We start from the raw sequence: 72,089 nt of genomic DNA on the forward strand, positions 1-72,089 counted from the left end.
CCACCCGGCCGGTTGGCCTATGAGACACGAGAGATAAAAAAATAGCTCAGTTTTATATGAAGAGATTATGCTAGTATCGTTTAGTGAGATACTTGTGGATCAGAAGTGCACTACTTACAATGCAAGTTGAAATTTTCTTCTTTTATACATAGCAGTAGCAACTGCGGCTAGGGGAATAGCTAGACTATCATTCTGCGTAACATATATAAATTGGTCTTCTGGGGTTAAACTTCTTAGACAAGTATGTATTGGAGAAAACAAATGAGAATAGTCATATCGTAGATCAGAGTAGAATTCACATTCTGTGAGGAAATGTACTTCGTGTTCGACACACTGGCGGTCACATAACCTACATAAACGGAGGTGTAGTGGTGTCTTTGGACGGGAGTAGCGACCAACTTCAACCTCCAAAGGGAGAGAACTGCAGCGTAGTTTTGCCAAGGTACTACGTTGCTGTCTGTCTAAAACAGAGCGGACATAGGTCGACGTATTTAGAGTATTCTTAAAGAGTCTGAAAGTCCTCAACTTATTCCCATGTTCATGACCAGTGTCATTCCATAAATCACGTGACCAACAATCGGCGTCCTTGCATCTCAAAGTGCGTGTGATTAAATGGAATTCACTAATAGAGAAATTAAACAAATCCATAGATGGAAGTTATAGTGATATAAACATTGCGTTAACTGTCTTATCCCATGATTTGCGGAAGGTAAGAGACCAATTTCGAATCTGTGAAACAAGTCTAGATGGCGGAACAGAGTTTATCTTTCTCCAAAATCGGAAAACTTCTATTTTCTGTTTAGTAAGCTGAGCAGGCCAACCCATCTCGCCCCGGACAGCTAAATTTGGAGTATATTTACCCACCCCGAGAAAAAAACGACAAGCTTTATTTTGAACTGCGTTTATACAACTGAATTCTCGATTGCCAAAAATAACCGAGCCATATGATAAAATTGGTTGAACAAGATTATTGAATAGCGTATTATATACGTCATATGGCATTCCTCCAAATAGTTTAAATTTACTTATAATTACACCCAGAGCTCTACTCGCGGATTTGGCGATTTCTTTGGCTGTAGAATTCAAATTTAAGTGTTCTTCTAGCCATAAACCAAGATATTTGTATGATGAGCATATGTCAATGTTGTCATTGCCACACTGAAACTCAAATGATGTTCGTTTCACAGATGGTGGCCGGTAATGTACTACTTTAGTTTTGCTGGTATTAACTTGAATTCGCCATCTCTTACACCAATCAGCAACACAGTGAAGCATTGATTGTAATGAATGCTCATTTGGCGCAATTAATGCTATGTCATCAGCATACATCAAAAGACTGAGAAGACTACCACCAACGTCTTCACCGCATTTTAGATTGTTTATCTCATGGGCCAGGTCATTAATGAATACTGAGAATAGTGATGGGGACAAGACACATCCCTGCCTGACACCGCTCTGTATATCAAACCCTTCAGTAAGCCGATCATTTACCGATACACGGGATACACTGTTGTCATATAAAGACTTTACAGCAGAATAAAATTTACCATTAATTCCTAACTTCATCAGTTTGTACCATAAGCAGTCTCGATCAACACGGTCAAAGGCCTTCATGGCATCAATATAACAGACAAATGTAGAGGACTTTGAAGATTTCCTGTTATTAATTACTGAAAACAAAGTGTATATGTGCTCAATAGTGTTACGCTTACTTCGAAATCCATTTTGCTCCTCAGCCAATATGTCATTATCTTCTAGCCAACTTGTGAAACGAGAGTTTAGTATATCTGAATATATCTTACAGGGAATGGAAAGTAGTGATATACCACGATAGCCAAGGGGATCTCTGGGGTCACTACCCGGTTTCTTAATAGGCGTTATTATACTTTCATGCCAAATATCTGGACAAACATTATTCTCCAAGCAGTAAGTAAATATCCGGTGCAGAATGTCAACACAAGTCTCATTCTTAAGTGCCTCTGCAGGTATATGGTCACAGCCTACGGCCTTACCACACTTAGAGCGGCTAACAGAGCGTACTACCTCATCGCGTGATATAGGGGCCTGCAGACTGTTTACATCTACATCTACCTGAGGGGGGTCAACAACCATGTTGCTTAACTCGTCCTTGATCTGATCATAGAAAGATTCATCAAATACACCCACTGGATCAGCGTTAAACAACGAGGTTTACTCACATTTCCATGCATCTAAAACCCGCGGCTTATCGGTGACAACCGTGTCTCCCTGGATTATCTCCCATGGAATGACAGAATCCCGATCGGAAGCTAAGCCAATCTTACCAATAAGTTTCCAAAAATCTCTGCTATTACTATCTTTGTATTTATGCAACAGTCGCTGCTGACGTTTAACTGAAAGGAGCGTTTGAATTTTCTATGCAGCTTATCAAAAGATTTACGATTAGAGACAAAGACGTATCTCGGCATTCCGAGATGTGAAAGAAATAATGATATAATTTCGCATATCTGTGATTATATATAGCACCACATGAACCCCCTCTAATTGTATCGTAAATGTTGTCATTTGCACATCCACAAGTGTCACTCTACAAATCTTGAAAGAACAATGTGCTTTTATTACTCGATTCTTCTCAGCTACCTATGTCAGACATTTTAAATGTTCCCATTACCGATTTTAACATACGCTATACCTATCTCGTTAGGCTTAACTATCCCACAATGAGTTGGGAATGGACATTGTTGCGGGACTACAGATACACAGAGACGTGATTACTCCGTCAGCTAATGGCGTGTTCCTCAGCGTAAGGTATATGTGTGTAATCGCCACAAACAGATGTGATATCATATCTACATCATCACACTGCCATGCTTATCAAGGGCGTTCAGTGCAGAACGCAGACACAATTTCAATTCTGCTACCTGCATGTACATAAACAAAAGCGATATTATTTTGCTGATTACACTTTATTTTCTTTTTCTTTGAGAGTTTATGATAGATTTTTTTTAAAAACAGCATAAAAATTAATTAAATGGTAGGTCCACAACCACAACTAAACTACCATGCAGGTAATTGGTAGATGATGACATTGACAACCTTTGTGTACGTAATAAAAATTTGAAAAAAGAATGCGGACCATAAAAGACGTCATTATTTTGTCATGATTAGAGATTAACTTTTCGAAATATGTTCACATGCATAGATAACAACAAATATGTTTATTTAAACAATATTGTGACCTTTGACTTTAAAATATAAAACCTGAGTTACTGAGTACATGGCTTGAAATTAAGCTGCGGTGGAGGCAGGGGGAAATATGTGTGTTTCGTCACATAGTGTGTTTACAGGGAGCAGATCTCGGAAGACTATATTTCCAGCTCCAAGTACACAGTTTTTAACAAAACAGATCAAATCTAAAGTAACATATGTGAAAAACAGAATACTGTGGGCACAAAACACATATAGATAGAAGTGACATACATCCAATATAAAATAGAGTGACATAATACATCTAATATAAGTGGGAGCCCGTGAAGACCAAAATGGTGACTGACCATTAAGGCAAAACCAACAAAACTGTTTAACATTCCTCGGAAATGATTTCATGTCAAGGCCCAAGGTAGTGATCTTTTGTAGGACCAATCATTCGTCTTCCTTCAGTTAAAAGACAGACATATTGTTTATTTAAGTCTCCTATCCTTATTACAATAAACATGGAAGACAATATCTGCAAAACAGAGGGGCCACTCCATAAGGAGCTACAGGAGACCGAGATGATTAAAAGTTAAATGTTCATATGCTATTTGTCCATTTTGTCACAATAAGAAATAATGCTCTGTTCACAAATAACAATGCAGGTATTGGGCGTTACACTATATATATATATATCACATAATGATAAATATAACAAACTATTTGATAGATCACTGCATCCTTCCTCTCCACCTGATCACACACCAGAAGCTACACTGTTTCCCACAGTTAAAGAAATTGTATAGAAAGTACTATGAAAAACGCAACGGAAAATTAAATAGAAAACACAGACGAAGAAGTCCATTCTAAAACATGATTCACAATATCACCAGTGTCTGACATCCTGCCCAAAACTTTATTAAATAAAAATAGACGGTTCCTTTTAGTTCACCTCTTCACTCGACAAAAACAACAGTGCAATGTACCCGCAAACATGTAGGAAGGCTTGCATTTAGTTTGGCCTTACCATAAAGTGCATATTGCTGTATTTATTCTAATTTTCATCTTCTAGGCTAAGCTTGATAGTCTTCCCATCCACTTCCACTTCGTCAATGTTGTACTTGATGAGACCGTTGAGCTTGTCCATGTCCAATAGGCTACCCTTGTACTTGGCTGGAATGAACAGCGTTAACTTGAAGCTGTTTGTTGCCTCGGTGCCCACAACTCGGATATATTCAGGAGGAATATCAAGACAATTGGCCAAGCTCCTAACAAGTATTTCCACGTCTCCTGTTTCACGGAGGGTGTCCCGCACGTGTACATTGAACTGCGTATTACCTCCTGAAACACACATGTCGGTGGGATTGTATTACTCTCATAAACATGGCATAATTAATCAAGTTAACATCTACTGCAATATGGACATAATTGGGTCAGGTCAATCTAAAGATCTAAAGAAAAACTGTCGACAGACCACTACATAGGTTGTATATTGACCTCTATCCTTTTAACTCGCACAATTAAATTCTCAATTAAACACATACATTCAAAAGCATATATACTGGAGACATATAATTACTTATGTTTGCATACATATAAATACATTCACATACATATATAACTGCATCCACCCATCCATAACTGCATGCATACATACATACATACACAAGCACGCACGCACGCATGCACGCACGCACATGTATATTAAAACACAAACAAATAAACATTGAACACTCACAAACACGACATAAACATTCATGCCAAAACACACACACACACACACACACACACACACACACACACACACACACACACACACAGACACACACATACAGACACACACACACTGACACACCCCTTCTTAAAATGACACACAATCATTAGCATGATCAACGCAATTGGGATACGATGACATACTAATCCTGACCATCCGATCCCATTAGTCGCCTTTTACGACAAGCATAGTCGCCTTTTACGGCAAGCATGGGTTGCTGAAGACCTATTCTACCTCGGATAGATACATACATACTCTAGGTAGGTTATATGCTCGTAATCTGATGAAGGTTCTGCAGACATAACTCTGGTCACACATGGTTCCGGACCTAAGTCCTATATAAAACAGTATATGTATCGTTTTGACATTTACAGGATTCCTCGTGTTATTCGATATGCCTGCAAACCATTGGTGTTGGTCTTAACACACCTTATATCGGCTTTACAATCATACAGTTCAGAAAGAGGCTTAGTCAATCTACCTTGATCAGTGTCGTGAACTTCAAGATACAGGGCGTCATTTGAATGTTCTCGGGCAAATTCTAAAACAATATCACAAAGATCCTGTCTTCCAATTCGTATGAAGATTGCTTGAAAAAGAGCCAGGTTTGTGAAGGAGATTAACTTCTTCTCCATGAGGTACGCGAAGAAATGAAGGGGCTTAGTATATTGGGTCACTTCATCAGCAGGGCGGCCATGATCCCCTGTGAACACATCAAAGTTGTTACTGGACAATGAGTGAGTGAGTGTGTGAGCTGGGTTTTTTAACGCCGCTTTTAACAGTATTCCAGTTATATCGCGGCGTGTCAGCTTAATTTGGGAGGAAAGCCCGAAGTGATTCAGGTCTCAGACGTTTACCACTTCGGCGAAACCCACGAGCACGGGTATGATGCTGACAAACCTAGAAACATAATCGGGGCGAACCGGGATTCGGACCCACAATCATAGGTTTCTGGCGTGCACAAGGGACGCAACTCTGCACAGCGAATTGCGGCGCCTTAGACGTGCCCCCTTCTATTCAATGAGATATTATTCAAATGTGTGTTTTTAAAAAAAAATATTACCCTAAATAATCTAAAAAATATAGACATGTTCGATCTCAGGTAAAAGCCACAGTTAAATCGTGGCAAACGTTTGCTAGCTAAAATGCCCTCGATGTGGCATTGTGTTCGTTCTGTTATCGTTTTACAAGACAGTTGTACAATATTCCTGTAATATCATATTTTGGTTGTTTGTTTGTTTGTTTGTTGTTTAACGTCGCACTCAGCAATATTATATATTATTAATAATCGATTCTGGGCCAGAGAATCCAGTGATTGACAGCATGAGCATCGATCCACGTTGGGCAAGGGTAGAAACTGGATTGGACTAAATAAGTTAACTCAAGATCAGCACACAAACATGAGGTATGCAGGGGCAAATGCTTGAAAAATTTAATGGTGCTTTAGAATGTTGTAAAATAGAAATTACGGAAGAAGAAAAACATATTATACCCGTGGAGATCCGTAAAATGTGGTTATGCTTGTAGTAAGAGGCGACTAACGGGATCGGGTGGTCAGGCTCGCTGACTTGGTTGATGCATGTCATCGTATCCCAGTTGTGTGGATCGATGCTCATGATGTCAGTCACTGAATTGTATGGTCCAGACTCGATTATTTACAGACCGCCGCCATATAGCTGGAATATTGCCGAGTGCCGAGTGCGGCGTTAAACAGCAAACAAACAAACAAAACCCATTACAAAACAACTGAGAACCAATTTTGTCTTACCAATGACATACTGTTGGATACGTTCAAACTGTTCCTTGGTGGTGTCGGCACCTGTTTCACAGACTTTGTCAATAAGGTTTTGCAGAGGCATATTCCGTGCCCACTGTATCATCTTTTCATTTTCACCATCGGGGTCGGTCATTTTCCTTGGCAATATCTGACAAAATAAATAAAATATATATTACAGTACAGGTTCCGTTTACATTAGACACGTATTGAGCATGGGGGGGGGGGGGGTGTTGGAGGGAGGCAGCATCATGGATGAGGCATGGGATCGTCACGCCGGTACGGGTACGAATCCCACACGAGTACACTATGTGGAGCCCAGTATGACTGTCCACGTTGTTAATGTCAATGAAATAATTCCAAAACAACTCACTAACTCAAAGTAGTTATTCTCGTTTACTCCACCGTGGGTCTCTTGCTACTCAAATACGTATTCGTCTTAAGCTATGACTTTGTCCAGTGGGCCTCCTTTGTCAACCCCCAAATTTAAGACTGCTGTATGCTGTTTCCTCTATTGTAGCGACGGTCATCAATAAGGCCGGTGTTATGTGATGACACTTTTTATGCTAAACCGCATACAGATATAAAGCTGACACTACCCGTACTTTGTACTGCTATATCTGTATTTGTCAGCACTTGCTGACGTAAGTGATCATCCAATGTAAATGATGACCTATATGTAATGGATATTTTTGTAATGGATATTTTTGTAAGTTGATGATGTTTTGTGTTTTTGCAGTACGGGGTTGTAGACCTATTATCAATTACATCAGTATTATTTGATAGGATTTCGGTTCGGTTTGCTGCACATTTTGATACACACTGTGAGTTTTCGTAAGGTAAAGCTGCGTCCAGGAAGGTGTCACTTGCACAACGAAATCCACTCAGATTACACAAGCATGAGCTAATGTCATGAAGAGTAAACAGCACATAGTAAAACACAAATCTATCCTCGATTTAGAGCTGGCCTGTTTTGTTTAGTCCTCAGCATCATATTTTGTGTAATAATTATTATTTACGACTCGATTATTTACAGACCGCCGTCATATAGCTGGAATATTGCTGAGCGCGGCGTTAAACAACAAACCAACCAACCAACCAACTAAGTCAGCGAGTCGGACCACCCGATCCCGTTAGCCGCCCGTTACAAGCCTATTCTAACCCGGATTCTTCACGGGAATCTTGTAGACATGTTGCATGGATCGTGTCATCGGTTCCCGACGACGTGGATCGTTATTCACAATACCAATCACTCTTCAGATTGTCTTGTCCAGATTCGATTATATACAGGCCACCGTCATATTTATAGTTTCCGTAATCACGAGTAGTGAGAGGATTATTCTATTTATTACCCATAATCATATAAAATATATACAAACCATCTGGTTAACCAGATGTTGGTTATCAGGGGCTTCAGGTAGAGAATATGCAAGGTCGAGAGTTTGAGTCCTAATACCGGGACTGCACGTATTTACCCCCCCCCCCCCCCCCCCCCCAAGCAAATATCCAAATATCTGCACATATTTAGCCCATGGGCCTAAAAACGCCGCACTCAGCAACATTCCAGCTATATTACGGCGGTCTGTAAATAATCGAGTCTGGACCAGACAATCCAGTGATTGGTATCATGAACATCAATCCACGCACTTGGGATCGATGACATGCATCAACCAAGTCAGCGAGCCTGACCACCCGATCCCGTTAGTCGCCATTTACGACAAGCATAGTCACCTTTTACGGCAAGCATGGGTTGCTGAAGAGCTATTCTACCCAGGAATCTTCACGGGTCGGTAGAAATTAAGATATACCAAATACATTTTGTCATTAATGTATGTATTTTACTCTAGCATACGTGATCATCATGTATTATGGACCGGCGGCCTGTTATTGAAATAAATTGTCTGTCTGTCATCAGCCCGTGTTTAATATGTCAACATTGTTAAGGGATGTGATGTGGTAAGTATAAATTTTCTCAACTTGAGAACCCAAAGAAGCAAGTTTTGCCAAAGTTGAACCTCTGTTCATTGCTGATACTTTGTGGGTGAAATGAGTCAATACTTTTGTTTTTCACGTCACCTTTGCTTGATCTCGGAGATATACCATCATCACTTGAAGACATGTATTCCTTTCTCTGGGTTTTTGGTGTTCTTGTCTCAGCAACCTTTCCATACTTTACAGATGCAAAGAACAACTGCTTTAAGTCATGTCTCTTGCATACAGCTGAGGTACAAGTACAACTGATATACCAGTAGGAAATAGTTTGACGGCAAGATGTAAGCACTTGGTGTATTTTCATCGTCCCTGGAACATGATGACATTTCTTCAAAGCCAAAGCTTGGTCAGCTTTGTTAAAACTTTAGAAAGGGTAAAAAAATTCACTGAAAAAGGTCTGTGCCTTGGTCATGTCATAGCCATGCACAACAAAACTGCTGAACGTTTATTCTACCATGACATTGATGAATGCTTGTTTCTGATTGGTTAAAAAGAGGTTTCCTTTTTGCTACTGAAACCCCTTTCAAATATATTAAGCCTTTTCACACACAAAAACAAACGTGTGCATGAATACATAGAAAGCCTACATATCGATTCATAAAAAATGGCTGCCGATCGATCACCTCCATATAAACTGTAAAACGAATCTTTATTTCCTCTTATACACGTTGGGTCTCTAATACCAGCCAGGTCTCTAATACACCCAAAGTCAAGGGCTCTAGATATAATACGGTAGTTTGATATCGGATGTTTGGGGCGTTCTAGGCCGCAACCCTGACTGCTTCTATGATGACATTAAAAGATAGCTTTTGCATACAAATGAAATGTTTATGAAACTGTTAGAGAAATGTTCTGTGGTGACCAGAATCTGAGCAATTTTAGCTATTTCCTCATTGAAACAACCGACAATGAAAGTAAAATATAACATTATAAATTTGAAAAAACTTTATTCATGACAACATGTTGTTTACAAACCTTTTTGTGATCAATATTCATTGCCATCTCCGTCAACCACCGTCGTTAAAATTTGGCAGGAGGGGATTTGAAAGTCCTTCAGAAGAGCGCTCGGTTCAAAACTAAAATAAAGAGGTATCTACTCTACAGTAGGACTACATCAAATTTCAAAACACAGTAGGTTTTCTCCTAAATGGAGCCAGAAACAGGGTCCGGAAAGCCTTTTCCATGTCCTGATTCATTGCAATTCTAGGCAGCTGAAGTAAATCCATTTTGAAAAGTTGTAGTCCTGAGCAAAAAATAGTTTCCTTCTGAAGCTAAAGAAGTGAATTGTCTCAACTTGTGGATTTGTTCCTTTCATCTCTTCCAGAACTGGTTTCATATATGTCCATATTGTCTGCGAACCATGGTTTAGGGAATCAGATGCTGTGCAAAATGTGTGAGGATCAGTGCTCTTATGTTTTGTTCGTTTGTTGTTTATCGCCGCAATATTTCAGCTATATGACGGCGGTCTGTAGATAATCGAGTCTCGACCACACAATCCATACTGGCAATGTTAATAGAATGTATCTAGTAGCGGGTCATAGTGTGATAAAGATTGTCCCTCAAATCTGCATTTGTACCCTCTTCCAATTCTTTTCTTTCAATCTCACCACCGTGCTTTAGTGATCTCACCATTTACTTTGTGTTCCACTGAATCCATGTCATTAATATCTCGATTCTTTATGGGAACTATGACTTCTTGACAAGATGAACACTCTCCATACATACAAGCTTTTTCCATCACGTCACAAAAAATATGTTTGTTAGAGCTATGTTGGGCGAGATGTCTTCATTACTCCAAACGCGTCAGTTTCTTTACAAGTAGGTGTTTTCATGCATCTTACACATTAGTGGGTGGTTTTATCCAAAAAGGCCTTCATCTGCTGAAAGATGTGTATCTCCTTGGGATGCTCAGTTTTATCTTTCTAAGTTCAGTATAGAATCACAGAGTAGATGCTTTTGTTTCTTAACTTTGTTTATTTGTGACTGTTTGCTTCTGCACTGGAACAATAAGACTGTTGTCTGAGCGCTTGTAATAGTCATGTACCTCATGTTGTAACCTTTGTGAATGAATTAAGGATCTCCTTTCTCCATAAATACTAATTGCCTTTGCACGGAACTTGTACATCCTTAAGATGTTTCTAGACAAAACTGGTGATAAAGATTTCTTCATCTTTCCGTTTCCTTTCTTGTAGCTGGTCTTTAGTTCCTCCAAGAGAGCATGGTGAAATCCATGGTTTTCTTTACAGTTTTCACGGACCCTGTTCGATGTATATTTTAACTTCTGGATCTTGGTATTTCAGACAGTTTGTTAGTCTTCAGAGATTGGTGTAATTTCTGTCTCAAAATTGCATTTCGTTTCCTTTGAAATTGAAGTTTACTCCTCAAATAATCATTTTGTTTTTAAAACCTGTTTCTTTCGCCTGTGTACACCACCCATTCTCACGAAGAATGTACAATTACAGTTTGGAAACTTGAAAAAATAAAGTCTCAGCTTTCACCATGAAATGATATTTTATTCGTAGAACGAACATTAAAAAACAAGTATATAAAATTTTGGCACTCAAGCTTTGCCAATAACAAAGTTATTAACTATTTATGCCACTAACCCATAAAGCAGGATGTCATCTACGTGACCACCATATGTCTATAAAATAATGTAAATGTTAAGTTATTGCAATTCTGTTTTCCTGTTTATCATTATGACTTTGTAGAAAACCATCACGTTATTAATTGTTCACAAGTAAGGTATGCCAATCTTGTTTAACAATGATGGAGCTGACCTTTAAACAATAAAGTGATTTTTAGACGGTTGTTTTCAACAAAACCTGTTAATGATTTCTACATGCCTTAATATTCAGGAAAACAAAGTCAACCTATGATCGTATGTATCTATACGTTCATCAACAAAGAATAACATGTCAGAAAATCTAAACAATAAAGTAATACATTTTTGCAAGATAGCAAATACTTATTCAGTCACGTAGATTACATAATACTATACAAACAAACAAACAAATTTACAATGGAGCTTCCAGACTTGTAACAATGATTCAGTAATGTAATCATTTCTTGTTATTGTCTTCTTAAGAAACATAAAGAAGTTTTATAGTGAAAACCTTTTAAAAAAACAAAATCTAATAATATCAAGGAAAATCTTCCTGATTTTTAATTTGAATTAAGAATATTCAATAAATTAAACTACATCGTGATGTTTAAATAACATGGATGATATTTTTGTTCATACATTCTGGAAATACTTTGTACCTCGATAGTCAAACTAACGCTTACAGTTAAATACAACATCAGAAATTGCTCTGATATGATTATAGTAATCTACGTTACATAAATTGTAATCTACGTTACATAAATTGTAATCTACGTTACCTTCATGAATATTGTGATTTCAGCAAGACTAACAAGGATAGACTAAGTATTTACTCTTCAATGTAAACTGTCATCATTACATCGCGCACCTAGGATTTGTAAATGTCCACCAACAAACACATAATGACACAGATCAGGTAACAAATATGTTCTTCACAGAAAATGTGTAAGCTACGTTACCCCCAGTAATAAGCAGAAAACATTATAAAAAACTGTATATACTGAAACACTATTGGAAAATTATTTATCTGGAGAGAAAACTTGATCAACAAGTCTATTGATTTCCTTTTAGATCATGTGAATTTTGATGTCAATGGCCTTCAAAACATTAGTATTGTTTATTCAAGCAACAAACATATCATCACTGCCATGCACTTATAACACTAAAAAACGTAAAAAAGGCAAGTGATTTATATTTCAATAATGCTTGATTTTATGTAAATTCTGACCTATTAATCTTTCAAAAGAAAAATATATACATATTCGCACCTTTTTTTTAATTCAGAAAATCTGTATAAACGTACACAGTTTTTTCCTGTCTTGAAATCACCTGTTTTGACTGGAAACGTGGTAAACAAGGGGAACAACTGCTGATTGGTGGGAATTAGCACTTATGCCTTCTCAGTGTTGGCATGAACTGTAGACTTAATGTTCCTGTAATTAACTCCCTTTTTTATTTCAAGATGTCACGTAGCTTACATCATGTAGCTTACATCTCGATCTATAAAACACCCTCAACACACGTGGAATATATTTACAATCTTGTTTCTCACTTTGACAAGCAGACAGCACTTAGGCAACATGAGCATAATCCCTGTACCATAATCGGGAGACCAGTTTTTATATATCGGCAGTAACGTAGCTTACAAGCTTAACTCAACTCTCAAAAATGGTGCTATTTTCGTGACATAAAGTGCTTATACATATAACCGGATGCCTGTCACCACTTTGGCTCACCAACGTGTGTATTCGTGATGTCTTATGAACAATGATATTGTTTTTATATCTCAAAATGACAGTTGCTGTTTCAAATAGAAATAAAGTAACGTAGCTTACCTGAAAACTGGCGACACGTTTTTAACAAGCATAACTTCGTCATTAAATAAGGTAGCTCTGTGAAATTTGGCATTCTAGTGCATGATATATCAGAGTTACTGAAAAACCAAGAATAACTTGCTTTAACATAAGGACATTTAACCAATCACAATCGTTTCATGATTGATATTAAAATCGACAATCACATTATACTAAAATGTTGCTATTATGACCGATGCTGCAAAAATATGGTTTGGAAAGCAACCAAAATGTCAGTGTAATATCTTTCCCAATACCATTCCCAACATTTACTTTCTCTATCAAGTTAATTTAATGCAAAATATACGGCTAGTGGCTAAGCGACAGGTTAAATTTGAAATTGTACATTCTTCGTGAGAATGGGTGCTACTCTCTTCTGTCTTGAACTCTGCGCTTGAACGAGCTGTGGAATTCCTGGAGACATTGGAGGAGTCATTATATTTTTTCTTTTCTTTCTCTCTGGCTCTTTGGTCTCTTTCTTTGTGTCCACTTTCTCCTCATTATCTTCTTTCCTCGGATGCTATGCTGAGTTGAATTTTCGTATTTCACATTTTTTTCTTTCAATAAATACTGTCTCCTTTCAGGGTCTTAATTTCTCCGTTGCTTGTAACGCCTTTCACGTTCTGCTGCATTCATGCCCATCTTTGTGTTTTTGCGCTGGAAAAGCCAAATGAATGATTGAAAACAATAACATCAAAAGAAAATGTCACAACCCTAGTCACCGCAGTTGCTGAAACATGCATTAACTGACTGGAGATATTATGTTGACAATAAAATCAAAGCAATCAGATTTTTTTCGGAAATATTATTAGAAAAGAAATAAACAATATTCATAGACATGCAAAAACTAATAAATTGGGTCTCAAGATACCTTATCACTAATGTTACAATACTCTGCAACTTTAGAAAACAAAAACATATTATAATCAGTTTGTCATATAACCCTTATAATAACAATTGTTAAGAGAAATCCTTTGACATTTCTGTTACAGTTTCGGTCCCGGCTGTTACAGAACCACAAAACTCATCATATTGGTTGGTTGGTTGGTTGGTTTGTTGTTTAACGCCGCACTCAGCAAAATTCAGCTTTATGACGGCGGTCTGTAAATAATCGAGTCTGGACCAGACAATCCAGTGATTGATATCATGTGCATCGATCCACGCAATTGGGATCGATGACATGCATCAACCAAGTCAGCGAGCCTGACCACCCGATCCCGTTAGTCGCCTTTTACGACAAGCACAGTCACCTTTTACGGCAAGCATGGGTTGTTGAAGACCTATTCTACCCCGGAATCTTCACGGGTCTCATAATATTGGAGAAAATATGTCTCCCAATCCTTCAATTCATGTCAAGTTTTGTAAAACAGCTATTTAAATTACAACACTAAGTTACACGATATTCTTTCATATTGTTCAAAATCCCTAGTCACAACTGTTACAATTCAGCGTCATCATTGTTACAACATATACATTTAAAGTAAAACTATCCATCATTCAATAAAATCTGTACACATTTTTTGTGAAATAGTTTTTAATAAGAAATGCAATTTTGAAAGTAATTCTAAGGAATTGAAACTTTTAATCTTTTCTAACAACATTAAAGGACACATCGATGTTAAAACATCAGTATCTTTGGAATGTCTGTATAACTGTATATGGAGGGTATGTATACCATACCTGAACTTCGTTAAACATCTGCGTAAAGATAGAGATCGAATAGTTGTTAAATACATTTCCGGTATTATTTCAATCTTAAACATTGAATAGGCATGTAGCGATTTTGAACATCTGATATCAGCTGACCAGCCTTGACAATATTACCCGTGAAGATTCCGAGGTAGAATAGGTCTTCAGCAACCCATGCTTGCCGTAAAAGGCGACTATGCTTGTCGTAAAAGGCGACTAACGGGATCGGGTGGTCAGGCTCGCTGACTTGGTTGATGCATGTCATCGTATCCCAATTGCGTGGATCGATGCTCATGATGTCAATCACTGGATTGTCTGGTCCAGACTCGATTATTTGACAGACCGCCGTCATATACTGGATTATTGCTGAGTGCGGCGTTAAACAACAAACAAACAAACAAACAAACAAACAAAGCATATCTTTACATCGTTGTTTAAACATTGTTAATAACGTTATTTTATTTCCAACGTCCTGGTATATCCACGCGTATGCAAATCCATGCGAAAAAAGAGTTTTTCTAACAGCTAAGGCCCAGTTTATATCCCCAAAGTCATCAAGGCGCTTAAGCATGTACTAGCATCGTCTAGAGTATCGTGTACCTGGTTGTCTGAGCAAACGTTTCCAGTGTGAGATAACCCTACATTGATAGTGTATATAACTCAGATGCCTTCCGCATTCTGATACAATTGCCTTATTTGGTGGCCGGTAGCCGACGCCAAGAACAAACTCACAAAATGTGTTAGAATTACATGAGTGCTATCAATAGTTCTGCACAATATTTGGTCTCCTTAAATATAAATACTCTACTACCCACCCTTTCCTCAATTATCTACGCCTTGGGTGTATCAAACTCCACCCTCCGTCGGATCCGGCCCTCCTCCCTCCTCCCTCCACCCTCCGACCCTATCTCAATACACGACACGTGATCACTCTCATCTACTTATGATTTTTGTCAGCACCATAACCGTGCTCGTGGGTTTCACCGAAGTGGTAAACGTCTTAGACCTGCATCACTTCCGGCTTTCCTCCCACATTAAGCTGACACGCTGCGATATGGTTTAAACATATTTATTTTCACAAAAGTGTGAAAATGGATTGGTAAACAAGCGAAGCGCTTATGTTAATACCGCTCCATTACACATAGGACATATTACAATAAATACATAAATGAAGGTTAGATGTAACAAATAAATTGTACATGCCAAGCTAGATGTGTATATATAATAAATCTATTTGCAGTTTATTTTAAACAATCATTTAACTGAAAATCTGCCAGTTTTTAATATAAAGTGTTGAATAGAATCTAATATTAGCATTTGCTCTTCCTTACCCAAATCCGAATTTCCGCATAGCACTGTTTATAAAGAATAATCATGTTGGTAAAAATACATTTCATTTCGAAGAGCATAGTAATTTGTACACACAAAAAAGAAGTGTAGAGCATCTTTGGTATGATATCCACAGGAACAAGTTTTTGTATCAAAGATATGTCTATTAAACTGATCTGCGTTAAGATCGCTGCAGCCAAGCCTGGGGCGACTGTGAATGATTTGGCATAATCTGCTTCCATGATTTAAATCCCAGTGTATACTATTATCTCGCTTTACGTGAAGCAAATTCTTAAATTGTGTAACGGTGTCTGCCCCCGTTAGGTTTTCTGGTAACATATTCCAAAGTTGTGTTGCAGCTGGCCTAAATGAATCTGCATAAGCTTTTGTTTTACACTTCACTGTTTGAAGATTAGTTTTATCCCTTAGGTCATAATTTGTGTTTTCCGAAACTGTATTAGGAATAAGCCTACAAAGATATTCCGGGGATAAATGGTTATTCATTTTGTAAAACATTACCAGTTTTAAATTGTATCTTCTGTCTTTTAATGACCTACAATTTGTTTTATTGTAAATCTTCTGATGACCCGTACCCCGGACAGCGCCACATATGATTCTAAGAGCATCTAAGTGTAATTTTTCCAATAAGTTAGCTTGTTCATTAGTACAGTTGTCCCAAATATGACAACAATAATCAAAAATTGGTAAAATAAATGATTTGTACATAGTTTCTAAGGTAGTTGGGGATAGACGATATTTATAACTCCTTAAACAGTTAACCAGAGGACAACATTTCCTTAAAACATCATCAATGTGCATTTTCCATGTACAATTACTTTGTCAAGTCATACCAAGGTGCTTATAAATGTGCATATTTGATTTCTGTACCATTCATATATACGTTAGGTTTGCGACTAGGGTTTACTTTAGGGTAAACTGAATAGATTCAGTTTTTTCGGGACTAAATTTAACTTGCCATCTGGCAGCCCATTCTGAAATTCTGTCCAAGTCATTATTGAGATCACGAGCCGCTATATCAGGATCTTCTATGATAACATACAACGATGTGTCATCAGCAAGAAGTCTTATATTACTATGAATTCCTTCAACAATGTCATTGATATAGATAATAAACAATAATGGTCCTAGGACCGAGCCCTGTGGCACACCTGCCAAGACAGCATTTGGATCTGAGCTATAGCCATTTATAACTACTTCTTGATGTCGATTTTCTAAGTAACTATCAAACCATCTCAGTACATTTCCACAAATACCATAATGGGGTAGCTTATAAATTATTCCTTTGTGTCAAACTTTATCAAAAGGTTTACTTACGTCACAAAATACAGCTCTAACTTCCTTACCTTCATCTAAATCCTTTGCAATAAAGTCATATATATATGTCAACGGATTTGAGGTGGAGTCACCCTGCGTGAATCCAGATTGTAGGTTAGTGAGCATATTATTATTCCTTAAATAGTTGTACACATGTTTAAATATACATTTTTCAAATATCTTTGCTAAACAACTTGTGAGCGCAACCGGTCTTTAATGTGTACATTCATTCACGCTATTCTTCTTATAAATAGGAATGATGGAGCTTCTTTCCATAGTGATGGAAATATTGCTCGTTTAAGAGAGAAATTGGCTGTGTTTAAAGTACTTTATTTCCAATACCATCAGGGCCAGAAGCCATTGTGGTGTCCACAGACAGTATTATATCCCTAACTTCATCTTCCATCAAAATTATATTTACTAATGGATTTTCAACTTTATCTAATTCTTCGGGGGGAAGGTGCATATCAGAATTACATATTCGAGATTGGTCCACAAAGAAGTTATTGAGAATATTAGCAATATCCATGGAATTATCATACAACCTATCCCCAAATAGAATTGGGGGAAACTTGTGTTTTGCAGTTTTAAATTTAAGAAATTCCTTTACTAAACGCCACCAAGTCTTTGTACCATGAGAACTAATTATTACAGCATCAATATTAGATGCATGTGCCTTCTTTGCCTTACGGACATAGTCGACTACTTTATTTCTTAACAGCCTAAAATTTGCCCAATCAGCTGAAGTATTACGTCTTTTAGCTTTCTTATGTTGGTCCAGACTCGATTATTTACAGACCGCCGTCATATAGCTGGGACATTGCTGAGTGCGGCGTTAAAAATCAAACCAACCAACCGTAAAAGGCGACTAACGGGATTGGGTGTTCAGGCTCGCTCACTTGGTTGATGCATGTCGTCGTATCCAAATGGATCGATGTTCATGATGTCAATCACTGGATTGTCTGGTCCAGACGCGATTATTTCAAATCACAATAACCCGCAGGGGCGGATCCAGGATTTTAAAGAGCTCCTCTGGGTCCACCACTGACCAGGGGGCACGTGTGGCCCAGTCGTTTAATTGTGCGGAGTTGCGTCCCTTGGGCACGCTGAAACCTATGATCGTGGGTTCGAATCCCTGTTCACTCCGATTGTGTTTCTGGGGTTGTCAGCACCATACTAGAGCTCATATGGGTTGCATCAAATCTTATGTGGAAACATATATTATATTTTTTCGGTGGTATATGTTTTTATCTATTTTCGGAATTTGTGAAGATCAATATTCGCATAACAAACAAAAGAATAAAGTGAAATTAAACTATTGAACCAATAATTTCAATAAATTTCTTATTCTATTTCTATTATTTGTTGCATATTTTAACATTGCGAATATTATATATGATGCATAGAAAATATATATTTGCCTCTTTATTGAACATAATCATTCACAAATCTTTTCAGTGAATTAGGACATGCTAGCGAATGCGCTTCAGCTGAAATGATTTATTATAAAGCATTGCTCTCAAATGAATCATCGCATTTGCACAATTAGAAAACGCTCGATTGGTTTTAAAGTAAATTGATCATTCGCAGCCTTTTCCATATAGTTGCGTGATCGCTGGTGAGATATTCGTACGAATACTCTAGAAATTAAAAATACTTTGACCTTCAACATTATGATTTTGTCAGACGTTTCCATGGCAATTAGAAAAATTCACGTACATTTACTTTCGTCGCACTTACAAGACAAACACATTGAAATCAATACAACTGTTAGATAGTTGTCGTGAAAACACTACCCACGCGCATTCTCGCGTCACTGATGAGTAAATAAAATGGCGGCTTGTTGTTGATGCGAAGCCGGGATGACTGTGTTCAAGTGAATAGTAATATTTGTAGGTAATAACAGTTTAGGAAATGTTTGGAAAAAGGTATCCGAGAAACTTTCCTACGGTTCTGTGAAGGTAGATCCCGAATGTTGTAAAGTGTAGCAGATTAAACAGAGATAATTTGAAGCCATTACCAAGATGTAAATTCTTCGAATCAATATTGATGTTATCAGCGTCTAGGACAACTTGACCATTCGTCACTAAATGACAACATATCAGATGTGATGTTTTATTGTGTGCTTTTTATTTACATATACTTTTGTTTTCTTGCGGTTTTGAACTTTTTTAACTCGTGGGTCTACCAGTCGATTTTCAACCGCCATGTTTAGATAAAACTTTAAATGCCAGTTGCACGATGAGACTAAGACCGACCAAGGCGCGTGAAACATGGACTGTGGAACATATGCTGTAATATAGAATTTCTCAGACAAAGTATATATGTGGAGATGCCAAACATGAGAACGTTACACGGAGGTAGTAGTTTAGCAACTTGACGTATTTTAAACACAGTGTGTTATTTCCACAAGCTTCATCCACACTTACGATTGTTATCATGACTGAATTGAACGAAATTAATCTAGTACAGGTTGTAATCAATATTTGATAGAGTAACTGAAATTAACTATTGGTCATGGCTTGACTGATACCATTATGAATTTGTAGCATTTTGCATGTTCAAATATATTATATATCACTGACAATGTATCTGTTGCGAACAATAATATTATCTGAATATATATTATAGTGGAGAGTCATGGTTGGGTCTGACAGTCAAGAGGAGATGTAGGGTCCTGCCTGGACTGTAAGACCTCATTATTGTTGTTAGCTACTGAATTAGATTTTTACAGGATGCACTAAATTGAAGATTGATACTGTACATATCAATATCATTTTCTGCCATAACATTGTAATTCAATATACTCTATTTTGTTATATCAAACAATAAAGTTCAATCTGTGGCTTGAGAGCCCGCATCAACTACTGATCCATTTCTTCAATTCATTATTTAGGGACCTCTCTATGTCTTTTCATCAAAGGCTTGATAGGTATGTTCTATCATTGAAGTGAATGTATATATGTACTTTGAAACAGAGCATGAGGAATGTCAACAATCGTGTATATATTCCTCAAAATGGTCACTTTCATACAATTCACCTGTGCAAAGCCATAACATTAGTTATCACTATGAGACCAGTGAAGATCCAGGTATACAATGCCCATGCTTGCCCTAACAGGTGACGAATCGGTTGGTCAGACTCGCTGACTTGGTTGATAATCTCATTGTGTCCCAATTGTGTAGATTGATGCGTATGAAGTCAATCACTGGAATGTCTGGTCCAGACTCGATTATGTACAGACCGCCGTTATGTAGCTGGAATATTGCTGAGTGCACCGCTGAACAACAAGTGAATACTTATTTTGATTTCCACACCTCTGATGTAGACTTTACTTGAGACTAGTGACATTGTATGACAGTGATGTATTTTGGTATGTTTTCAGACTGTCAAGTGTTTCCTATAGAGGCAGAAATGGCCAACACCTCAAACTCCAAAGGGTCCTTTCACCAATATGAATTTGGAGGTGGGTAGATATATGCATGATCCAGTGACACTGATTTTCAGGGTTTGACAATGTAGACAGCTGCAAGTGCAAGACACATGAAAATCTAAGAGGACTATTTGTTTTCTCCCAATAGTGCTGGTGATTGAGCATCTATTTTTAACGTATGGTAAGAAAACTGAACATGTTTGTTTTATTTTTATTTGTGACATCATTTCAAATTTTTACACTTACCGTATTCGACGTAATAAGCGCCCACAGCGATATATATGCTAATATAATGGCTAGTGATCCATGAACAATCCCAATTAGCACCCCTTCCGATTGATCAATGTACACAAGACTTATGTAATGTGTAATATACACCCTTAATTATGGGCAGTTTAATTCTGGAACATATATCTGTTGTGTATGACACATACTTTGCTTTGTATCATCTCAGGCTGTCAGCATTAACTATAAAATATACAATCTTTCACTTTTACTACTTTTTTTCTCACCAAAATTATATTCTTATAAGAGCCCCCTATTTCTAATTTTGAGAGCGCCCCATGCGCTTATTATGTCGAATACAGTATCGTATCTCACATTATGCATTTCTTCTTTTGATCCTATGTGGAAATGTGCTTGAACAAAGTTTCCAGGTTCAACATGGCCACTACTCACACAATTATTTGTAATGGTTCTAACCCTACTGTATCATTTTCCACAGGTAACTTTTCTTGGGATCACTATTTGAAGGAGAGCAATGAGGTTGCAGCCCCAAACTCTTGTTTTAAACAGGTAGGTCGTAAATTGCGAACTTGATGTTGTGACCCTGAGGAGAGTCTGGTGCCTCGCAGGTCGTCAGCATCCATTCTTGTTGTATGGGGCTGCTGGCTTAGAATTGTCCCCAGCACCATATGCTGGCTGTAAGAAGAGACTGTATCTGTTGTTCGAACTCTGGGACTTGGTTGAATGTTTGTAATTGTATTCCAGTGGCACGTTAGTCGCCTTTTACGACAAGCATTGCATCCTTTTGCGGCAAGCATGGGTAGAATAGGTCTTCAGCAACCCATGCTTGCCGCAAAAGGTGACTATGCTTGTCGTAAAAGGCGACTAACGTGATCGGGTGGTCAGGCTCGCTGACTTGGTTGATGCATGTCATCGATCCAAATTGCGTGGATCGATGCTCATGATATCAATCACTGGATTGTCTGTTCCAGACTCGATTATTTACAGACTGCCGTCATATAGCTGGAATATTGCTGAGTGCGGCGTTAAACAACAAACCAACCAACCGCAGAAATGCCAATCATTACACTTTGGCATAATAATTACGCTTTTGGGCCAAATATTACGCTATTACGCTTATCCTGCCAAAATTACTATTTTTGACATTTCTTTCACAAGTTATTTACATATACAAAATATCACAGAGAGCAAAATTATTAATACACCGATCACATGAAGTATTCTACAGGGAGCTAACTGCATGTACACCGATATTTCTTAGGAACTCAATACAGTCAATATTGTCACATGATGAATTTTATGAATGTGTGGAGCTCGGACTACGTGTATCGGCATGAATGCAGTGTTTCCAACGCCATTTTTTTTCACCTCGCCAAAATAACAGGGGGATTTTGGGCTTGCCCCACACAACAGCTTCAATTAAATGCTTTCTTAAGTGATTTGTAATCTATGATTCCCAAAGATATTCAAAATACATGTTTTTTTAAATGTGGCCCCAATGGATGCTGCTTATGAGGTTGTCCACGACGTTATTGGAAGTTCTATTTTTGAGAACTTTTTCGTGTTGATGTCCCTTTTTTATGTTTCGATTGATTTTCAATTTTTAGGTTAAGTCATATTTAATGATACAACGCAAGCAGAGTAATTTTTTCTGCTTATTTTGAGCTTTATCACCCTGTTTTTAAAATCGTGTGACTTGTGTATGCAGCTTCATTACTGGCGTCAATGAATGTGAACGCATGTTTCACGTACCTAGAGGGGCGGTTGGGGGTAGCCTAGTGGTAAGGGTGTTCGCTTGTCACGCTGAAGACCCGGGTTCGATTCACGACAAGAGTACAATGGGGGAAGCCCATTTCTGGTGTCTCTCACTGTGATATTGCTAAAAGCAGCATAAAACCATACTCGCTCACGTACATATAGGCCGAACGAAAATGTTGAATAAAAAAACAGATCATGGCATGGTACTCTTAACATTACTCGTTTTCACATGAACTTACACTTTTTACCCCACTGATTTCACCAAAGCTCCAAATAGGGTTGGCATCTCATGGCATTGGACGTTACTTGTAATATCAATCAATGGATTGTCAGACCCAAACTCGATTATTTACAAGCCGCAGTCACATTGCAGGAATATTGCTGCGTGTAAAGTTGGAATAATAAACAAAAGTAGTGGATTTTGTACATTTTACCATTAACAAAAAAAAAATGATGATTTTCATTCATTTTGATTCTGTTGTTCGTTGTTCGTATATTCATAATATCAATCACTGGATTGTCTGACCCAGACTCTATTATTTACAAGCTGCAGTCAGATAGCTTGAATATTGCTGCGTGTAAAGTTGAACAATAAACAAAACATAGTGGATTTTGTATATTTTACCATTAACAAAAACAAATGATGATTTTCATTCATTTTGATTCTGTTGTTTGTTGTTCGTATATTCATAATATCAATCACTGGATTGTCTGACCAAGACTCTATTATTTACAAGCCGCAGTCAGATAGCGAGAATATTGCTGCATGTTAAGTTGGAACAATAAACAAAACATAGTGGATTTTGTACATTTTACCATTAACCATGTTAACAAAAAGTGATAATTTTAATTCATTTTGATTCTGTTGTTCTTTGTTCGTATATTCATAATATCAATCACTGGATTGTCTGACCCAGACTCTGTTTTTCACAAGCAGCAGTCAGATAGCTGGAATATTGCTGCGTGTAAACAATAAACAAAACCTAGTGGATTTTGTACATTTTACCATTAACAAAAAGTGATAATATTCATTCATTTTGATTCTGTTGTTCGTATATTCAGTTTCAGTAGTGATCAGGAAATAACGGTATCATTTCACGTTTCAGTCTGCAGTCCCACCAGTAAATGAGTTCAAGGTGAACCACAAGCTGGAAGCTGCCGACCCTCGCAATTTGACGTCCATCTGTGTAGCAACAGTCGTGGGAATTCAGGGCCCACGTCTGAGGTTGCGACTTGACGGCAGTGACAACAAGAATGACTTCTGGCGGCTGGTAGATGCTGGTGACCTACACCCTATTGGTTACTGTGAAAAACATGGCGGTCTGCTGCAGCCCCCTCTAGGTAAAGGGAGATAAGCATGGATGAGAATAAAACTCCTTTCAATTAATGACATGTAAGAACTGGGTACATTTGCTATGCTGTTGACTGTTGTTCCTGGGCCGCATCCGTGGTCTAGTGGTAGAGCGTCCGTCCGGAGAGCGGAAGGTCCGGGGTTCGATCCCCAGCCGCGTCATACCAAAAGACGTTAAAAGATGGTACATGTTGTTACCCTGTCTGGCGCTCGGCATTAAGGGGCTAAAACAAGGACTGGTCGGCTCGGAGTCAGTATACTGTGTCTGAGTGGGATATTCATGTTAAACTGCAGCATGGTATCTCAGTGAGCTAGCACTATAAATCGGCATCAGTCCGGACTAGTACAAGCAGCCACACAAACACACACACGTACATGCACGTCGCTATATAAGTGCAATAATCCTGGACGCGACGTTAAACCCCATCACCTCACCTGTTGTCCCTGATGTGCCCATTGAGTTCCAGTCAGAATAGGGGCTTAGGGTAGGCTGGAGGTTAAAGCGTTTGCTCATCACATTAAAGGACAGGGCTAATTCCCAACTGGGGCACAATGTATGAGGCCCATTTCCGCTGTTCCCCGTCATGATATTGTGGGATATTGCTAAAAGCGGTGTTAAACCATATAAGAATCAAAATCTTAGTGACATTTTTTTGTTTTCCAGGTTTCAGAGCAAACCCCTCCTCGTGGCCTATGTTCCTGAAACGGTCGTTAAATGGTGCAGAAATAGCCCCCGATAGATGTTTCAAAAAGGTATGTGCACAGTTTTGTCTGGTTGTTTTTATTATAGGAGTATGACATGAAGACTATTTTGAGCTACTTACTTTAGCAACAAGCTCAGTGATTGGGCCATTTGGTATATATTTGTCTCTACAAACAGCCAGAGAAATTGTGCTTCTCATTGCTTACTCTAAATCGTTGTGTGAAGCAGAAGGTCCTGGTAGATAGTGCTGACTCAGCAGCTAATGAGGAACAATGATAATCTGTACTGTGAATAATGTAAGCTTCTAACCTTTCTCTATCAGCAGGACACAAAATAAATGGCATGCATTTGTTGTGTGACAAATGGAATAAAACATAGGCATTTTTACTTATCATTGCCGCCTTAAGTTTCACACAGAGATCCATATTTTGTAATCAAATCGTGCAGTATGTTAAGCTCAGAATTTGGCCTATGTTAAAATAAAGATTTGTTTGTAAGCAATGGGTTGGACATCTTCCCGAGGCAAGAGCATTAACTGACTTTACAAGTCCAGTTTCCACCCTTGCCGAACTAGCCTGGAATTCCTGGGCTCGATCGTAGCGCCACCAGTAGCTGTTACGAGTTATGTCCATTCTATGCCTCTCCCATATGTACCAATCAGATTCCACCTCTCGTATCACATGCATTTGTTTCAAACAAAATGGTGGCGCCCAGTCAAGATGATCTGATAGACCATCAAGATCTATTTTGTGATAAAACGGTTCTTACTTCGCGAAGTACATCAAATCACGTGAGCACCTTAATTAAAACATGAAACGATTTGGAAAATATCTGTTGACAACGAGTTGGCGATGCACATGCTTTGCAAATCCTGCAATCGACCAAACTCTGCAATCGACCGAACTCTGCATGACAGTTTACGAACCGGATTTCGATTTCGTTAGTCCAGCCAAAATGTAACTCCATAATCCCAGCCTAGTTCGGCAAGGATGGAAACTCTCTTGCATCGGGAAGATGCGGGTTGGAAGTCCACATGACAGAATAGAACATGATTGAGAAATGCAGTTCAGCTTAACGTATCATGTATTCATAATAAAAGCCAGGTTGTGCTGATTGAGCGCTGGTTTGAAACCATAATGTTAAGACTAGTAAACCATCTTATTGATGACATTTTTTTAATAACAGGAACCATCAATGCCAAAGACAAATGAGTTTAAGGTTGGTCAGAAGTTGGAGGCCGTGGACCGGAAAAACCCCCAGTTGATCTGCCCTGCCACTGTGGGAGCAATCAATGTGGACCAGATACACGTCACCTTTGATGGATGGAGGGGGGCCTTCGACTACTGGTGTAGATATGACTTCCGGGACATCTTCCCTGTGGGCTGGTGTGCACAGAGTGGTCACCCCTTGCAACCTCCAGGGCAGAAAGGTGAGGGCTGTGTTTTGACTGTGGCAGTTAGATCGTGAGGTAGTTTTGCTCCTGGTTATGTTTTTGTTTGTTTGTTGTTTAACGCCACACACAGCATATATTCCAGCTATATGAAGGCGGTCTGTAAATAATTGAGTCTGGACCAGACAATCCAGTAATTGACATCATGAGCATTGATCTATGCAATTAGGATATGGTGACATGCATCAACCAAGTCAGCAAGCCTGACCACCTGATCCTGTTAGTCACCTCTTACAACAAGCATAGTCGCCTTTTACAGCAAGAATGGGTTGCTGAAGACCTTCTGGGTCTCTGGCATAAGTACTCATTCATGGTTGTCATAATGTGCGTGCTCGTTGAGGTTACGCCTCCTTGCCCATATTGTTTGCAGGCTTCTGTGATATTACTATGGTGTAAAACAACACACATGCAAACATGTCTGTGGGCCTCTGTATCTGTCCATGGTACTGTGCAATCATTTGCCCACTCAGTGTATCCATGGTACTGTGCAAATATTGGCCCACTCAGTGGATCAATGGTACTGTGCAAATATTGGCCCACTCAGTGGATCCATGGTACTGTTCAAACATTGGCCCACTCAGTTGATCCATCGTACTGTGCAAACATTGGCCCACTCAGTGGATCCATGGTACTGTTCAAACATTGGCCCACTCAGTGGATCCATCGTACTGTGCAATCATTTGCCCACTCAGTGTATCCATGGTACTGTGCAAATATTGGCCCACTCAGTGGATCCATGGTACTGTTCAAACATTGGCCCACTCAGTGGATCCATCGTACTGTGCAAACATTGGCCCACTCAGTGGATCCAGGATACGGTGCAAACATTGGCCCACTCAGTGGATCCATCGTACTGTGCAAACATTGGCCCATTCAGTGGATCCATGATACGGTGCAAACATTGGCCCACTCAGTGGATCGATGGTACTGTGCGATCATTTGCCCACTCAGTGTATCCATGGTACTGTGCAAATATTGGCCCACTCAGTGGATCCATGGTACTGTGCGAACATTGGTCCACTCAGTGGATCCATAGTACTGTGCAAACATTGGCCCATTCAGTGGATCCATGATACAGTGCAAACATTGGCCCACTCAGTGGATCGATGGTACTGTGTGATCATTTGCCCACTCAGTGTATCCATGGTACTGTGCAAATATTGGCCCACTCAGTGGATCCATGGTACTGTGCGAACATTGGTCCACTCAGTGGATCCATAGTACTGTGCAAACCTTGGTGTTCCTGTGTGTTCATGGTACTGTGCAAACCTTGGTGTTCCTGTGTGTTCATGGTACTGTGCAAATCTTGGTGTTCCTGTGTGTTCATGGTACTGTGCAAACCTTGGTGTTCCTATGTGTTCATGGTACTGTGCAAACCTTGGTGTTCCTGTGTGTTCATGGTACTGTGCAAACCTTGGTGTGCCTGTGTGTTTATGGTACTGTGCAAACTCTGCATGCACTGTTTGACCAGTGGTGATAATCTTCTGTTGAATTGCAATCACCTTCTCTCTATTCCAATTCCCTGCCTGTGATTTATGTCATTCAGTTGCTTTGATGTGTCTGTATTCTCACCAGGGGTGCCCCAATACAAGATCAACAAGATGATGAAAGACTCTTCCCTCCAGCTGACAGTTCCACAGCCCCTCCCCATCACCAACTCCTCCTCCCACAGTCGCACCCCCCAGCCCAGCCCCACTAGTCCGTCAGTGTCCCCCGAGAAGCAGCAGTTGTCTCCCCGGGAGGCTGCCTCACCTGTCGTCACCGTCTCCGAGCCAGACACAAGCTCCTCACAGAGCACTGCAACAGGTGAGATGTAGGGACATTTATCACCGTCTCTGAGCCAGACACAAGTTCCTCACAGAGCACTGCAACAGGTGGGATGTAGGGACATTTATCACCGTCTCTGAGCCAGACACAAGTTCCTCACAGAGCACTGCAACAGGTGGGATGTAGGGACATTTATCACCGTCTCTGAGCCAGACACAAGTTCCTCACAGAGCACTGCAACAGGTGGGATGTAGGGACATTTATCACCGTCTCTGAGCCAGACACAAGTTCCTCACAGAGCACTGCAACAGGTGAGATGTAGGGACATTTATCACCGTCTCCGAGCCAGACACAAGCTCCTCACAGAGCACTGCAACAGGTGAGATGTAGGGACATTTATCACCATCTCCGAGCCAGACACAAGCTCCTCACAGAGCACTGCAACAGGTGAGATGTAGGGACATTTATCACCGTCTCTGAGCCAGACACAAGCTCCTCACAGGGCACTGCAACAGGTGAGATGTAGGGACATTTATCACCATCTCCGAGCCAGACACAAGCTCCTCACAGGGCACTGCAACAGGTGAGATGTAGGGACATTTATCACCGTCTCCGAGCCAGACACAAGCTCCTCACGGAGCACTGCAACAGGTGACAATCTAATCAATTAGTTACAAAATGTTGTCGGAACGATGAGGCAGAGATTCATCATAGATATGCAATTGTCTTGTCAAGAATGGCACAGTTTTAACATTTTGACACTTCTTATTTTCAGTGGTATTTTCATTGTGCAGTGAATGGAATAACTGTACAACTGAGTATTAAAAGCAGCTCGATTCACCTATCACTTAAAAGAAACAATAGTTTTGATGTGGTGTCTAGTACTCTTGCTCTTTGTATGTTTTATCAATATCAAACAGTACTTACTGATGATCTCTCAGGATCTGCCCTGTACATTAGTTTAGATTCAGTTACCTCCCTTCCTCCCACACGTAACAGGCTCCTCACAGCAAAATCGGATATGCGGAGCTATCTATGCTACGATTTGCTATACTCTATGCCACCCATCACAACTCTCCACTCTGCTGACGTGCATGGAGTTCAACTTGCAATCAAATGGCCGCTGTGTTTACTAACGAGTGATGACTGTCGTGACACTGAATACTTTTCCACAAGCTAAATTAAGCACAATATCTTGAGCTGATATATTTTAGAATAGCTATTACTTATGAACAGGTGCTTTTAATTAGGGGTGACTATTGGTCTGGAAATCACTATTGCGATAACTATTGATATTGCAAAAACTATTGCGATAAATATCAGTAGTTTTCAGTGTATCATTTTAGATGGATTTTAAAGTTGAATTAAGCCTTGGAACTGAAGTTTCCTTTGAATATGATAACCATAACAACAAATAAAAAGTAAAGTTTGAGATATGACTGATTTGTTTTTTCTCTTTCCTAATAATTTAAGATTTACCATGTGTAAATTACTCATGATCAAAAGAAAAACAAATTTGGACAGCATTGCGTGAATTTTATTGAAATTGTAAATACAATCGAAACTATCAATATTCCTAACTGAAATTGATACTATTGATCGGTAATCAAGGTTAAAGTGTTCTCTTTGTACGACATCATAGTGTAATAACAGCATCAGGAAAGGAAGTTTGTCTCTCCCACAGACTTACTTTGATCCAGACAGGTTTTAACTCTTATAAATTGTCATTTCTTTTCACAAGATCTATTTTGCAAAAAATGGATTTTTTTAATTATCAGTAAAATCACCAACTTTCCTTCTGTTCCCAGTATGTGTGTATGTGAACCCCACGTGTCGACTGGGGAACTACCTCAACCCCCGCAAGACATTACAACTACCTAGTCACTACGGCCCTGGCAGCTTGACGAGGATCCTGCGCGAGGTGGTGCAGGGTTTGATCGACTGCTCCCTGCAGGAGAGGGTCATCTACAACATGGTGAAGGAGGGCAATGGCAAGGTCGTTGTGGCAGGTACGTGATGGCGGGGTGAACTGTGGGTGGTGGCAAGGTCGTTGTGGCAGGTACGTGATGGCGGGGTGAACTGTGGGCGATGTCAAGGTCGTTGTGGCAGGTACGTGATGGCGGGGTGAACTGTGGGTGGTGGCAAGGTCGTTGTGGCAGGTACGTGATGGCGGGGTGAACTGTGGGTGGTGGCAAGGTCGTTGTGGCAGGTACGTGATGTCGGGGTGAACTGTGGGTGGTGGCAAGGTCGTTGTGGCAGGTACGTGATGGCGGGGTGAACTGTGGGTGGTGGCAAGGTCGTTGTGGCAGGTACGTGATGTCGGGATAAACTGGGGTAACAACTCAGGTTAGCGGTGAAGGAGGGCAATGGCAAGGTCGTTGTGGCAGGTACGAGATGTCGGGATAAACTGGGGTAACAACTCAGGTTAGCGGTGAAGGAGGGCAATGGCAAGGTCGTTGTGGCAGGTACGAGATGTTGGGGTGAACTGTGGGTGATGTCAAGGTCATTGTGACAGGTACGTGATGTTGGGATGAACTGGGGTGAAAAGACTCAGGTTAGCGGTGAAGGAGGGCAATAGCAAGGTCGCTGTAGCAGCGTTTTGCTGTGAACTGCTGTAGCAGAGCTTAGTTTGCCTAGAGAATCAGTGGCAGAATAGTTTCCCACCATAAATTGTATGTCACCGAGGAGTCAGAAATAGGTACCCATTACTCCATGAGATAACATAGGTTTTGTTTGTTTTTTTGTTTAACGCAGCACTCAGCAGTATTCCAGCTGTATGACGGTGGTCTGTAAATAATCAATTCTGGACCAGACAATCCAGTGATTGACATCATGAGCATCGATCCATGCTATTGGGATACGATGACATGCATCAACCCAGTCAGCGAGCCTGACCACCCGATCCCATTAGTCGCCTTTTACGGCAAGCATGGTTTGCTGAAGACCTATTCCACCCTGGTTCTTCACGGGTAAGATAACATAGGTACCCAGTATTCCGTGGGATAACATAGGTACCCAGTATTCCATGGGATAACATAGGTACCCAGTATTCCATGGGATAACATAGGTACCCAGTATTCCATGGGATAACATAGGTACCCAGTATTCCATGGGATAACATAGGTACCCAGTATTCCATGGGATAACATAGGTACCCAGTATGCCATGAGATAATATAGGTACCCAGTATGCCATGAGATAATATTGGTACCAGTATTCCATGAGATAACATATAGATGCTCCATGTGATAACATGAGTACCCCATAAGATAACATAGGAACCCAGGTTTAGGTTAGACATTATCCTGCATATTATTTTTAAAACTATTAGAGATGTATTAATACGATTGAAATAAATGTACTCGCCCAGTAGTGAAATGTTTCTTCACTTCTTTCCTTCTGCACATGCAGCCACTTGTCAGTACGAGGGGACGAGTGGATTTTTCAAGCCCCGGGTAGCCAAGTGCCTTAATCATTCACTCATCATGCCGAAGTCCTGTGTTTTATTTCCCACATGGGTTCAATATGTGATGCCCAACTCAAGTGTCTCCCATACTCACTCTCACTCATTAATGTGGAGGTGACGCAACATAAGATAACTCAAGGTTCAGAGTAGTGTTGAAGTAACTGTCGCTGTGTTTGCAGCTAACTACGGGTCCCGGACGCTGACGAAGCAGGTGATATCGGTGGAGCTGACGCAATATAATATAACTCGGTTCAAAATAGTGTTGAAGTAACTGTCGCTGTGTTTGCAGCTAACTACAGGTCTCGCACACTGACGAAGTGGGTGATATCGGTGGAGAAGGTGTCCAACATAATATAACTCGGTTCAAAGTAGTGTTAAAGCCAACTCACTCGACTGTTTGCAGCTAACCATGGGTCCCGGACGCTGACGAAGCGGGTGATATCGGTGGAGAAGGTGTCCAGCTTCTGGAGTTTCCTGGAGCGCCTGCTGGAGGACATGGGGTGCTGTGAGAGCTTCCTGTCAAGTCAGCCGCTCGACGGAGGCTGTCCCAAATGCTCCAAGAGCAAGATGACAGGTAGGCAATACTCAAGCTCGCACCTGAGGCCATGAATCCTTGAATGGCCCTGATATGATCCCTAGTGTGTCAGCCTCATACCCTTGTGTGTGTTTCACCACAGTGCTATGCATCTAAGGCCTGCATATGAGACATTTTTATCAATTTCCTCCCACATTAAGCTGACACCCTGGTATATAACAGAATTTCTTTTAAACTGTTTAAAACTGCTTCCTTCTAGATTATGTCTTGTTTTCAACACCATGAACACTGTTCAATGTTCAGTCATAGATTAAAAATGTCAGTCAGCATTAGAAACTGGCATTAGTCCTATAGTCCTTGCAAACTGCCCAATAGTTAAGGTATCATAAGGACTAGTAGATATTTGCCATTTTAAAGGTTTTTGCTATGTGTTATTATAAGGACTTTTGGACTAAAACTGTTAGTTTCTAACGTTGTCAGTGCAGCCTCTTGAACAAGGGGAGACATGAGTTAATCCAGTGTGCCTTCAAACTGCATTTTCAGCTCCAGGGGAGGGCACAGACTTTTACACTGAATATGTGTTGTGAAACAAATACAAGTGCCACAGTCAAAATTATAGAAAGTTGTTTATTACTTTATATATTTTACTGATGTAATGATTCACAGATAATGAAAAGTGTGACAAATGTGGCAGGAATATGCAAATAGATACTCTGAATCTTCCATCACTTTGTCGAGTCCATGTTTCTTTGTAGTAACAGGGTTACCTCCCTTCGTACATGGACCTGCCGCATATGTCCGCAGATAAGCCGAATTTTGAGGACCAGAAAAAATATTCTCATCTTTAGGTTGAAACAAAAACGCCATGCTTATGATGTTGCATTCAAACATCGAGCCGTCGCTCTAAATGAGACATTTTCTCATGGGTTCATAATTCTACAAACACTGATTCACAAAATGATGCTTCGTTGTTGATGGCAACTCGCTCACATAATTGTATGTTTTTCCCTGAGCAGCTTTCTTTTGTTGTCCTCTGTCATAACAAAGTTGACAGGGATACTGAAATTGGTTCCATCCATCCTTCCATGGGTTCGTCCATGTCTCCATCCATCCTTCCATGGGCTCGTCCATGTCTCCATTTGTCCTGAAATCATATTCGGAGCAGAACTCAGAAACAATAAAGGCTATGTTATGAAACTTGTTGCATACATTCACTATGAACTGTAATTGTGACTTTTTTTATTATGGTTTCTCAATAATTTGATTTTAGCTCTGTCCATGGATGCAAATTTGAACTTCATCCCTGAAATTGAATGGAGGTAGTGGATGTTGTTTCCGAGAAATTCGAAATTATTAAGTTTACATTCAGCATATTTCTACTTTTTTCCTACTGCAAGGGGATATGGATGGTAATCATGATTATGTGTTCTTGTTACTGTTGTAGGTGATCCAGACCACTTTGAATTTCCTAACCCAAAAGGCCCCCGAAGGAGATGGTCCACAGAGTCAGGTGATAGCACCAAAGGTTCCAAACCGCCAAAGTTGGCCAGGCGGTCATTCTCAACATACGAAGCTGAGGGTATGTACTCTGTTAGTTAGAGTCATGTATAAAGTCAACTTGGTTCATATTCGAGAGCAAGCTCACTCGCACTCAGTCGCACTCAGTCGCACTCAGTCGCACTCAGTCGCACTCACTCTCACTCACTCACTCACTCACTCACTCACTCACTCACTCACTCACTCACTCACTCGGGGTGGTCGGGTAGCCTAATGGTTAAAGCCTTCGCTCGTCACGCCCAAGACCCGGGTTCAACTCCCGACATGGGTACAATGTGTGAAGCCCATTTCTGGTGCCCCCCAGCCGTGAAATTGCTGGAATGTTGCTACACTCACTCACTCACTCACTCACTCACTCACTCACTCACTCACTCACTCACTCACTCACTCACTCACTCACTCACTCACTCACTCACTCACTCACACACACACACACACACACACACACACACACACACACACTCACTCACTCACTCACTCAGTGATGAGATAAAGATTGCCAGAGATGAGATAAAGATTGCCATGCATTCTCTTCATTTTAAATCCAGTAGATAATTCTGGTGTGTTGTTTTACAGCCAGTTCCACTACTGGGGACATGCAGCCTCCTGTACGTCCAAGTCGGCCCTCGGGTGACCCGTCCGAGTGGTCAATAGAGGAGGTCATTGGCTACATCAGTGATACAGACTCGGGGCTGGGGCAGCATGCAGACCTCTTTAGGAAACATGTAAGTTGATATGGAATCATTCCCTGCAACACAGGGTATTCAGAGTGGGTATAGGTCCTTGTGTGTGTCTACCTGGTATTCTGGGTCAGAACATGTCCCTGTGTCCTGTGACCATAGCAACATCTATAGAGCTGTCCAAAGTACTTGTACAAGGTAATTCCATTATGAGTGATATCAAATGACAGTTGAAAGAATGAATGCAATATATTGTGATACCTATTGCAATACTTGAATCATTACTTTGTTTGTTTGTTGTTTAACGCCGCTTTCAGCAATATTACAGCTATATGACGGCGGTCTGTAAATAAGCAAGTGTGGACCAGACCATCCAGTGATTGACATCATGAGCATCAATCCACGCAATTGGGATCGATGATATGCATCAACCAAGTAGGCGAGCCTGACCACCTGATCCCGTTAGTCGGCTCTTACGACAAGCATTGTCGCCTTTTACGGCAAGCATGGGTTGAACTGAAATAGATAGCAGCATGAAAGTCAGGTCCATACCCATCACTGGTACTGCATGGCTGGAGTAGGTATGGGTGTTGCAACAGACAATCAAGACATTTGTAATATGATCCTGCTGTCCTCTCCGGTGATGAAGTCAGCTGCGTAGAAAGGGTAAAACAATATTTGCTTGTGAACTCACGAGGGTAAACAGGCACCTGTGATTGTGGGTTTTAATCCCAGATTTGCCCTGATTGATTCTAGGTTTGTCAGCACCATAGCAGTAATCATGAGGCTCACCCACGTGTTTAACATCTTAAGATGTGCGTCTACCGCCTCCGTGGTCTAGTGGTAGAGCGTCCGCCCAGAGAGCAGAAGGTCCGGGGTTCGATCCCCGGCCACGTCATATCAAAAGACGTTAAAAGATGGTACATGTTGTTACCCTGTCTGGCGCTCGGCATTAAGGGGCTAAAACAAGGACTGGTCGGCTCGGAGTCAGTATACTGTGTCTGAGTGGGGTATTCATGTTAAACTGCAGCATGGTATCTCAGTGAGCTAGCACTATGAATCGGCATCAGTCAGGACTAGTACAAGCAGCCACACAAAAACACACACATGCACGTCGCTATATAAGTGCAATAATCTTGGACGCGACGTTAAACCCCATTTCACCTCACCTTAGATGTGCATCACTCATGGCTTTCCTCCTACATCAATCTGTACAATAATGTAACTGAAATGCTGTTCAAAGCAGTGTTAAACCAAGCTTACTTACTCTCTACTATTGATGCTGTTGTTTTCCGTTGCAGGAAATCGACGGGAAGGCGTTTCTCCTTCTCAACAGTGATATGATGATGAAGTACATGGGATTGAAACTCGGCCCTGTTCTCAAACTGTGTAACATAGTGGAGAAGTTAAAAACACGGAAATATATCTGACATTCACCAGGATGAGACTCATTGTGTTGGGAGGATCTTCACACGGGGTAGGGGGGTGGGGGACCCAGGCCTGGACTTCATGAAGGCTGCCATTCACCAGCCTGAGACTCATTGTGTTGGGGAGGATCTCCACACGGGGTAGGGGGGTGGGGGACCCAGGCCTGGACTTCATGAAGGCTGCCATTCACCAGCCTGAGACTCATTGTGTTGGGGAGGATCTTCACATGGGGTAGGGGGGTGGGGGACCCAGGCCTGGACGTCATGAGGGCTGCCATTCACCAGGGTGAGACTCATTGTGTTGGGGAGGATCTTCACATGGGGTAGGGGGGTGGGGGACCCAGGCCTGGACGACATGAGAGGTGACAGATTGCATGGAAGTGGTGCTCACACCCCAGGCAGCAGCAACACCGGCAACAGTCAGCCACTACACTGCTGCCACTACAATGTACAGACCGTCATGTTGAAATCTAAGAAGATCTCGTGTTTTGAGGTTTTACTAAGGAAATGTGTTGTTTCAGGGAAAGTTAGACGAAAGTGGTTATTTTTAACAAAGTATAAGGGTTGAAAATATATTCTGTTTCCAAACACAACGTCACAATACAAGTGTTGGTGTTTAAGAGTTCTGTCCATACTGTTCAGGTCGCCGCAAATAGCTGGAAAATTGCTGATGCGGCGTAAAACAACATTCATTCATTCATTCATTCATTCATTCATACATACTGTTAAGGCTAAAAGCTTAATCATCAAAACATACAAAGGTTGATCATCGCTGTGAATTGATTTTTTTATATATGAATATTTTGTTTCTCATTCTGCAATCAACAGTTTATGACATGGATGAATAATGGATCACCATTGCAAAGGCAATTTCATTTAACATGTTTTGTTAATAACAATTTAACATTTCAAATGATAGCGAATGCACTTTAATCTGTGAATTTCTGGAAAATGCACAGCATATTTATGTAGATTAATTGCTGCTATAACTGCATTATTCCTGATAAAGCAACATTTATTCTTACTCAGTGAAGTTAATAAGCAATGTCTGGGGACAGAGTGATGAATAGATCTTAAAACACAATGAGTTAGCAAAGGATCCCGTTATGTTGAAGTTGTATGCAGCGTGTCAAGTGGGTTCCTATAAGTCAGATGCTGACATTGATGAACACAGGGAAGTGCAAGTCAAAAGATTTTCATTTCATTATAACACTGCAAGACTATTTATTTGTACTGTGGTATTGTTGACCCACCTGATGTGTTTGTACTCTCCTAACAGTGTCTGTAAGCTTTAATTCATTTTTTATATTAATATTTTTTATTTGTGTTTATGTTTTGGTCCAGTTTGTATGGCTTCTTGTATTGCACATTCATCAATGAAAGTAACAGTATGTTGATTCCTTTGTGTTAGAAGACATACATCAAAAATGGAATATTCAAGGATGAGAATCTTCTCGATCTGCAAATTTCCTCAAATTTTAGTAAACACATGTTTGTTAAATTCGGATGAACCCCCTATAAACACCTCTTATTATGGACCAGGCTCCATTGAAAAGACATTTCAGCTGAAAAGGAAAATATCCATTCTCATCCGTGAATATTAGAAACTGCCCTGTGGAGGCGTCGGCAGACCAGTAGACAGAAAGGTATGGTATCGGGGTATGAAGCCAGATAATTCCCATCAGATAATTTGAACGTTGTTGATGGGGTGTTCAGCAGACCTGTAGACAGAAAGGTATGGTATCGGGGTATGAAGCCAGATAATTCCCATCAGATAATTTGAACGTTGTTGATGGGTGTTCAGCAATGGCCACTCACTTGTCTGACGGATGCAGGCAGGTTTTAATGGTTAACTTAATAATGTGAACGTGTGGTCTAGGTGTTGGGCAGACACGCCTGTATGAGTGAAGGCAGTAGCATCTGTTCAGTCAGTTGCAATTACCATCTCTCTGTTTCTGTATGTTGAAGTTTGGTTTGAAGATGGTGGTCACTCCCATACTTTAACGTAGGCTTGTGACGATCGTAGCAAGAGGATCGTTTTGTGGATCATTGCTATTGCTCACCTAAATTGACAGCAGTGTTGCTGATCCTGAGTTTGAATCCCAGTGTTGCCCTGATTACCAACTTTGGTCTATGAATACCAAGCCTGTGCTTTCAGTTTTCACCAAAGTTGTAGATAATGTGTCCGAACTACGGCACTTCGGGCTTTCCTCCCACAGTATCATGATATGACGCAGGTGAAATATTGAACCACATGTCAAAGTTGTCATCCCAGATTAACCATTGCAAGTATTAATATGGCCTTGTTTTGACAATCTTATTTTTAGTACTAACTCCTTTAGATGGTAGTATAATGTCAAATACGGCCTCAATAAATTAATTAATATATTTTCATCCCAATTTCCACAAAATTAATTTTAGATGGGAGGCATTTTACTTTGTATGTTTTATCTTAATAACAAACACTTGAAGGCATCTGTGTGTGTTGACTGTCGACGGGTGTGATTCACACAAAGCAGGGCTGTTTTGTTGGACAAGAAAAGTCTCATCAACAAGAAAGAATGTATAGCATTTTTCTTTGCCTGTAGGTATTTCGGGACAATAAGACAATAAGAGGGTTGTTTTTGACCGGAAGGGATGAAATTCTAATATTTAATTTATAATGGCCTGACCTATATTCTGTGCAAATGTGACTGTTGTACATGTAAGTGCAATACTGTCGTGCTATGTCTAGAATCACTGCCCTGATGTCATGGTGCACTGTTATCTAGTATTAAACTGTTGCTAAGAAGTCATGTGAATCTCATTTGATAACTTATAACATTGTCCTGTCTTAGAGGAGAAATGTAGCCAGGTGGTAGCTGATGTTAATATTATAAAAAATGCTTAATTTGATTTTATTCTTAATGTGATCTGATAAAATCCAGACCAGATTCCTGATTGAGAAAATTTTTAACATTTTGCAATCTGTTATTCAGTTCTTGCAAGGTGACATATACTGAAATAAATTAATAAGGGAACAGATAGAGAGTGAGTGAGTTAAAATTTAACATTGTATCAGCAATATCACAGCCATATGTATTGCTCAAACATGTTGAGGAGAGGGTAGTCTAGTGGTTAAAGCGCTCACTCGTCACGCTGAAGGCCCAGGTTCGATTCCCCACATGGGTATAATGTGTTAAATATTGCTAAAAACAGCATCATATCCAAATCACTCACTCACTCACTCACCCACTATTATTAGCCACCTTACAAGGGTTGACTGTTTTGACATGACTGTGAACCTATATTTACTATAAGTCTACAAGTTCCCTTCTTGAGGCCCATTAGTATATGACCACATTAAACTCTGAGGTTTATATTTCAGAGATACAGAATCAATTATATATCCCTTATCAAGACCTTAAGCAATGTAGATACATTGAAAGATCTGAATATGAATATTGGGTCTGTTTTGTGAGGAATATGGTAGCAATTCCACACGTCTTCATTTCTGTGTGCAGAAATGAACTTTATGTCTGCCAGTATAAAGAACATTGTTGGTCTCTGGTAACCGTTTACATTGGATCAGGAATTGTAACGCCTTCTATGGTGAGACTTACACATTAATGATATTCATTCTTTTACCTCATATTTATTGCTGCACTGATTTGGATGTGTCTGAATGCAAGGATTAATTTATTACCTATTTTGACACTTGTTTACACATGTAAATTTTGTGCGAGTTGTAAAGTTTGCTATGCAAGTTTCCATTTTACAGCTTACTGCTTTGTATGCTTATATTTTTCTATCAGGTTCCCTGTATTGAGCTTTTCCTGCCGACTGTTTTGTTTTCCTTGTACTTGTAATATGCTGTTTGATGGGCTATTCTAGGCACACTGGTTGTAGGTTTACACTCGTAACAGGAAACTTAATAATGAAAATAACTATTAATTCAAGAAAATTAAATTCTTGAGCGCTTGAAAGAAGACATTGCAAATAATGGACAGTGGTCGTATTTAAGGGACGATGTGAGAAAGTAAATTATTTTCATCATTTTTTCGGGGGCACGGGTGGCCCAGTCGTCTAAGGCACCGCGATTCGCTGTGCAGATTTGCGTCCCTTGGGCACGCCAGAAACCTATGGTTGTGGGTTTGAATCCCGGTTCGCCTTGATTGTGTTTCTAGGTTTGTCAGCACCGGACCGGTGCTCGTGGGTTTCACCGAAGTGGTAAACGTCTCAGACCTTCATCACTTCGGGCTTGCTTCCCACATTAAGCTGACACGCTGCGATATGACTGGAATACTGTTAAAAGTGGCGCTAAACTCAACTCACTCACTCATCATTTTTATCTTGACTTTGACTCCGTAATTTAAGAGAGTTATGATTGTACACATTTTTTTAACTTATTCTGTCTCACACGATGCATATCTCCTTCTTCTTTTGATCTTGGTGTGGAAACATCTTAGAACAAAGTTTCCAGCTTGTGTGTGAGTTAGGATAAGTTTATTAATATAAAATTTATTGGAACTTTTTCAATTTTATAAAAAAAATTAAATATATGATCATAAAAGTTGATTTTTGTAATAGGCTATATATTAATTCTCAGATTTTCAGCACTAATGTAGTGTTGTCGAGTATGTATGGTTTATCATAACTGCTAAATTGTCCATGATGTATTATATGACGTACATATATGCTTCATTATTCTGATAACCATGTTTTAAAAATCACCATCTGTCATTTCATCTGCAAACATGCGTTGAGGTCCAAGCTTCGTGCCACTGTTAACCACATTGCCCTTGTTATACATCATATGTGACACTGGGTGTTTTTGTCGGTGTCTGTTCCATGTCGGTATATTTCACATTGTCTCACTGTAATACATTAAACTGTAACTAATTTCAAGACCAAATATAGCTACATTGTCATTAATGTGAATGTAACATAACTGTGTATTATTTCTCGTTTTAGAGTATTGTTAAACCACAGTCCATACTGCATCCATCCCATGACCCAGTTTTGACCCAATTAGGCCATTTTAGTTTTAGCCATCTCTTCGTATGTTGTCAGTCATCTTATTACAGTATGTTCATTATATGCCTGTCATGTATATTTGTATATAAGGATATGAGACTTGTGTATAATGTGGATTAGATCTTTGTATTTTACGGTTGTGAGAGAATATCATGAAAAACTCATCTATGCATATCATATCTTTGCTGCCTAGCAACCGTGCTTGTTAGTGGATTCCTGTTGTTCTGTTGTCTGATTCTATGCGGCCTTGTAATCGGCTGCCTACTGCATGTTATGTACTATGTCATGTAATATGTGTCACTGCAATAAGTTGTGAGGAAAGTAGTACTGCATTGATACAAAATGGCGGCGTTTGGGGTAATTTGGGGTTAACAGAATTGTGTGATAGATATTTGGAAGGTAGAAAAGGAACTGGCTCCTGCTGCGGGGTGGGGTGGGGGTCACTTCATGTTGATTGATTGCTTTGTGTTGAATTGAATCAAGATTTATCAGCAGCATTATCAGTATGAGCAGTACTCACACACAGCAGTTAAAGCAGTGAAGTAAGAGTTATTTTTTCTCTTATTCAGCGTGTGCATGTATGTTAGTATTAGATAATGTTGGATAACTTGCACAGGTCGGCACGAGGTAGCTTGATGGTTAGTGTGTCAGCTCAGTAAGAATCCACCCTGGTTCTACTCAACAGAGTGGTCGGAGTGTCTTGGTGCTAGTGGTCAGTGCCATTTTGTCAATTGTCCTATAACCCTTGTTTGTGCAGCCTCTTCTTGTTGCACCAAGTCTGTCAACTATGTTGCCTACTAATGAACTGCCCCAGGCAATATCTAATGGAGGAATGGGTGTCCAAGTTGTCTACATCTTCCCGAGGCAAGGACGTTGACCGACTATAAAAGTCCATTTTACAACCTGGCCGAACTAGGCTGGAATTTCCAGGCTCGATCGTATCACCACCAGTGGCTATCACGAGTTATGTCCCTTCTTATTGACCAATCAGATTCAATCTCCCGGAACACTTGCATTTGCTTGAAATGGTGGCACCCAGTCAAGACGATCTGATCGATAATCAAGATCTTTATTGTAATAAAACTGGTCATACTCCGTGATGTGCAACAAATCACTTGAGCACCTTCATTAAAAAATGAAAAGATTTGGAAAATTCAGTTTACATCCAGTTGGCTGAAATCTGCACGTTGAAATCCATCTTGTTTACAAACCGAATGTCTAGTTTGTTACACAATTTGGTTGGATTCTGCTTAGTTTCGTTAGTCCAGCCAAAATGTAACTCCAGATATCCAACCTTGTTCAGCAAGGACGGAAACTGGACTTTTATAGTTTGTTAACGCCCTTGCCTCGTGAAGATGAGTTGTCTAAGGCACCACAACTTGTTGTGCAGAGTTGCGTCCCGAGAAACCTGTGATCGTGGGTACCAATCCCAGTTCATGCTGATTGTGTCAAGGTCTGTCAGGTTTGTATGTTTCACCAAAGTGGTAAACATCTGTGACCTGCATCGCTTCAGGCTTTCCTCCCACATCAAGCTGACACGCCCTGGTAGAACTGGAAGACTGTTCAAGCGGTACTGAACACATTCACTCTGGCTGGGGGTGCACTACATCAGCCCTCACAGTCCAGATGCTACTGTTACAGCTGTGGCCCCAGCATCACTTAATCCATCTGCCCGAGGCAAGAGAGTTAACTGACTTTAAAAGTCCAGTTTCCGCCCTTGCCGAACTTGGCTGGAATTCCTGGGCTCGATCGTAGCGCCACCAGTGGCTATTACGAGTAATGTCCTTTCTATGCCTCTCCTATTGACCAATCAGATTCAACCTCTCGTATCACTTGCATTTGCTTCAAACAAAACAGTGGCGCCCAGTCAAGACGATCTGATTGATAATCAAGATCTATATTGTGATCAAACGAGTCTTACATCACCAAGTGCATCAAATCACACGAGCCTCTTGATTAAAAACATGAAAAGATATAGAAAATATTTGTTGACAACGAGTTAGCAGTGCACATGCTTTGCAAATCCTGCTGTCGACCGAACTATGCATGACAGTTTACGAACCAGATTTCTATTTTGGTGTGGATTTTAATTGGACTATGCATAGTCTTGTTAGTCCAGCCATAATACTCCATAATACCAGCCGAGTTCGGCAAGGGTGGAAACTGGACTTTTATTAGACTAAAATCTAGTCTCTGAAATGAACATATCGTACATAAAAAAACTAGTTGTTCAGTTATCTTAATAAAATATAATAAAAAGGAGCCCAGTGACTCTCTTCATTTTCAGATACTGCAGTGATCTAGACTTGCCAAACATTATAGACTTGCATGGGCTGTATTTGATGTATATTTGTATCAGGGTCTGTAAGACAGACTAGACTTTTATAGTCAGTAAACTCCCTTGCCTCGGGAAGATGCACTTCATTGAGCCGGGCTTTCATGGTTAGAACAGGTTCCAAGCAAACTATACTTATTTCAAGGGGTAACCACATGTATTGGGTGGTTAGGACGGTCAAGTGGTCGATTGCATGTGGTCATATCCCAACAGCACGGGAAGTAATACCAATCCCTTGTTTGAATGCTCCAGTCAAAAGTTATTTTTCCGCCACATCATATAGTTGGAATATTGCTTAGTGTGTTGTTGGTCAACAAACACATACTTGATTGAACATGTGCTGATTTTTCAACAAAATGATATGTTGCTGCCTTGACAAAACTTGATATAAAAACCAAGGTTCCATTGTAATGTCATTCATCCTCAGCAAGTTTCTTTCTCATATTACCAAGTTGCCAATAGTAGTGGTGGCTAAGTGCCATTCATCCTTGTCAAATTTCTTTCTCATATCACCAAGTGTCCAATTGTAGTTGTGGTTAAATGTCATTCATCCTTGTCAAGTTTCTCTCTCATAATACCAAGCGTCCAGTGGTAGTGGTGGCAGATGTCATTCATTCTTGAGAAATCATTTCAACTTGAGGCCCATTAAGCTTCATGGTCATGTATATTATGGACTGTAAGTAATGTATTCATGATATTTTGATATTCATCATTAATCACAGATCCATTATGAAGTTGGTGCAATATAGAACAGATAAGGCATGCTGTGTACAATCAGAAAGAAAGCAAGGCTCATTAAATCTCATTAAGATCAGATCTTAGTTCTCGCTATCGCTAAACAAAGATCTGAGGACATCCCATTACGGGTCGCGTCAGAGCGACCTTTCATCCAACCAATTAGAGCGTCGCTTACTGGATCATGACAGACGGAATGTGTATTCTGATCATGCAACCTCGAAATATTTAACAGCGGGTATTCCGAACGACAGTTACGGGTTTTATGATTATATCCATACAATTTAGGCCATCTATAAGCTATTCCAGAGTGTTCTTTTTATCAGTTTTAACATTTTTAACCGAGGATACGTCAAAATATGTTTCAAAGCGTAGTCGCCAATCTGAAACTAGTGTCGTAAAGCTCGAGAAAGCTGCCTTCTGATTGGCTAATGTCAATTTCTTGTCAGCCATTTCATTGATCGGTCAAAGTTCGCGAGAGGTTGTTCTGACGTGACCCGTAATGGGATGTCCTCAGATCTTTGTTTAGCGGTAGCGAAAACTAAGATCTGATTTTAATGAGATTGTGTCACTCCTTAGTCCTCAAGACACTGTAAATAACATTTCACTCCATATGTGACTAACATTAGGCCTTGTCAGCTTGCCTGTGGGATGAAATCTGAAATCTAAAGCAAAACTGTTGTACCTTTTGTGCTGTAAGCTGTTACTTAGCATACAGTGTTGTATGTGCAAGTGACTATTGTCATGTGTATTCCTCTTACATAACACATTGTCACAGCCATATGTGACATAGTAAAGTAGACCCTATATATGGATATCCATAAATCGTGTCTACTTTGTCATCCATCACCTTCTACGTAATGCGTATCAAACAATTCATATGTGACATATATATATATATATATATATCCACACCGGGTAGTTAAGTCACTTTAATTTGCAGTGGTGAGTTGTTTCCCTTCTCGCTAGGATAAATCAATCATGGGTTCGAATCCCATGTTTTTTCAGAATATTATCTTGTCTGTCACGAAGCGACAGGCATGGATGGCTGAATGGTTGTCACAATACAGTGTGGAGGGGTTGCCCCCCTTAGTTGTTATGCGATCAGTTTATGATCCTTGGACTATCACAATAAATGTCTTGGTGGTTGTCACCACAATTCACAGTTGAGAGGTTGTCTCCCTTAGTAATACTAGGATCATGTGTCTTAATCCCAGGTATTCGCTGATTATGATCCTTAGTCTGTACCACAATACCTTTAATACGTGGATTTCATCAAAGTGGTAAACAGAACAATACTACATAAGTTTTAACTGACCATCTGTGACGTTACTGAAATGCTGTCCAAAGTAGTGCTAAGCCCAACTCACTAACAACTACCTCAGATATTCCTAGAAGTCAAATGAGTGATCTACTATCACAAGACTGACAGCAGGTGGTCTGGGTTAGTCTCAAGAGCCTCTGCTTGTCACTACTGAAGAGTCAGTCTTGTGGTCCCAGTAGATGGTCTAGGGTAGACTTGAGAGCCTCTGCTTGTCACTACTGAAGAGTCAGTCTTGTGGTCCCAGTAGATGGTCTAGGGTAGACTTGAGAGCCTCTGCTTGTCACTACTGAAGAGTCAGTCTTGTGGTCCCAGTAGATGGTCTAGGGTAGACTTGAGAGCCTCTGCTTGTCACTACTGAAGAGTCAGTCTTGTGGTCCCAGTAGATGGTCTAGGGTAGACTCGAGAGCCTCTGTTTGTCACAACTGGTGAATTAGTCTTGTCCCAGTAGATGGTCCAGAGTAGACTTGAGAGTCTCTGTTTGTCACAACTGGTGAATTAGTCTTGTCCCAGTAGATGGTCCAGAGTAGACTCGAGAGCCTCTGTTTATCACAACTGGTGAATTAGTCTTGTCCCAGTAGATGGTCCAGAGTAGACTTGAGAGCCTCTGTTTGTCACAACTGGTGAATTAGTCTTGTCCCAGTAGATGGTCCAGAGTAGACTTGAGAGCCTCTATTTGTCACAACTGGTGAATTAGTCTTGTCCCAGTAGATGGTCCAGAGTAGACTTGAGAGCCTCTGTTTGTCACAACTGGTGAGTCAGTCTTGTCCCAGTGAATGGTCTAAAGTAGACTTGAGAGCCTCTGTTTGTCACTACTGGTGAGTCAGTCTTGTCCCAGTAGATGGTCAAGAGTAGACTTGAGGTGTTGACAGTGCTGTTAGATTCTTTTATCCTGGCCTGGGTGATGTTCCTCAAAGCCATCATAGCTCTATGACTGTTGTAAGTCAGTGTTACATATAGTTACGATAGTTGTAGCACTCTTATGGCTTTGTGAAACAGACCCCTGGCTGTATCAGTTTGACATTGCCATTGTGGTTGTGGATGTGTGGTACTGCTATCAACCAAAGGTAAGGAAAGTTTAGCTGGTGGCCCCTCAACCTGTGGCCAGCAACAGAAGCTGAGGGCCAGCAATTATTTTACCTCTGCAGCCTTATGAGTCAATTGATATGTATTTAACACCTGAATTCTTATCTATCTACCTATGGAGAGTATAGATTGTCAGGTCACTCAGAACAGATAAGATGTGATGGGGCTAATAAGGCATCATGTATGACTTTATAAACAAGTTACCGTATTCGACGTAATAAGCGCCCAGGGCGCTCTCAAAATTAGAAATAGGGGGCTCTTATTAGAATGTTATTTTGGTGAAAAAAACAGTTGAAAGATAAATTTCGTGGTTTATGCTGACAGCCTGAAATGTTTATGTACGACATATATTTTTCCAGAATTAAATGCCCATAATTAAGGGTGCATATAACACGCGAGTACATATTATATGCGAAAAAATAAGTCTTGTGTACATCGTTCACTAGCCAATATCTTAGCAAATGTCGTTGTGGGCGCTTATTAGAGCGGGGCGCTTATTGTGTCGAATATGGTAGTTCATATGGGGTGTGGTCCACTTGTTATCAGTTGTTGAGTGGGCCAGTTATTAGATTAGGTTAGATTATTATCTCTTTTCGCCCCACAGTGATATTCCCTACAGCCTACGGTCTGAGCGACAGTATGTAGTTTCACACAGAGGTAGAGATGCAGCTCATGTTGAAGGGTAATGGGAATCCCTTAGTTAGACAGTGTCTCAATTACAGTATTTAGTTTTAAGTTCCAGGAACATGAGTACATAGCTCTTGGTAGACAATCAGGAGAGTCACTCTTGTCGCTCATAGTTCAAGCATGATCACCTTTTACCCTTAGTATGAATTACCCTCAGCATTTTCGACTCCTTCAGACAGTTCAATGTTAGACATGAAGTCGAGGAACATCATGGAGATTCCTAGATGCAAGAAATGGACTGTTTGTGTTGGTTGGCATTATTCAGGTTTAGCCAGGTATCTGAACGTGTGTGCACAGTTTGTATCAGAGGATTATGAAAATCCCTCATTTCGACCCCGAGTTCAAGAAAGATCAGCATTTTTCCAGTCCCAGTGTAAATCACTCTCTACATGTTTGGTTTTAATATTTCACTCTTAGATGTCAGCTGGTCTGTGCTGCACTATTTTCTAAGATAAATACTTCTAAGAAATTTCATTATTTTTATCCAGTTGTCCGAAGGAAACAAGAATGGTTAGTGTGTATTTTGTTGCACAGAGTGGGGTTGTTAATACTTTACTGTTGAGGCACATGGGGAAATCTTTCAGTGTCTTACAGATTTGCATAAATGTTTAATAATTATCACCATTTTAAAATGTTTTAACCATGTTTTAATGAAGCATTTATTGAAACAATATTACTATGTTAGTCAGCCATTTCTTTTGCAATCGATAAAAATATGCATTAACATATTTTCCGCAACATTTAGCAACATTGATGATGTTAAGAATACAGTGATGTCATAGTGTAGGGAATGTTTTGAGCCCCTATAAGTGACCAGTCCCTTATTAAAATTATGAATGAATTGAGAAATCAGTGATAGATTTTGAGGGATGTTAGGACTGAGCATTTTCAAATATTTCATTGGTGCTTACAAGCCCGGACTAGGTGAAGGATAGTTCATTGAGGAATTTCTCCACTATTGCCATTCCTAAGTGTTAATTGAGTGTACAAGGCCACTCCAAGGCTGCTTCCAAATAAACCAAAGAGATTTTGACAAGCACAGTTTCTGTAAATATGTACAGATTTAATTCATGTCCAGCGTCCTAATACGAGGGCACTATGCAGTTATAAGTGGAGTCAGTTGTGTTACTTTATTTTTTAAAAAGATACTGACCTCCAACCTTCAAGAACGTTGACAATAAACCCTGTAAAACAAGTAATTTAACTGGCTTGGCTATACATGATAGTGTATCAGTGATCCAAGGCATTATCTAAACAGTTATAATTAACTTGCTAAGACATTGGACCAGCATGATTCTACCCAATATACAAGTCTCGCATTGTTGATTATCAAGTAGAGATGTCATTCATAGTCCGTGTTCTTGCTTCAAGTGTTTATTATGTGTTATTGTCAACCTCAGATACACTCAATGTTTGGAGTCCACGGCACTAGTTTTGAGTGCACATGTTGCTATGATTGATCTGATGTATAAACATGTACATATATATTCACTGTAGGTGCTAGTACTGTTATCAATGGCAAGTTCTTGGCTTGAGTTTTGTCCATTCGAACTTACTGTATCTTGAAACCATCAACTGAGTTTTCTTCCTTGCTTGCCTTGGATAAAAGAAGATCATTTGTAGTGTAGAACAGAGGCATTTTTGTGTAGATAAGTTTCAATTCGGTGGCCTCATTTCAGAAATCTCTAAACCTTTTAATTTGGGTTCTGACGTATCAAGAAATACATTACTTGTCCGATTGTTTTTGGACGAGGTTATATATATTCACAATTCCATTGCTGTGTGGTATCATATGAGTCAGTGGTACACACGATAACAATTTATTGCATAGACATTCATTGGATATTTTCAGTATGCTCTCACCATCATTTCTGTTACTGTTTCGGCATTTTGCACTTGGTTTACACATCTATATTTCCAAAACTTGTTTGTCGAAATAAAAATCATGATATCATTTGAATTATATGTTTCATAAAATATTTTATTTCATGTGAAATGCAAAGTAAATTTAAATGCTTCTCTTTTAATGAAAAGTTACTTGATTTCTTCCCTTCACATATTGACCTAATTTGAAGGTTTTCTTTATTTCTGAATTTAGCTATAGTATTTGGTTGAAAGGAAAATATTCTGTCAACATAGGTGAAATTTTTTCAGTGAATTTGTACATCCAAGAACATCGCCTCACCATGAAGACATTCATGTTCTAGAGCTCTGTGGCACCAGTCCAGCATGAGAGTCCTCCAACCAGTGACGTACGTGTCTAGTACTGCCAGGGAGTGTAATGTCAAGGTCAATCCTAGTCATGAGAAATATCCTTTAAATGCTTTTCTGTAAGTTGCATTTTCTTGTGGCTGAGATATTAGTGCCTGCCACTGATTTGTTCACATTGAATTAATTTCGAACCAGCTTGTCGTTAAAGAAATCCTCATCTCATATCTTCACTATACATCCATGTGAATATGACAAAACCGTGCCCCTGTTTGTCATGCACTTGACAATAAATGCAATGCAAATTTTCGTTATGGTTGGTTGTCTTTTGAATATTGGTGTGAATTCCTGCCATGTCGGCCTACGTTGTTTACATTAGTATTGTGGGACATTCCTCACATCTAGAAGACCCCGTGGGTCCTGTGCACGTGGTCCTGTGCACAGGTCACAAATCCACCCAGGTTAAGCAATGATGGTCACAAAATTTTGTTTGTTCGTTTTGTTTAACGCCGCAATCAGCAATATTCCAACTGGTCACAAAGAGCAGGATGGATGTTTGACTGATTGAATGTCTCGGACATGTCATCATCCCTTGGCAAGGGAATTCTCTGACTATAAAAATAAATTTAGTTCCCACCGTTGCCAAACTGGGCTGGGCTGTGTTTTGGCTGGAATTATGAGTCTATGCAAAGTCCAATCATCATCGCATAACGAAATCCCACATCTGATTCGTAAACTGCCTTTTGTTATTGAGTCATAAACACAAAAATAATTGCTTGGTTAGGCAATCAAATGCAATGTAATCACTTGCAATTTGTTCGTATGACATCAATGTAATATCAGTGAGCAACATGTGGTCCTGGTAATTGAATGTAGGTACTTCCTTGACAGTCCCTGAGGTTAGGTTACCTGGCTTGTGGCCAACTCAATTTGTTATACACACCTGTGCCTGACTCGGGTTACCTTCTCTCCATATGCATGATGATGGAAGATAACAGTTTGAACTGCAGAACATCCGTTAGATACCTGAATAAGGCTTGACTAATTTATTTACTTGTTTTACTGATTATTATCCCCAAATACCTAAAGGCAGGAAGGGAAAAAATAAAAATTAACTGAAAAATCAATTTATTACATTGTCTGTAAGGAAATAATGCCATCATTTCGCTTCAGGTGACATCTTCGCTGGAGTGGTTTTGGTTTGGTTTGTTGTTTTACGCCGCACTCCCCAATATTCCAGCTATATGACGGCGGTCTGTTTGTTTGTTGTTTAATGCTGCACTCAGCAATATTCCAGCTATATGACGGCAGTCTGTAAATAATCCGAGTTTTGACCAGACAATCCAGTGATTGATATCATGAGCATCGATCCATGTAATTGGGATCGCTGTCATGCATCAACCAAGTCAGCAAGCCTGACCACCCGATCCCGTTAGTCACTTCCTACGACAAACAGTTGCCTTTTATGGCAAGTATGGGTTGCTGAAGACCTATTCTACCCCAGATCTTCACGGGTCCTTTGCTGAAGTGAGAGGTGGAGAACAAACAACAAATGTCTATGTAATGCTAATAGTTTAGAAAGGTTACTGGACACATGTACTAAAGATAAGGAATTCTTATTGTGTGAAGGTGGGGATGGATGATTAGAAGTAACAGGCAGATATGTTATTCAAGTAATTTAACGTGTCTGCTCTTCTGGTGATGATCTTGGTGTTGGATAAATATTCTTTAAACATTTGCAAAGTGTAGCTGACATGAGATACATGTGTTAGTAGTGCAGGGATTTACCTTGGTATATATGTGTATATCACTAAGAGTTGAAGTAAGTGTGTGAGTATGGTTTTACGCCGCTTTTAGCGATATTCCAGCAATATCACGGCGGGGGACACCAGAAATGGGCTTCACACAATGTACCCATGTTTGGAATCAAACCTGGGTCTTCGGTGACGAACAAACACTTAAACCACTAGGCTCGGGGTTCGATCCCCTGGCCGCGTCAAACCAAAAGATGTTAAAAGATGGTACTTGTTGCCCCGTCTGACGCTCGGCATTCAGGGGCTAAAACAAGGACTGGTCAGCTCCGAGTCTGTATACTGTGTCTATTGGGTATTCATGTTAAACTGTGGCATGGTATCTTGGTGAGCTAGCACCATAAAATCAGCAGTAGTCTGGACTAGTACAAGCAGTCACACACACACGTGTATACATGTCGCTTTATAAGTGCAATAATGTTGGACGCGATGTTAAAGCCCATTCTCCTTCCCTGACCAGAATAGAAATGTCAGCTTTATGTGACTCAACATCTACAGTTTAATGATAAACTCTGGTAGTCAGTGGTGCAGCATCCAAAGTCCAAGGCAGAGGCAAATGATTCACCCATGGCTGACTACAGCCTGATAATTATTGCATTTGTCCTGTCTGTTCAAGCGAGCAAATAGAGCTCCATCTTTTGTCAATCATACAATGTTCTACAGCGGCCTTATCAGCAGTCTCATTTGTGCACATATCTTAGCTATTTCGGCCTGCATCTTGAAATTTGAAATGACTGGTATGTAGAATATTTTTATATCTCCAAGTAACCTACCTCTAAAATTAATAGTGTGTTCATCTCCTTATTCACAGGACCCATGAAGAATAGGTATCCAGCAACCCATGCTTGCCGTTAAAGGCAACTATGCTTGTTGTAAGAGGCGATTAACGGGATCAGGTGGTCAGGCTCGCTGACTTGGTTGAAGCATGTCATCGTATCCCAGTTACGTGGATCGATGCTCATGATGGATTGTCTGGTCCAGACTCGATTATTTACAGGCCACAAATCATATAGCTAGAATATTGCTGAGTGCAGCGTTAAACAACAAACCAACCAACCAACCCTATTCATGCACAGCACACTGATGCAATGTCTCAGTTTCACACACGAATACCACATCAAGAGTGAGACTGGCGAGGTTCCTGACCTCAGTATGTCTTTGTAACACTTGGGTGATCACACACCCTTAACATCCTTCAGTGTTCTAGATTCAGCCTTTGATATTGCTTCTTGTCAGGCTACGGGTGGCTCAAACTCTGGATGACACAAATGGATAAGAATTATGGCCAAAAATCTCTTATATGTAAAGTCTCTTATATTGAAAACTCAAGGGATGAAGAGTAAACACTTTTTAACCCACAAGATGTATAATTTAGGAAATAAGGAAAATGTCAAGAAATTTATTGTGAAAATGATCCGATGTAGGGTTTATATGAGGACAATTTGACTTCTCTTCATCACTTGTATGTTTTGGACAACAATACCAAATGTAGATGGAAGGCTTAAGTCATACAAATAGATTTTAGACTTTCAGGAAGTTTTTCTAAAATTTGAACATAAGCAAGTCTTTCATATGGTGTTTATTCTTTTTGGAAGTCGTAGGTAGTATGTCCAGTTCAAAATTTCATCTGTGGGTTGTGATTTGCTGATAGTTAGATGTCCTCTAGAGGCTTGAACAATCAGCCTTGTTGGCACATTTTAGCCACATGTCTGTAATTGATCATCGATTCCCAACATGGGTACAATGTGTGAAGCCCATTTCTGGTGTCCCCTGCTGTGATATTGCTGGAATATTGCTAAAAGCGGCTTAAAACCATACTCACTCATTCACTCACTGTAATTGATCATATGATGAAAAATAATGTGTCAGTCATAAGAACAATCTCATAATTTTCAAAAAAGTACTGCTTGGTGACCTGTATTAAAGGACAAAACTAGAGCTAAAATGTTAGGTTCTATGTGTCCTTGAAACTGAAATTAGCTGAAGATTAAGTTTCATCCTGGTTCCACATAATTTTTATTCAGTGTTATTTATAATCCAAACTACTCTCCATATAATACTCAGGTGAATAATGTGGGTGTGTTCTCTCTGCATTAAATGTTATGGTGATATACACATGCACAAAAGTTAAGTGCCACCGACCATATTTGTGAGCTGTTACTTTGGCACTTAATGATGACTATTATAACGAGATGTACAATTGTTATATGCCGTATATGTAAACCTCATGTGATGCAAAAGTTGTCCCAAAGCAAGTTTATCTTGTGTTCCAAAAGAATATGAGCAGAAAGGAATTTTCCCGAAGACCAGAAATTGAAGGATTAGAAAACACTGAAAAACTTTTTTTTGTCATGTAACTGTCATGATATCAGCAGACCTTATCAGGTGTCACATAGACACCCTAGGGAGTGCAGAGTCTATTGCAAGACAGAGTGAGTGAGTGAGTATGGTTTTACGCCGCTTTTAGCAATATTCCTGCAATATCACGGCGGGGGACACCAGAAATGGGCTTCACACATTGTACCCATGTCGGGAATCGAACCCAGGTCTTCGGCGTGACGAGCGAACGCTTTAACCACTAGGCTACCCGACCGCCCCTATTGCAAGACAGAAACGTCAGTAACGTGTGTATGATCCACCGACATTGACCACAGCTTCAACCCTACGCCTCATACTCATTACAAGTCATTGAATGCTTCTCTGAGGCAAACGGATCCATTCTTCAGGAAGTGTGGCTTCAATTCCAGCGAGATTTTGAACTGGGGGATCAGGATGTCTGAGATGCTCAATCGGATTAAGATCCGGACTACAGGCTGGCCAAGGAAGAGTGGCAATAGCTTCTTGACGCAAATAAGCCCAAACTGCCCGAGATCTGTGTGGTCTAGCATTGTCGTCCATGTAAACAGGTCTTGTCTGAAGAGGATGGTTGTCAAAATGAGGGACTACCACTGGACAAAGAACGGCATCTTGGTATTGTTGGCCATTCAGGTTTCCACTAATTGTCACCAGCGGAAGTTTGCAGCCGAAGGAAACACAACTCCATATCATGACAGACCCCCCGCCACATGCTAAGGTATTCTGGATGTTCCTTGGTGCAAAACGAGTGTTACGTTGCCTCCAAACACGTATTCGACCATCAACAGTTTGTAGCAGCATTCGACACTCGACAGACCAATGGATCCTTCTCCTGTTGGCCAAGGGCACGACACCATATCAGACGATTCCGCATGTGCCTCTCAGTCAGTTGAGGACGTTTTACTTGTCTTCTGGCGTTAAAACCAGCCGCTCTGAGGCGACGCTATACGGTCATCGTCGAGAGTCTCTGATGGGTAATCCACTGCAGTCTTAAATCTGTTGAAGTGGCAAATGGATTTCGTCTGACTATCCTGAAAAGATGTCTATCCTCTCTGTTAGAGGTCTTTCTTGGCCTACCAGACCTATGCCTGTCATTGACATCATTGGTTTGACCATGTTTGACAATTAAACGAGTGATAACACTGTGACGACGACCCATTTGTCTTGCAATGGCCCTGCATGACATGCCAGCATTTTTCATGCCTATCACTTGCCATCTTTCAGCGTTCGTTAACTTTCTCCTGACGATGGCTGATTTTCAACCTCTATTGGAAGGGGAATCTCACACAGGAGCAAAATGCAACCACGTGTCTGAAACTTGAATTTCACTATTTATAAGGGTAGGGGAACTGCAGCAACACGGAAAGCACGCTTTCCTTGTGGTATCTAGACAAATTTGGGTTCATGAAACTATGGAAGCCTAATTCAGTCATACATCATCATATTTCGTATTTCTGATTCCCACACATGAAATCAAGAGACTATGAATATGGTGGCGCTTAACTTTTGTGCATGTGTATATATACATTCCCACATAATAGCTCCATACATGATAAAAGCATGACCATTTAATCATACAGTCCAGTAATTGTTTATGCTACATAACTATACCATAATAAACAACACCTTTAGTTTGTGTGTTTTTTATTCTTCAAACAAGATACAATCAACAATACCTGATAACAGAGTGTTTTAGAGTGTAGCTAATCACTCGACACAGGTTTAGTGCAGTGCAGGTGCTGCAATTAAGAATTGACCTTCACTTTGTGTGAGTTCATTGGAGTATGAACCTTCACAGAGTGAGGGCCAAACTGTATGAACGTCGGAGCTTGTCACAATGACAGCACGTCGTAATACATTTACATCAAGTACAAGACGTCAAAATGGCCAACACGATAAACGTGACCGGAGAGATTTCCAAAGTGGCGGTTACATGTGTTAGTCATCATTGATTAACTGGCCAATCATTGAAAGATGAATAAAGATGCGTCAAACAGACACTAAGGTAAATTCATAGATTGCTGGAGACGGTCAATGTCAGCCTAGGCACGGATTGAGTCGATACTACGATACTACGATAGTTTAGATGTGCATTTCTTCGTTTGTTCATTAGGATAAGCCGCAGCAAGGATATTCATGAACAATCATGCAGTCATGCTCTCTGACATTTCTGAATGTATACTTAAACGCTGAGACCAAGAATAAAGGTTCTATATGATCAGGGGGGCACAAGTGGCCCAGGCATCTAAGGCACCGCGATTTGCTGAGCAAAGTTGCGTCCCCTGGACAAGCCAGAAACCTATGATTGTGGGTTCGAATCCCGGTTCACCCCGATTATGTTTCTAGGTTTGTCAGCACCATACCCGTGCTTTTAATGAACACAAATATTGCTAAGTATATTTTGAATTTGTTAAAAACTGTTTTATTTGATCTTATCTTGATCTTATCTTATTTTAATAGAAAGCCTATTGAGTCTAATTCAGCATCATTAAGCACCAGTACACTTTCAACCTTCAGGGAACAAGCATTTTGAATTAGAACATGATCTCAATTAATTCTGCTTCTGGGTATATATATGTATTTATACAAAATAGTATCACTGACAAAAAATATAAACTGTACATACATCTCCACACCCGCAATACATTATCAGTTATACAACATATCACATATCCACTTGATTAATACATGATTTTACATTATCTACACATAAATCATGCACGTTTTTATGTGTTGTTTACATTCAACTATTGTTGTTACTTACATTCTAATATCCAAATAAAAATAACAATTCATCTCTTCAGTATTACATCAATTAATATGCTGCTTATTACCTGAGATGTGTATTATATAAAAAGTGTTAGAAAAAAGCAATAACCAGAAAAATATTCCAGTGTTTGATCAATCAACAATATTAGTCAAAAATGATCAAAAACATAGTGCAACAATTCACTGAAGAACCTGAAATATTGTATCATGGAATAATGTATTGATACTAAAAGCTACATGTAAATATCAGACAACATATGTCAAAAGTTACAAGAGAGAATTGTACAATAGCAAATATCTGCCGTTATGTAAACATTTTTAACCAGCTGACACCAAGATGCTACCTGTGTTTCGTTGGGCCTGTAATCGTGATGGTGGAATATTGCATCGTATTATGACCATACATGAATAACTATGTATAATTATAGGCTTCTTATATATAGCAAACACAGGTAAAGGAAGTTGGACAAATCAGTACATATACAGACCCTTTGTTCAAGATAAAAGTATTATGATAGAGATACAGATTGATTTATTATGGAAGAAAATAAATCATATTTTGTCCATGCTTAGAATATCAATATTTACCATGAAAAACAATGTGCATGCTGTAAGCGTCAAAAGCAACTTCTGAGTTTCTAAGAGAAGAAAAATATTTTGACACACTATCCGTTTAACGAGAATGGTGTTTGAATTACATGCAAAATTAAAAGCAGACCGATCCCCACCTTTTCCTGAATGCCCAAATACTCTAGCGACCTAAGTTACGAACTTATAAACACTTCAAGTTTGGGAAAACAATATGCCAAATGACATCAACTTTGAAATAGCAAGTCCTAGAGCAAGAGCAGATTTCATTTGCCAGAACAGGAAATAGTCACTGGGGGCTAAGTCTGGGCTGTACAGTTAAATCACCCACCCTGCAGCCCAGACTTAGCCCCCAGTGACTATCTCCTGTTCCGGCAAATGAAATTTTTAAAAGTATGTAGACCTGTCACTTACAGCCCTTTCAGATCATGGCCCCGCCCTAAGGATGACATACAGTAAATATGTTTTGACTTATCGTTTAAACAAACATTTCTTCAGATGATGGATGACCTGGAGAATGTCATGACTCACCGATCAATGTGTCAAAAAGAATTCCCAGGACTATAAAGGATTTATACATGATAAAGATATTTCTAGGATGTCCAAGCAAGGATGTTTCAAAACAATGTGTGGTGGCAGTGGTTAACTTTAGACAAAACCTCATAGTATCCCCATTTACATTAATTACCAGCTATCAAATCTATCCAGTCTTCTTCCATATGCTGACAGAATCAGGTACATCAGCTGAGATGAGTGAAAAAAGCTTATTTCTTTAACTTCAAGACAAAATCAAGTCAGTAATCTCAGATGCTTTTTCACCATATGCTTGTAATGTTATTTACATCATAGACAATAGCTTGGGTCAAAGGCTCGCTTATGTTCAAAATATTAGCAAAATGCTTTCTGAAAAGCTCTAAGATCAGCCTTACCTATGTAGTAGATGAAATGACCAAAGTCCAATTCTTATTCATAAGCACACATCTGATGACTTTCATAATGATTCGTAAAAGTAATTCCCTTGTTTTTTAAATTATGCATGATCCCTAGGCCAAAAGGAGCTATTTACCTACCTCATCCTTTATACATAAAGAGACATTTCACAATTAAAACACAAACCTAATTATATATATAAAAAAATCACAATATATCAACCATAGAAATAACACAGCTAGTATTCCCACACAATGTTGTTCCAGAAAATGCAAATTATTTGCAAAGAAAAACTGTTTTGTGAGGAAACAAATTTCATTTATTCCTGATATTTTGCATAGAATAGTAATGAGTACATTAACATTTCCATGCATCAGTCCTATACAAATATAGAAAATATGTACATTCAGCATGCATGAATTTGGCATTTGACTTTCTGACATAACTTTAATATTGAATAATCATGTATTGAGTGTCAAACATGATCAACATTTCTGGTGAGGTCTATTTCTGTACAGACATAAAAACAACAGCATAGGGTTGGTGGTCAAATTAAAAATCAACAAATCTTTTTTTAAAACCTGTTTGTTTATTTAAGGCTCACATTAAAAGAAGCATCAGACAATCAGTCTGGATGTTGTTCAGGACTGAAATTATTTAATAGATGGTTCTGCAAATTTCAATTTCATTCCACACTTGAGAGAATTCAAATAGTTAGTTTACATAATAACACCATAACAACTGAGTTTGATTCATCCAATACATAAACCAGTTTCACTTTTAAAACTGATTGACAGGGATGTAAATATCTTCATATTTTATACATTGATAAAGTCAAAACAAGGAACATGCATCAATGAATATAGATAGATAATTGTGCGTTTTAAAGAACAAAGAAGACTTTTGTTGTGATAATATTGCATATATATTGCTTTCCAATTAAAACAAAGGAAAAATGCTAAGCAATTATTTATACATACTACTTAGCAGTGCATAGCTTAATCAATATACAGGCAGTCAGGTTCAAGCACTCTCCGTGGTATTTTTGTAGCTGATAACATGAGGGGGGCTATTGATCAGTTAATGGCTATGTGGTTCCACCTATTGAAAGACTGTTGCAGCTTTATTGACTTACAATATCACCAAGAGACAAGCGCTTGTGCACAGTTGTCTAATGTTATTTATTTTTGAATAAAAGTAAAAAATTATAAAAGAACAAGGAGTGACATCAAAATGACTTTCTTCAAATCTTTTAATTCTCAAGCTGGGCTAAAGAATAGAAAACAATTGGCTGTTAGTGCTCAAATTTGGTGCCAACAAACCACATATCTTTCTAATTATAAAAGGTGCCCTGTGATTTAGAAATTACATTTTTTTGTTTTAATAAAAAATAAATGCTTTTATGTGTAATGCCTACTGATCCTTAGGAACAAAGAACTAATAAACGTTTTAGTTGGAATTTCAGGTTTTGACAACAAATAACTTAACATGGTTAGAGATCATTCTCAGCAAATCAAATACAGTAAACTATGTTTATAACAAACATGTTTATAACGAACTGACGATATAACAAACTTATTTTTTAGTCCCGGCCATTTGTTGCATATATGCTGTATACGCTTATAACAAACTACAGTTATTACAAACGAAAATTAGTGGTCCCTTTGAATTCTTTATAACCATAGTTTACTGTATATTTAACAATATTTAACAATTTAACAATAAGCCCTCATTAACGACTACATTACCGGTAGGAATAACTGTAACATGTCCTATGTGTCAAAACAAACAGGAAGCATTATTCATACAAGTTAATGTACAATCTGCCATCACATTGGCACAAACTTCAACAAGAAACATATGGACTTAGAACATGATTGTTCAGGAAGCTGCAATTTTGGAAAACATCAACAAAAACATAGATACAATTCCTGATTTATTTAGAACACATATTCATACCATCTGATTTGATGTACTAGAGTACTCAAAAGAAATTAAAGAACACCCTCATGCCGAAGACCCGGGTTCAATTTCCGACATGGGTACATTGTGTGAAGCCCATTTCTGGTGTCCCCCGCCGAGTTATTGCTGGAATATTGCTAAAAGCGGCATTAAACCATACTCACTCATTCACTCACTAAAGAACTGAAGAACATCCTGCAATATTTGTTGTTTAACGCCGCACTCAGCAATATTACAGCTATATGACGGCGGTCTATAAATAATCGAGTCTGGACCTGACAATCCAGCGATTAATTTCATGAGCATCATCCACGCAATTTGGATAGATGACATACATCAATTAAGTCAGCGAGCCTGACCATCTGATCCCGTTAGTTGCCTTTTACGGCAAGCATGGGTTGCTGAAGACCTATTCTGCCCCGGGGCTTCACGGGTCTAATGCCTCATGTACCAACCCAGATGTACATTATTGATAGAGACAAAACACTAGACCAAATTGCACATGGTAATAATGAAATAACATCAGTGACAAAAGCATGATTTTTGAATAACAAACAAGATGAACACTGTAACTTAACAGCAATGTTTCTAAGATGTAACTTTTTCATTATGATTTCAAAGAGTTCAACATTAAAAAGTTTTTAAAATTGTTGAAATCCAATGTCATCAAAACTGGCGACATTTTTTTATATTTAGTACATTCACCCAGAGGCTAATGAATGACATTAGTTGAGAAGTTGTAAATGGTAGCAGTAAGTATGATCTCCAGCATTCCTGATGATCAAACCAAGCAAATCGCCATTCTATTTGATATTAAAATAAATGCCCTTGACACATTCTCCACATAATCAGAACTAAACTCAAAAGCTTTACTAGCCCTGATAAAGATAAAATGCCCTTGTAATGCTAAAACAATGACTTTGTTGTTTAACGCCACACTCGGCAATATTCCAGCTACCGTATTCAACGTAATAAGCGCCCCGCTCTAATAAGCGCCCACGGCGATATTTGCTAATATATTGGCAAGTGAACAATCCCAATTAGCCCCCCTTCCGATTTATCAATGTACACAAGACTTATTTATTCGTGTATAATATGCACTCGTGTGTAACATGCATCCTTAATTATGGGCAATTAAATTCTGGAAAAATGTATCTGTCGTATATAAACAGTTCAGACTGTCAGCATAAACCACGAAATTTATCTTTCAACTGTGTTTTTTCCACCAAAGTGATATTCTAATAAGAGCCCCCTATTTCTAATTTTGAGAGCGCCCTTGGCGCTTATTACGTCAAATACGGTATATGACGGCGGTCTGAAACATTCTCCACAAAATCAGGGTTAGAACTCAACTCAAAAGCTTTACTAGCCAAGATAAAGATAAAATGCCCTTGTAATGCTAAAACAATGACTTTGTTGTTTTACGCGACACTCGGCAATATTCCAGCTATATGACGACAGTCTGACACATTCTTCACATAATCTGGGTTAGAACTAAACTCAAAAGCTTTTCTAGCCCAGATAAAGATAAAATGCTCTTGTAATGCTAAAACAATGACTTTGTTTGTAGTTTTACGCCACACTCAGCAATATTCCAGCTATATGATGGCGGTCACATAATCAGGGTTAGAACTCAACTCAAAAGCTTTACTAGCCCAGATAAAGATAAAATGCCCTTGTAATGCTAAAACAATGACTTTGTTGTTTTACGCGACACTCGGCAATATTCCAGCTATATGACGACAGTCTGACACATTCTTCACATAATCTGGGTTAGAACTAAACTCAAAAGCTTTTCTAGCCCAGATAAAGATAAAATGCCCTTGTAATGCTAAAACAAAGACTTTGTTTGTTGTTTTACGTCACACTCGGCAATATTCCAGCTATATGACGGCGGTCTGACACATTCTTCACATAATCAGGGTTAGAACTAAATTTAAAAGCTTTTCTAGCCCAGATAAAGATAAAATGCCCTTGAAATGCTAAAACAATGACTTTGTTTGTAGTTTTACGCCACACTCAGCAATATTCCAGCTATATGATGGCGGTCTGACACTTTCTTCACATAATCAGGGCAAGAACTCAACTCAAAAGCTTTTCTAGCCCAGATAAAGATAAAATGCCCTTGTAATGCTAAAACAATGACTTTCTTTGTTGTTTTATGCCACACTCGGCAATATTCCAGCTATATGACTGCGGTCTGACACATTCTCTACATAATCAGGGTTAGAACTAAATTCAAAAGCTTTTCTAGCCCAGATAAAGATAAAATGCCCTTGAAATGCTAAAACAATGACTGTGTTTGTAGTTTTACGCCACACTTGGCAATATTCCAGCTATATGATGGCGGTCTGACACATTCTTCACATAATCAGGGTTAGAACTAAACTCAAAAGCTTTTCTAGCCCAGATAAAGATAAAATGCCCTTGTAATGCTAAAACAAAGACTTTGTTTGTTGTTTTACGTCACACTCGGCAATATTCCAGCTATATGACTGCGGTCTGACACATTCTCTACATAATCAGGGTTAGAACTAAATTCAAAAGCTTTTCTAGCCCAGATAAAGATAAAATGCCCTTGAAATGCTAAAACAATGACTGTGTTTGTAGTTTTACGCCACACTTGGCAATATTCCAGCTATATGATGGCGGTCTGACACATTCTTCACATAATCAGGGTTAGAACTAAATTCAAAAGCTTTTCTAGCCCAGATAAAGATAAAATGCCCTTGTAATAATAAAACAATGACTTTGTTTGTTGTTTTACGCCACACTCGGCAATATTCCAGCTACACGTGTATATGACGGCGGTCTGACACATTCTCCACATAATCAGGGTTAGAACTAAATTCAAAAGCTTTTCTAGCCCAGATAAAGATAAAATGCTCTTGTAATGCTAAAACAATGACTTTGTTTGTAGTTTTACGCCACACTCAGCAATATTCCAGCTATATGATGGCGGTCACATAATCAGGGTTAGAACTATACTCAAAAGCTTTTCTAGCCCAGATAAAGATAAAATGCCCTGGTAATGCTAAAACAATGACTTTCTTTGTTGTTTTACGCCACACTCAGCAATATTCCAGCTATATGACGGCTGTCTGACACATTCTCTACATAATCAGGGTTAGAACTAAATTCAAAAGCTTTTCTAGCCCAGATAAAGATAAAATGCCCTTGTAATGCTAAAACAATGACTTTCTTTGTTGTTTTACGCCACACTCGACAATATTCCAGCTATATGACGGCGGTCTGACACATTCTCCACATAATCAGGGTTAGAACTAAATTCAAAAGCTTTTCTAGCCCAGATAAAGATAAAATGCCCTTGTAATGCTAAAACAATGACTTTGTTTGTTGTTTTACGTGATATCATGAGCATCGATCCACGCAATTGGGTTCAGTGACAAGCATCAACCAAGCCAGCAAGCCTGACCACCCAATCCCGTTAGTCACCTTTTATGACAAGCATAGTCACCTTTTTCGGCAAGCATGGGTCGCTATGACAAAGAGGAAATTGGGAAAGTTGTATTAGCCTGCTGGAATTTGTACTAACCCTCGGCTTGCGGGCATTCAGGTCTAACCCTGCATAAGCTCTGTTTCAGAAGTGATGTCACCATCTCTTTTTCCATATCACAAACAGATCACTTTCTCCTTTCTCATATCATTTCTCTCACTCCTCTGTGTAATTTGATTAGACTGCTACTTTTAATGATGTTCGGTTCAAAATGGACTGAATAGGAAGCCATGGTAGCAAAAGCATCCTGGGTAACTGTCAGAATTGAGACATAAGACACTGGAAAACAGAGGATGGATATACAGGTTATGTACTGTGATGAAATAAATAATCAAAATCACAAATGCCAGCACCATCTGACTTCAGATGAAGAACCTGATGTCTGCATGAACTGTAGCATGTGGTAAATGATTAAATATGTTACATATATGTTACATATGTTTATACAACCTACACAAGCAAGTGTACATTCACTCTCATCATCACACATTCAACTGGAAATTATTCATTTCACACAACAGTTAAAAAATGACTTTCTTCAAACTCAATGCTATTCATTCAAGCCCTAAATATATGTTCTGATACAATCTAGGCCCTCTTGCAATAATCTATTCTATCTCCTGCTATAGTATTCAATCTCATTAAAATCACATCTTTTACTCCAATGCGATAACCTTCTGCATGAACTTCTGAGGACACCGCCATAGGTCACGTCAAATGAACGATGCATGGTTCTAGAGCCAGTCAGATGTCTGAATTTTCTAAAACGATTCAGCTTTATTTCTTTGCCACCTCAATTTGGTCATTTTTGATATTCACAAATGATAACCATTACACAACACAAATATACCATCAACAGTACACCCTTCTGGTGTACATGTCATGGCACTGAGAAATGACATGGTGAATAGAATATCCACAACAATATCATTGTGCAGCTTTATTCTTTTACTGGGCGGTCGGGTAGCCTAGTGTTAAAAGCCTTCGCTTCGCTCGTCACGCTGAAGACCCGGGTTCGATTCCCGACATGGGTACAATGTGTGAAGCCCATTTCTGGTGTCCCCCGCCGTGATGTTGCTGGAATATTGCTAGAGGCGGCGGTAAACCATACTCACTCACTCACTTTATTCTTATATAATCTGAACTCCCCAATTATATTCCTTTTTAAGAGACAGAAATCAGACACGCTTAACTCTAAATGCTTTGCTCACTCACACCGAGAATTTAGAAGTTTCAAGACTGATTGGCTGTGTAAGTTCGCCTGACGTGACACGACGTCCTATGGAGGTCTTCACACAGAGAGGTATCATATCGGGAGTGAGTGAAGATTGCTTGCCGCATCAGCAATTTTGAAGCTATTCAGGCGAGTATCATATCGGAGTAAGACAAATCTGATCTAAATGAGATTGTATTGAATCAGAATTATGTCCACCTTAATGCTCAGTCAGTTTAAAGAGGGCCAAGGTTGTAAAAGAAATTTATCTTGTACAACAGAAACAAACAACAAACAAATGTGTACACATAGTTTTCATTACAGATTTAAACTGGCACTACATTTTATTTCACAGAGAGTTGTGTTGACTTTTAAAATGACTACTTAGATGCAGTTTGCTATCAATACAATATATGCAAGGAAATAAATTATGCCTTGAGATAAAGATAACAAACTTTAATCGTTCATTTAACAAAAATACATCACATTTGTATTGATCACAGTCTCAAATTTTGATTCCTTATATCACTTGCATAGTAATCATGACCTTCGTCGGTGATGCATATTTACAACAAACAGTGTTATGCCCGAATCCCATCATCATGTGCATCATCAGGGGTAGATAACTCTGCTTTCACTTCCTCTTTGTATAACGCCTGCTTCTCCGAGCTGGCAGCAAATTCTTCCAGTAGATCATGGCCCTCAACAACAATCATCTCTGTGGCTGATGGACCCTTTCCATTTACTGTGACTTCATCATCTGAAAGAACAGCAGGACCATCAGTGATGTACACAAGTTGGTTTGGTTTGGTATGTTTGTTGTTTAACGCCGCACTCAGCAATATTACAGCTATATGACGGCGGTCTATAAATCATTGAGTCTGGACCAGACAATCAAGTGATTGATATCATGAGCATCGATCCACATAATTGGGGTACGATGACATGCATCAACTAAGTCAGCAACCTGACCACCCAATCCCTGTTACGACAAGTGTAATCGCCTTTTACGGCATGCATGGGTAGCTGAAGACCTATTCTACCCCGGAACACGGATGTATACAAGTATTTCATTAAAGCTGAGTATTGCCTGGTTTCAGCGATACAATTACTAGGATGCTCAATTTCTAGCCAATATGTGAATTCTGCAGGAATTGAAATTGCTACTACCTGCTTCTCTGATTCATTGTGTTAAATCTTTGAGGTGTCCTCACATATTGTCCCTATTCAGGCTAGTAAATGTCTCATGTTAATTTCTACCAATAATTCCCTGCATAATATCCAAACTTTAGAATAGAAAATATCAATTTTTGCTGGTAGAGGTAAAGTCAGTCCGTCGTTGCAGGTACATTTTTACACGCAAATGCATTCACTTATTCAAAGGGTTTGATATGCAGTCACTTTACAGGTGTGACTTGCTAGACAAATGCATATAATTTGAAAAACAAATTGCATTTGGTTGTTTTAATTTTTGTTGAAGACAAGTCCCCAAATGTTCCAGTTATATGTTTTCTATACTCAAGACACTGAGCATGTTTTAACAAGGGGATGCAAACTGCACCCTTTGGATCTATAGATGGACTTTAGCGACCAGTGAAGTTATTTAGTCAGTGTGTATGATCAACTTCTAATAATAACTGCAATATTTCATTCACGAAAAATAGCCTACAGTTTTCTTAACTTGTGAATGAACACCTGTTAACATGAGTAAACAGTCATTTCTAAACACATGTGTAACAGTCAGTATCGTAAATGGACTGCTTTTAGCGGAGACATGTTATGATCACAGAAATTGTTTTGTAGCTTTCACTTACAGACCAAAACCTTATAACTGACATTCAATGATTACAAAATTACGCACTACTTGACAAATTTAAACTTACAGTGAGAAATGCATAAGTGATCAGACATCATCCGGCATCATCATCATCAATACCTACATGTACTGATCATGTGCCACTTATTCAAAACCTACTCCCAACAGCTAGTTTGTATAACTTTCATACAATAAGGGATTCAGCATCTAAACGCAGTGGAAACAAAATGGAACATGTAGTCCTTGATAATCCCCTCCTTGGAAACTGTGTTCAATTTACATCAAATACGGTATTTCAGTTCAAAAGAAATTGTATTTTTTTATTTACCATAGTTGTTATCTGGTCCATCAAAAATGTTTTGTTGAGACACTGCAGCAAATTCTTGTGTGTCAGTAACACCAGGGTATGTCTGAAACGATAAAAATGCATATCAGTTTGAATGAGAGCACTGTGACATTCAGGATCTGCCCTCGTCTCCCAAAGCTGAAGGGCATCACAGGCAGGCTGTCACCATTGTCTATCAAATGAGAAACAGAATAATATTGTGTGGTACAGATAGTGTGTAAGTTGTATATTCTAATGATAATATACTCACAATGTCTTGTTTAATAATTACGATATTGTGTAAATTATTCATGATGGTATTCATGACTTGATTAATATCCATGTCTGAATGTCAAGTAAACCCCAACTTAAAGTAAACATTTTGCAAAAAAACCCACTGAAGGTATAAATTTAGCATTTAAACCCCCACTGAAGGTAAACATTTTGCAAGTAAACCCCAACTGAAGGTAAACATTTAGCAAGTAAACCCCCACTGAAAGCAAACACTTAGCAAGTAAACCCCCACTGAAAGCAAACACTTAGCAAGTAAACCCCCACTGATGGTAAACATTTATCAAGTAAACGCCAACTGAAGGTAAACATTTAGCAAGTAAATCCCCACTGAAGGTAAACATTTAGCAAGTAAACCCCAACTGAAGGTAAACATTTAGCAAGTAAACCCCCACTGAAGGTAAACATTTAGCATTTGAACCTCCACTGAAGGTAAACATTTAGTAAGTAAATCCCCACTGAAGGGAAACATTTAGCATTTGAACCTCCACTGAAAGCAAACACTTAGAAAGTAAACCCCCACTGAAGGTAAACATTTAGCAAGTAAACCCCCACTGAAGGTAAACATTTAGCATTTGAACCTCCACTGAAGGTAAACATTTAGTAAGTAAATCCCCACTGAAGGTAAACATTTAGCATTTGAACCTCCACTGAAAGCAAACACTTAGAAAGTAAACCCCCACTGAAGGTAAACATTTAGCAAGTAAACCCCCACTGAAGGTAAACATTTAGCAAGTAAACCCCAACTGAAGGTAAACATTTAGCAAGTAAATCCCCACTGAAGGTAAACATTTAGCAAGTAAATCCCCACTGAAGGTAAACATTTAGCATTTGAACCTCCACTGAAAGCAAGCACTTAGAAAGTAAACCCCCACTGAAGGTAAACGTTTAGCAATTAAACCCCCAACTGAAGGTAAACATTTAGCAATTAAACTCCCAACTGAAGGTAAACATTTAGCAAGTAAATCCCTAATGAAGGTAAACATTTAGCAATTAAACCCCCAACTGAAGGTAAACATTTAGCAAGTAAATCCCTAATGAAGGTAAACATTTAGCATTTAAACCTCCACTGAAAGCAAGCACTTAGAAAGTAAACCCCCACTGAAGGTAAACATTTATCAAATAAACCCCAACTGAAGGTAAACATTTAGCAAGTAAACCCCAACTGAAGGTAAACATAGATCAAGGTGGTTTTGTATTAAAATGACCAAGTAATGGCCATGTCAATAGGTCTGTCATCATTTGTGGCAACAACTTGGGATGCTGGATGACACACTGATGCCGGACAAACAATCCATGACATAAGGTCACTCGTCAGTTGAGCCCAAAATTGCAAAATGTGAAGCTCATGTCCCACTGAAGGTTAAACAAAAGATAAAGGACTTACCTGTTTGGTGCGTGGAATGAGGAACATGATGATGGCCCCAATAATGGGAGGGGCACCTGCACAGTGGAATGCTATGTTGTAGGAACCAAGGTGATCATACAGGAGACCTGTGGAAACACAAGCACATTTTTGTAATGCGCCAAATTCCCTTCACAATTATCAAACAGGCATGATATAATGAACACAAATCATGTGAGGCTGTAGTATTTTCATACAAATATCCCCCAAACTAGTCCTGATCTCTTACTTTTTTTTGTTCAGTATATATTGTGGAGGCAATATTCAGGGCGGCCCAGTGGTCAAAGGCGTCAAAATCCGCCGAGGGTTCAAACCCTAAAGTCACCCTGATCATAATGCTTGACTTGTTGGCACCATAACAACATCCTTTAGTTTTATTTTCCTATTTTATTTGAATATAAAGTTGACTTGCTGTGACATATATACAGTTCAAGGCGACATGAAACCCAACTCATTCCCTGCAACATATTGAAGGTTTACTTTAGTTAGGCATATTACACACATTAAATATTTCCTTCCAGTAGGTGAGGGATGTTTAATTGTTCACATTCAAATATCAAAGGGTATATTTAGACACACCTTAAAGGCCTAAGTTATGAAATGTAAAACAGAATCATTATCAGCGGTAGAAACTAACGGTTTGAACCACTAGTCCTTATAATAACATATAGCAAAACCCTTAAAAATGACAAATGTCTACCAGTCCTTATGATACCTTAACTACTGGGCAGTTTGGCAAGGACTACAGGACTAGTGCCAAATAGTGCTGTTATATAGGACTGCATGTAGTAGAAATGCTCCCTTTTTGAGTATTTTGCTATATGTTATCATCATAAGGTGGACTGTTAGTTTCTAACACTGTACATGTATTCATTCTCTGACAACCAAGGTTTCAAGGCATTATTCAGATCATGGTTACAGTAAATAAGGGTGAGTTGCTGCGATGAACCAATCAGTTCCACAAACAATTCGCGGAAAGTAATTAAAACAATATTCAATGCAATATTGAATAAAATCATTGAAAAAGATAAAAAATATCAAGCCTGATACTGATAGAAGCATTGAACACCCTACAGGTTCTACTACACCAAATCAGAACCAGTTTGGACAATGCGGTTTTCGTAGGGAGCATTCAGTGCAGATCGAGAGATATCTGCAGGCTGTGATTGGAGGATATTCTGTAAGATTTTTATGTCTTTCAAATGTACATCCATCCAGTTATTAAAACTGACCATGTTTTTCTATATTTAGTACTGTCTTTTTCAACATGATGACTTATGCTGAATGTGACCACAGCTATTTTCAAGTAGGTGACATTTGGTGCGAAACTGGGGGTGGTGTGTTTAGCTTCCTGTACTCGGAAAAGGAGCTGGCTAAGCTAGTCATTTTTTAATTTTTTATTGCTGCTCTAAGGCCAAACTGTGCACACACGTACAGGTAATAGCTGTTGAATGCTTAGTTATTTAAAAAAAAATATATAACATTACTATAGAAGTCTATGGGAAAACATTTGGTTGTGTGTAACCTGTATAACCAGATACTGTTATAACATAACTAAAATGTGTATTTTAGCACAGATTTGTTGACCTACAAATGATCCCCTTGCTCATGCACAACAAGCAGTAACAGCAAAGTTAGCTTGCCCGAATTGAATTCACTTGTCCTGGGAGTTCGGCAATGGGATTTTGGAACCCCTGAAGGGTATTTTACATAATAGAGTACACAATACACCATCTCAAGTGTATGAGGGAGATTGGGTGAGTTTTGTATCAAGGAGGCAGCTGATTGATACCGGTAAGCCAACTCACACACTGTGAAAATTCAACGACATACATAATTATACTCACTGTCGCTTGCTGTCAAATGCTTGAAACATGTGATTGGATAATGTTCAAGAGCAAGGTCATGCATTCAAATTTGGACACATGTGGTCTAGGGCTGGGATGGGTAGCTCAGTACCTTGGTCGGGTGGGTACTGAGTAGGATTCTGGCAGCCACAGGACTACCCGAACCCGTGGTTAGTCATGTGATATATTGTCTAATCACTAAAACTATCTGGAACTCTATGGTTACACTACAAGTCATTAATGTTCTCTTTTCTTTCTGACTATGCACCCATTCCTTCTGTTTTTTCATATGGTTGAAAAAGATATAACTTAAGTCAACTTCAGTGTATGCATGACCAGAATGTTTAATACATGTATCTAAATACATTTTGCCAGGGCTATGCTAAAAATGTTCCCAATTGGACATTTTGAGACATCTCCTGAGACCTCCAGTGGGTACCCGGGTAGAGTAGGGTAGGGTAATTGGGGGGCGGGTACCTGGGTAGTAAATTTGGACTCGTCCCAGCCTAATGTGATCAGGCGACCCACTGGTGGGCGGGCTAGATACACTCACAATTGTTCAATTTCACTTAGTCAGCATTATTTAGCATGTTCAGCACTTACAAGTGATTTAAGGTACCCATTGTTACTTAGTGTACATAGTGTCAACATGTACCTGTACACTATGCTATCTAACGACTTAAACAAACTAAATAACATCATTCTTGTAATATGATTGTGAATGAAATAAAATATTATTGTGATTTGGAACAAAAGTGGCTGTTGTTTATTATTGTTCGAAAAACAAAATTAGGTTAAAAAGGATCCTGATTTTCACATAAATACAGGGTGGTCGGATAGCCTAGTGGTTAAAGTGTTCGCTCATCACGCCGAAGACCTGGGTTCGATTCCCGACAAGGGTACAATGTGCGAAGCTAATTTCTGTGATATTGCAAGGTTAGAAATTGGCACTAGTCCTATAGTCCTTGCAAAACTGCCCAATAGTTAAGGTATCATAAGGACTAGTAGATATTTGCCATTTTTAATGGTTTTGCTATATATTATCATTATAAGGACTAGTGGACCAAAATATTAGTTTCTACCGCTGTATTGCTGGAATATTGCTAAAAGCGGCATTAAAACCATACTCAGTCAGTCACATAAAAACTTGCTGAATTTATTATCAATCTGAGAAAAATAAACATCACCTCACATGAGAAAAGTATGGTGCTGACAAAGCTAGAAACAATATATTATGAAGGAATATCTTGCATTCGAACCTAACTTCATAGGTTCCTGGCACAGCGAATTACCTTAGATCACTGCTTCACCTATGCTCCCTTGTTCATCCAGATTTAATCCTACATACAATGTGTGAAGTTAGCCAGTACCAATACGATAAGATTCCTGCTCTTGAACCTACATTGTTCAGTTGTAAGGCTACGCTCGCTAAATAACAATGCTTTGACCAAGGTATAGCCAAACTTTACCTTTTTTTGACCAACGCTAGCACTTGTTAACTAATTTATGATGATGATGATGATGTTGGAGATTTAACAAGCACTTCCAGTGTTGCTGATTTCGCACTCGGGGCATACCTAGAAACATATGTCATAACCTTTGTAGTTACCTATATTCAGTGTCCACTCCAGGAATTTTCTGATATGAGCCCTTGATATGAAAATTTCAAATATTCTGGAGGTACGCCCATACAGCACAATGTTAAAATGCCCCATTGTATTAGAAAATATGGGCCTTTTTTCCTATTTAGGGGCTAAAAGCACAAGGCCACACCGTAGAATTATCCCGGCATATTTATTGAACCCCTGGGGCACAGTACTCTGGTCAGCAGCCTCCAAGTGATGTCTTAATTAAAACTAATTAGTTTCACTCATTGATTCAATCATGGATAAAAGCATTTTAATGGACATAAGAACTAGATATTGATAGTTGACATGTCTTCTGATACGCACCAGGGAAATTTAGTCTTGATTGCG

General features: G+C 39.3%; 3 protein-coding genes across 5 annotated transcripts in view; 1 reads left to right on the plus strand and 2 right to left on the minus strand.

The window, feature by feature from the left end:
- Positions 1 to 1,369: 1,369 nt before the first annotated feature.
- LOC124133569 lies at positions 1,370 to 7,274 on the minus strand. Of its 2 annotated transcripts, none has more exons than XM_046498010.2 (4): positions 7,097 to 7,274; positions 6,714 to 6,870; positions 5,427 to 5,648; positions 1,370 to 4,512 (listed from the first exon to the last, which is right to left on the minus strand). In XM_046498010.2, the coding sequence occupies exons 2-4, from the start codon at positions 6,853 to 6,855 to the stop codon at positions 4,226 to 4,228; spliced, it is 651 nt and encodes a 216-aa protein (XP_046353966.2). In that variant the 5' UTR covers positions 6,856 to 6,870; positions 7,097 to 7,274; the 3' UTR covers positions 1,370 to 4,225. The 2 variants fall into 2 exon arrangements, with proteins under 2 accessions (XP_046353966.2, XP_046353965.2); XM_046498009.2 differs by having other exon boundaries at positions 7,093 to 7,271.
- Positions 7,275 to 19,337: 12,063 nt separating this feature from the next.
- On the plus strand, positions 19,338 to 40,045 carry LOC124133570 (sex comb on midleg-like protein 2). Of its 2 annotated transcripts, none has more exons than XM_046498011.2 (12): positions 19,338 to 19,414; positions 20,909 to 20,989; positions 21,681 to 21,751; positions 24,067 to 24,301; positions 24,976 to 25,064; positions 26,200 to 26,443; positions 28,040 to 28,270; positions 30,040 to 30,240; positions 32,101 to 32,271; positions 33,677 to 33,811; positions 34,366 to 34,514; positions 35,771 to 40,045. In XM_046498011.2, exons 1-12 carry the CDS (start codon positions 19,372 to 19,374, stop codon positions 35,897 to 35,899), a joined length of 1,779 nt encoding a protein of 592 aa, XP_046353967.1. In that variant the 5' UTR covers positions 19,338 to 19,371; the 3' UTR covers positions 35,900 to 40,045. The 2 variants fall into 2 exon arrangements, with proteins under 2 accessions (XP_046353967.1, XP_046353969.1); XM_046498013.2 differs by having other exon boundaries at positions 19,351 to 19,418.
- Positions 40,046 to 63,077: 23,032 nt separating this feature from the next.
- Positions 63,078 to 72,089, minus strand: part of LOC124133609 (monocarboxylate transporter 10-like) — a gene marked incomplete at its 5' end in the record, with an annotated part of 23,506 nt that continues 14,494 nt past the window's right edge. Inside the window, 3 exons of the mRNA XM_046498065.2 lie at positions 63,078 to 65,189; positions 66,574 to 66,655; positions 68,249 to 68,355. Of these exons, the coding sequence (XP_046354021.1) occupies positions 65,011 to 65,189; positions 66,574 to 66,655; positions 68,249 to 68,355 (368 nt within the window). The remainder of the gene's footprint in view (positions 65,190 to 66,573; positions 66,656 to 68,248; positions 68,356 to 72,089) is intronic.

This window comes from Haliotis rufescens, unplaced genomic scaffold, assembly GCF_023055435.1.
Source record: "Haliotis rufescens isolate VD_foot unplaced genomic scaffold, xgHalRufe1.0.p SCAF_5, whole genome shotgun sequence".
NCBI lineage: Eukaryota > Metazoa > Mollusca > Gastropoda > Lepetellida > Haliotidae > Haliotis > Haliotis rufescens.

Excerpts from the sequence above, each read along its gene's own strand:
- LOC124133570 (XM_046498011.2), top strand. The coding sequence starts at position 19,372 with ATGCGAAGCCGGGATGACTGTGTTCAAGTGAATAGTAATATTT. Across the intron at positions 25,065-26,199 it reads CCGATAGATGTTTCAAAAAG|GAACCATCAATGCCAAAGAC; the intron begins GTATGTGCACAG and ends TTTTAATAACAG. Across the intron at positions 34,515-35,770 it reads CAGACCTCTTTAGGAAACAT|GAAATCGACGGGAAGGCGTT; the intron begins GTAAGTTGATAT and ends TTTCCGTTGCAG.
- LOC124133569 (XM_046498010.2), bottom strand. The coding sequence starts at position 6,855 with ATGACCGACCCCGATGGTGAAAATGAAAAGATGATACAGTGGGCACGG. Across the intron at positions 5,649-6,713 it reads TATCCAACAGTATGTCATTG|GGGATCATGGCCGCCCTGCT; the intron begins GTAAGACAAAAT and ends ATGTGTTCACAG. Across the intron at positions 4,513-5,426 it reads AGTTCACGACACTGATCAAG|GAGGTAATACGCAGTTCAAT; the intron begins GTAGATTGACTA and ends TGTGTGTTTCAG.